Source organism: Rhinolophus sinicus, linkage group LG02 (genome assembly GCF_036562045.2).
Source record: "Rhinolophus sinicus isolate RSC01 linkage group LG02, ASM3656204v1, whole genome shotgun sequence".
Classification (NCBI taxonomy): domain Eukaryota; kingdom Metazoa; phylum Chordata; class Mammalia; order Chiroptera; family Rhinolophidae; genus Rhinolophus; species Rhinolophus sinicus.
Window position 1 is genome coordinate 134,269,405 of NC_133752.1, and position 72,089 is coordinate 134,341,493.

Consider the following 72,089-nt stretch of genomic DNA (forward strand, 5'->3'; position numbering starts at 1 on the left):
ATTCATTCCATTACACACACACACACACAAAATTGTTGTAAGGTATAGAGATGTTTCACATAGACCCCCTTTGAGAAAGGACTCACTACCCAGTGGCAAATAATTTGGTTAGCTGGCCGTCTTTAGATGTCAGTTTGATTGTCAGGGTCTGCCTCCACTTTTTGGGGAGCCCCAGCCAATGAGTGAGCAAGGTGATGGTAGCTGAGGTCCTGATCTTCTGGAGACAACTCCCAGCCAATGACTGAATAAAGTAGTGGGAATGGGATTAGTCATTTACATCCAATGGGGCGGGTGGGATGGGGGTAGGGGGATGGGATTCCTCTAATGGAAGATCTTTGCTCTAGCATTCCCTGTTGGGCTGAAGAAACTTTATCAGGTCTGCAATGCGGTCTGATGATTCTCCCTGTCCAATACTGCTTCCTCCCTTTTCCTTTCACAGGAGTTACTTCCCAATAAGCCTTTTGCACTCCTAATTTTGTCTCAGAATCTGCTTCCCAGATAAATTCTCCTGCACCTCCCTATGTGCCAGGCACATGCTGGACACAGGATTCAGCAGGGAGCAAAGGAACAAAGGAGAAATGCATCAAGCTTACATTCTGGTTAGGAGAGACAAAATATAAACGAATATGTAATAAGGGAATATCACAGAGAAAGAACGTCTATCAAGAAAATGAAAGGTAATGAGATAGGGAATGATTGTGTGTTTTACGATTAACGGAGTCTTTTATTTTATGAAATATGATAACCAGTCCAAGCTAGAAAATGATGGAACTATGATCTAAACTGGAGAAGTACTGGAAACAAAATTGGGAAAGAGAAGCCGTTTGCTTTCCTAATTTCTCTCTCTCTCTCCCTCTCCCTCTCTTCCCCTCTCTTTCCACCTTCTTTTGCAAAAGAACATCTTGTTTCTTTATCATCTTGCCTGTTCAACCTGATGGTTGACCCTGGTTTGGCAAAGCTATCACAGCTCTCTCTCTTCATTGGGTCATGTTCTACAGACATGGGTGCTATGAGGAACAAATGCTACGGTGGCTATTTAACAGACAGGGACTTCTCACCTGCTTTTCACCTGATCCATAATTCAAGTAGATGAGATACTACTTTCTGTTACTGGTCACTTGAGATTTTACTATGTTTGCAATTGGAAAACTCACTTTGAGAGACATGTGGCTCTATTCCCAATTTTCTTTCACCTAATGTAAAGCTAGATGTAGCAGTTCTTTATCTACAAAACAAAACCTGAAGACTGAGTGTAAAAGACCTAGTATATTCAACCCTTCATACAGTCTTTATTTTAACCCTTTATCTTCTGGTGATATCAAAGTGATTCTATGTCAATCAAGGTTAATTTAGAAAATATAATTTAAAAATTGCATTAGAATTCAGCCTCCCAGTCCACAGAACTATGTGGAGAAGGTTGGAAAATGGATCAGGAGGGCCAAAGAAAATTTAAATTTAAACAATATTTTAAATTTACTTTAAATTTTAAGTTCTGGTGACTCTTACTCGCATAGAGAATGAAAATGCAACTCCTTAGCTGATCAATCCAAACCATCCTTAATGTGGCCTTCCCTGCCTCTGAATTTATTCCACTGCCCTCTATTCTCTGTGCCATCCTGCCTCTCCCAGTACAGATGGTCTGATGTAGCCACAGCTTTGTATTTCCTCTCCTTTCTTCTGAATCACAGTTCGCACTGTCCCAGATCTGTCTTTGCTCAAACCAGTGCTACACATTCTATTTTTCACTTGCTTTCAGTTGCTTGTGACCAGGAGTTTGATGGCCCTAGAATGGAAAGGCAGAACATTCCTTTTCTAATTGCCCAAAATATTCAAGTCTCATTTGACTCTTTCCTTTGAAGAGATAAAAAATTGAATTATAGACCCCAAAAGCTCCCTTTACTCTCATGATTTACAAGTGTGTGATTCTCTGATTTTCAGCTCCCTTATGTTTCTCTCAGCCAGAATGACATCATTCACAGGTGCCTTTGAGGATTTATGTCTCCTGCTCTTGCCTCTACGTGCCCACCGGAATTCTTCGGCAAGGCTTACCCAATAATTCTTCCCACTCCATGACTTGACAATAGCATATGGCTGTTAGAATTCTGAGTGTTGGAATTTAACTCATGTCTGTATCTCTCTCACAGCGTCACACTGGCCAGACCTTCATTTGAGGTCTTTCCATATTGCTTAATAGAACATACTCACTGAGTTCAATTTTGACTTGCCAAGGCAGCATGGTTTTACACACAAGGGAATACACTTACACATTCTTATAAGTGGGGGAAATGAGCACAGTCATCAGTTAAAAAGCACATAGTAAATTATAGATCCAAGAGTCGTGTTGTTGATCTTGTTTTTCTCTTATCCTTTGTTAAAGAAAACAAACAACAAAGCTGAATGCTGAAAGTGATGGCATAGCTGAAACTTTAGTAATCTTTTGATGAAGACCTCTGGGATTGTGGGTTGGAAGAGTATTGGCAGAATCTGGACCTTGAGGCTCTTTAAATGATCATGCTAAAAATCCATGTTATATATGCATGTCAGGTTTTCACATGGCCGGCTGTCTTGTTAGTAATAGGGCATGAAATATACTTCAAGATTTATTAAAATAACTGTTCTGAAAATCAGTCTGCTGATTCACCAGCTATTTGGTTTGGGGGAAAACTGTTCATTTCATAAATGATAGAACTGTCCTTGGCATTAAACATAAATGGAAATAGAAACCATATTTTGAAAATTGGTGCTAAGAGGTATAACAGATGATTTTAAAACTTAGTGGCTAAAACAGTAATAAATATTTCTCACTAATAAACTTGGTTTATGTGGTTCAGAACTTGGGGAGTACATTAGCTGGGTGATTCTGGATCAGGATGTCTCGTGATGTTGCAGTCAAGATGCTGGCCAGGGCTATGGTCATCTGAAGGTTTGACTGGGGCAGGAGGATTGCCTTCCAGGCTGGTTCACTCACATGGCTCTCTCAGGTTCTATACCACAGAAATTATAAGGTTAAGACATTAGAAAGATTTGCTATAAGGAATGATTACTATTACCATTTTATATCTACAAAACTCAGGGATGAAAAATTAGAAATAAATCATTGCCAGAACCAAAGCTAAATATTCTTAAGTTCTATTGTTCTAAATATCCTCAAGAATATTTGGGGTGCTGCAATTATCTTCGTTTTTATTTTATCAGTTTTTAGTCTTATTGCTTTCCAGAATCTATCTAAAACCTGAGTGCATATCCAGCTCTACTCTTAACAAGAGTAGCCTTCCCTTTAGTTCCTATATTGTGAGAATACTTGGCCAATGATTAAGGATCCTCCCTTCTCCATGCCATGTCCTGAAACAATTCACTGATTCTTTATATGGGTCCATAAGTGAAAAATTTAGAACTCTAAGACATAATCATGAATTGGAAGGTTTTCTATTTGAAGTCTCTTCACTATTTACTTTCTACTTATGATTGTGTTTGTTAATTGTGGCAGAGTGAGCTAGTTGTGTGCCAAAAATGCATGCTCCCCTTTCCATGTTGTGGGGGTGTCACTGGGCAGGGACTGCCCTGTTATTGACAACATCTCCCAGCCGCCTCCCATCTCACACCCTCTACACATCTCAGTGTGGCCTCATGACTAGTTCTCACCAATGGAATGTGAAGAGGACTGATGGAGGATATGCGATGGAGACTTTATAAAGCAGATGGTTTCTGAGTTCTAAAGAGATCTTAAAGAGCCTGGGGGATGATGGACCCACAGAATGGAAGGAACTTGAATTCCTAAACAGCATACACAACTAGGAGCCCTCTCACTGGACTGGTATATGAACAAGAAATAAACTTTTGTTGTGTTAAACCACTGACTAAGTACTTCAGCAATAAACAATCTCATCCAGTCATGAGTTGTTGCCTGCATTAGTTTCTCAGCTGTTCATTAGTGCTTTTTTCCTTCAGTTTTTCAAATCTCTGAACAGAATCAGTGATGTCCTGTCTCCACCCCGACCCCACCCCACATCCATCTTAGCAGGCACAGACAAAAAGGAAAAATGGTAACATGGCAAAAGCCCAAGATCTGTGGCCTATTCACCTGGATAGTCCAGGGTTCCCCCGGTCAATTTCCCCTAAACACTCTCTTCCTCCCTCTAAAGTAAAATCATGTGAATAATGAAAGTTGTCATTGACTGGGGCTAGCAAAGCACACAGACTCTGGAGTTGACTTAGTTCTACCACAAATTGTGCTGTGTGACCTTACACGGGTTTCCTAAACTTTCTGGGCCTCACTTGCCACCACGTGAGGGGAGTAGGTTAGATTGAAAAACTTCCCCCACAAATAAAAATTAAAATGAAGATAATTGCAGAGCTTTTAAAGGAAGACTAAACAAGTATACTATATTTTATCCCATTTCTTGAGACAAACTGAGCTAACCCTTTCTGATAGCATATTTTAAGAAAGGCACTGCATTTGAGACTATGAGGAAGAAAATAATAAACATTACTTGGCTCTGGGAAAGTTTGTATGGAAAAAAACAACAACCCTGAAACAATAGATATGAATAACATAACTGTCTAACTTCTCAGTTGGTTAAAAGGGGAAAATAGGAAAATAGTCTTGGCAAAAAGTATAGCTTATACTTTGAGAAGTTAGGTTGGTTCTGACCCAGCATTTGAAACATCCTAGACTAGTGTTTACTCCAATTGCGATACAGGTGGAAGGGCTGGGCTGAGACAACTAGCTGCTGGGAAGTTCCTTACTTTGTACATTTCTCGGAGTGTGATTTAGCCCAGGATCATCCATAAGCCATAGATTCCTTGCAAAGTACTTTAGATTTCAAACCTGATAAAATTCTTGGAACCACACAGGATTCTGTGAATTCTCTGGATGAGCCAAGAATGATGGCACCTCCAGGGCTGCAGATAAAAATATGAATAAAGTTCTGTGATTTGGCTCCCAGTGAACCCCGTGTTGCCCTTAGACGTAGACAGATGGGGCAAAAGAGTTCCCTTCTGAGCCTCCCACTTTAGAGGACCCTACACATCAGAGGGCTCTGCCCTGGCCCTCCTCTGGCTGTATCCCTTCCCTCAAAGCCGCCAAGGGAATGTGCCACCCATAGTTAGTGTCCCTTGGCCCTTCTGGACTGTGCTATGGATGGGGCAGATCCCAGAATTCCCTGCCCAAATGATTTTGAGCCAGCGTCCTGGCCTGTGAAGGCCTCTTGCATGTCTGTTCTTGTAAGGACAGCTTGTGAGGCCTGTGTGCCCCTCTGGGCTGATGTGGCCCAAGGGTAGCTGTTTCCAGGGCTGTGGATGGAGCTTGCACATACTGGCTGGGGTGTCCACATACATGCAGGTGTGAGCCCCCATAGTGTAAGGGAGAGGTGTGGTACGGCACTCCAGGATGGAGGACAGGCTGTAGCATGGAACATTGAGGACTATGAGAATTCAATATTTACACCTTACCGTCCGTATCATTTTGAAGGTTTATGTATCAAGGCAGCAAAAAAGAACATTTTATCGAACAGATGGTTTGCTTAGTTTCTAACTATTAAATATTTGAGGTATGATATCTGGATGTTCATGTACTTTTTTGTTCCACAAATGTTATGAGTGGGCTTGAGTGACCAATTTTGCATGACAGTGTGAGAAAAAGTTGGGTGGTACATTTGCCACAAAGCATTTATCTTGATCTCTTGACCAGAACTAAGGCTCCTTAACTTCCCTTGGACAAACTCAGATCAACACAAGATATGAATGTATGACTCATTTATATTGAAGCACAGACCTTATTGGTGTTTTATGCTTTGTAGAGTGAAATGCTTTGCTAATGGTATTCAATAAATAACGGGTCACAAGTGTGATTGTTGATACCTGCTGAGTCAATTTCCCTGTGGTTACTTAGGCACATTGTCTCAAAATAGTAATTCTGTCTAGTGTTCCAGAGATTCACTTGGCTGAGAAATGTTCCATTCTAGTCTAAATCTTCAAATTCCTGCCTATCAGTTCAATCTTACACTAGTCAGTTCTGAGGCAGCTGTTCAAGCAAACACTACTGGGGAGATCTATTCAACCGTTTCTTTTTACACAGTTGTTTGAATGCCAAAGTAGTTTTAATGGAGATGAAAATCATCTTGGTTTGTTACTATAATTTTCATTGAGTGTGGGTCTCTTGTGTAGGTGCTTTAGTTATAGCCTAGTTAAATATTGTTATCCTATAAAGCAGTGCACACGACATATCTAAGTATTTTAGGGAGTTTTGACATGGGCTAAAACTGACTGGAGGGTAAGATCCAAAAGGGTTTGTTATTTTTCCCCTTGACAGTAAATTTTAAGGTCTTTTCTCTTTAAGTACATAATTGAATGAATGAGATCAGCAGGGGGTGTTCAATCATTTGCCGGTTCATCTAAGCAACTGAAACTTTTCACAAAGCTCTAGAAAGGTGCTAATCTGCAGGGGAGGCAAACTCACCTGCTTATGATAGGAGCCATGCTAAAGGTATTTAAGTTAATGGGAGAATATTTAAGCCTATATTTCAGCTCTAGTCATTTATAGTCACACACACACACACACACACACACACACACACACACACACACACACCATGTGGCAAAAATACTGGTTGGACCAAATTTCATCTTCTGCCATGGGGCTGACCTACATGGTATGACATGATTTCCGACACACTGAGAACGTTTCTTCAGTTTTAATAGGTCACTCACATAAATGGAACAGGGCTTGGAATTCCACTACTACAGAGGCATTCTTTTAAATTAATGAATCTCTCTCTTTATGCACTTCAGAAAAGAATAAAGGAGTATGTTTGTAAAAGCACAGTATATTTATATCAAGAATTTATCCTCTATGAGTATTTTAGGAGCCTAATATGGAAGGAGATAGAGTATCATTGCTACAAAGAAGAGCAAAAGAAGATAGGGAAACGGAAATATTCTTCTAAAAGAAACTTCCATATTTATTCAGCTATGACTTGTTAGGCATTCTTTAAGAGACTATCTTACTTGTTTCTCCATAAACGTTGTGATTTGTTGAATTCAATATGGCAGAGTAAATAAATGCTGTGCTTGCCTCCTCCTGTGAATACATTAAAATTGCAACTAAATTATAGACCAATGGACTTGTAGGAACCATCTGAAGCCTAGCTGAACAGAAATTTGATAACTAAGTATATAAAGAACACACAACTTTAAGACTGGTAGGAGGGGTGGATATGTGGAACTGGCCGGTCCCACACCTGTGTGGGGTGGTTGAGAATAGAGAGCGATATCTTGGTCACAGAGGTTTTCTCCAGATGTGAGGGACCCTAGCACCACATTGGCTTCCCTAGCCCAGAGTACTGGTGCCAGGAAAAGGGGCCCCTACAACATCTGGCTATGAAAAACAGTGGGGATTCCAACAATCTGACTGGAACAGAAGGCTGTGGGAAAACAAGGCATCCTCTTAAAGGGTCTGTGCACAGACACACTTACTTGCTGGCACTCATACCTGGGATCAGGACAGGAACTTGGGGGAGAGACTGAGTGTGTGGCTGTGGGGCAAGGACTAGAGGAACAGCCACCATTTTCCCTGTGTAGAATCCTTCTCCTGTGCAGCTGGCAGGTGGGCACAATCTTTCCTCTGTTGTACCTTACCACACATGACCGAATCTGAATCTGTGTTGGTCTGGTGAGCTCTGCTCACTCCACCCTCATGCCTTCCTGGGACCCCACCCCACCCAACTCACTCAATGCCAGAGGCAGTTTCTCAGTGAGCAGCCAGACCCACCCACATTGCACTCTTTCTTGGACAACTCTTGGGGGATTCACAGGCCCCAGGTTTGTGGCAGCTGGTTTCAGTGTGTTCTGAGACTTTTGCTGAGTAACTCCAGGCTCAGAGCTGGCACGAAAGCAGAATCTTCATTAACCTGGTGAGCACTACTCATCCCAGCATGGTGACTCATGGATGCTCTCCCTCACCCAACTTGAGTACTGCATGAGGCTCCATCAGTGACTGAACCTTATGGGAGCCAGCAGATGTTAGCAGGCATCAGGCTTTTTATAAGCTACCCCAGGCCCAGTACAAGTGGCAGCCATCCTCGGTTCACAATGCAGTCTCTTCTGTGCACCTCCATGTCCAGCCCAGTCAGTGACCAATCATGGATCACTTTGTACCTCCTAATAGGTCGTCCCTGGCCAGTCACAGGGAGTAGCTGACCTGGGCCTGCACTGGAGCTGCTCCCAAGATACCCCCATAAACAACATATCTGGAGGTCAGCATCAGACCATAACAGAGCACCATCCAGTTAGCCCCACAAGTGTCAAACCCAATGTGTCTCAAAAAACACATTGGTGAATCCTGCTTCATGGGGTAATTCCCCTGGCACAGAAGCCCATAAACTATGGATGTAGCCTAACTCCACTGTCAGTCCGCCTGAGGACCAATCCCACCAGATGATGTGCCAATAGCAATCAAGTCTCAACTATAACAGAAGGGCACACACAACCCACACAAGGGACACTCCTGAAGCACCCGACACAGATGACCAGGGAGACTGTGCCACTGGGCCCCATAAGACATCTACTACGTAAGGCTACCTAAGACTGGGAGACATTGCATATCTACCTAATACATAGAAACAAACACAAAGAGGCAGCCAAAATAAGGAAACAAAGAAATACGTCCTAAATGAAAGAACAGGAGGAAACTCCAGAAAAAAGAGCTAAACAAAATGGAGGCAAGTAACCTACCAGAGACAGAGTTGAAAACACTGCTAATAAAGATGCTCAAGAAACTTAGTGAGAACTTCAACAAAGAGATAACAAGAATAAAAAAAGCACATGAAAACCATAAAAAATAGCCAGTCAGAAATGAAGACTACATACAATACCTGAAATGAAGAATGCATTAGAAGGAATCACCAGCAGACTAGATGAAGCAGCAGAATGAATCAGCTATTTGGAAGACAAGGTAGCAGAAAACACCCAATCTGAACAGCAAACAGGAAAAAGAACCCCCCAAATGAGGATAGTTTAAGAGACCTCTGGGACAACATCAAGTGTAACAACACTTGCAACATAGGGGTACCAGAGAGAAAGCAAAGGATTGAGAACGTATGTGAAGAAATAAGGATTGAAAAATTCTCTAGCCTGGTGAAGGAAATAGATATAAAAGCCCAGAAGACACAGAGAGTCCCAAATAAGATGAACCCAAACAAGCCCACACCAAGACCATTATAATTAAAATGTCAATGGTCAAACACAAAGAGAGAACCCTAAAAGCAGCAAGAGAAAGGCAACTAGTTAAAAGGGATCTCCCATAAGATTGTCAGCTGATTTCTCAACAGAAACTGCAGGCAAAAAGTGATTGGCACAAAATATTCAAAGTGATGAAAAGGACTTACAACCAATACTACTCTATCCAACAAGGCTATCATTTAAAATTGAAGGAGAAATAAAGAACTTCCTAGACAAGAAAAAGCTAAAGAAGTTCACCACCACCAAACCAGTATTATAAGAAATGTTAAAGGGACTTCTTTGAGAAGAAAGTGGGGGGAGGGAAAGAATGCACTACCTGAAATCAAACTATACTACAAGGCCATAGTAATCAAAATGGCTTGATACTGACATGAAAATAAATACATAGATCAATGGAACAGAATAGAGTCAGAAACAAACCAATGTCTATATAGTCATTCAGTCTATGACAAAGGAGTCCAGAACATACAGTGGGGTAAAGACAGTCTATTCAATAAGTAAGTAGTGTTGGAAAACTGGACAGAAACCTGCAAAAAAAAAAAAAAAAAAAAAAAAAAAAATTGAAACTGGACCACCTTCTTACACCATATGTAGAATAAATTCAAAATGAATAAAAGACTCAAATGTAAGACCCAAAACCATAAAATGCCTACAAGAAAACAGGCAATAAACTCCCTAACATTGCCCTTAATGATATTTTTTCTAATCTATCTGCTTGAACAAGGGAAACAAAAGAAAAAACAAACAAATGGGACTATATCAAACTCAAAAGTTTTTGCACAGCAAAATAAATCATCAATAAAATGAAAAGGCAGCCTACTGAATGGGAGAAGATATTCACCAATGGTACATCTGATAAGCAGTTAATATCCAAATTTTATAAAAAAAAAAAAAACTCATACAACTCAACATCACACACAAAAAAATCCAATTAAAAAATGGGCAGAGGACCCCAATAGACGTTTCTCCAAAGAGGACATACAAATGGCCAATAGACTTATGAAAAGACGTTCAATGTCAATAATCATCAGAGAAATGCAAATAAAAACCACAATGAGATACCACCTCACACCTGTCAGAATGGTTATCATCAATAAATTAACAAACAACACCTGTTGGTGAAGATGCAGAGAAAAGGGAACACTTGTGCACTGTTGATGGGATTGCAGATTGGTGCAGCCACTATGGAAAACAGTATGGAGATTCCTCAAAAAATTAAAAATAGAACTACCTTATGACCTAGCAATTCCACTTCTAGGTATTTATCTGAAGAAACCCAAAATGCTAATTTGAAAAGATATATGCTCTCCTATGTTCACTGCAGCATTATTTATAATAGCCAAGATATGGAAACAAACTAAGTGTCCATCAATAGATGATTAGGTAAAGAAGATGTGGTACACATATACAATGGACTATTATTTGGCCATAAAAAAGAATGAAATCTTATCATTTGTGACAACATGGACAGACCTAGAGGGTATTATGCAAAGTGAAATAAGGCAGACTGAGAAAGACAAATACCATATGATCTAATTTATGTGTGGAATCTAAAGAACAAAATAAATGAACAAACAAAACAGACTCACAGATATAGAGAATAAACTGATGGTTGCCAGAGGGGAGGAGGTTTGGGGAGCTGGGGAAAAGATGAAGGGATTAAGAAGTACAAATTAGTAGTTACAAAATAGTCACAGAGATATAAAGTAAAGCATAGGGAATATGGTCAATAATGTTGCAAAAACTATGTACGGTGCCAGGTGGGTACTAGAGTAATTGGGTGGATTACTGAATAAATTATATAAACGTCTAACCACTATGCTGTACATCTGATACAAATATAATATTGAAGGCCAACTGTAACTGGAATAAATAACTTTAAAAACAAAAAGTAAAGAAACATTGCTATTTAAGGATATAATTGTTGTTCATATGAGGAAACAACCTAGGAGTAACTAAGCGACTTGCCTAAGATCGTACAGTGCTAAGATGCAACTAAGACTCAAGTCTAAATTCTTTTGTTTTGAGTTTTATGCTCCTTCTCCTATACCTAGTGTCATGCGGGGCGACCTGCCAGGCCTCTGGTCCCACTCCCCACATAAGAATGCAGGATATGGTGAGTCCAAAAAGGAACACCCACGGAGCCATAGATAGGGGAGTCATACCACTATAGTCTCGCTGGTGACTGGGTTGGAGAAACAGGAAACAGGAGCCACACGATCTGCAAGTCTCAGTTCGCCGCTTGCTAGCCCAGCCACCATCTTCTTGCTAGCCCCCATTTTCTGCTAGCGTAGCCACGGCAGTTATATTAGTGCCCAATGGCTCACTGGTTACAGATGACGGCCAACTAGCCAGAGCTGATAGCCATCCAATCACAGTTGATGGCCATTTACTACCTGAGCCAGCAACTTTCCATGTGAGGCCGAGAGCCTGGAAATTGCACTCCGGGCTCTGACCCCACACCTAGTATTGTCCACCAGCAAATGGTGGTATTCTCTGTGGTGGATAATCATAGCTTTAATCAATGAAGCACTTTATATGTGTGGCAAGCACTTCAGCTTGGGAGCCAGGTGGTCAAGTGAAGTCTCAGTTCCAGCAATTACTGATGGTGTAATGTGAGCAAATTACTTACTCCCTTTGGATTGTATCTATATGTAGATAATAATCTTACTTACCTCATAGGGTTATTGTGAAGACGATTTGAGTGACTACATGTAAAGTTCTTAGAACAATTCCTAGCACACAATAAGTGCTCAGTAATTCTTAGATAGCATACATATGACCTCATTAAATCCTTCCAAAACCACTCTTATGGAAATACAAGTCTTATTTATAGATAAGTAAACTGGACTCAGGAAAGTTAGGTGTCTTGCTTAAGGTCAAAAATCAAATAAACTAGCAAAAAGTCTAGTTTATTTTATGCCAAGGTTTGTTCTACACCCTGCTACGAAGTTGAGATGGCCCCTACATAACTGATAGAACAAATGTTTAATATCAAGGACTGGCCTGCACGTGGGTGGAAAGCTGAAAAAATGTCTCCATGCACTCAAAATGATTTCAAGGTTGGGAAGACCACTGCCAGTCCAAAGGAGAGTCTGTGATCAACGGTCACGGCTGTAAGCATCCACCTGGGAAGTCTGTCTCCAAAAGACAGCAGGGTTTGGGACAAAGCCTCGATTACAGCATTGACTTAGTGAAATACAGAAGAGGAAACAAATGGGTAGGGCTGGGCAGGCATTGGCATTAGGAGACTGTTGGCCAAAGGAAGCAGGCCTCACGCAAGGGAACCTCATGTCACCCCCTTTTAAATGTTTGTCTTAGGTTCATTTCTGAGTCAATGGAAATAACCACCCAGATTTACAGCTTGTAAAAGATATCTTTCCAATACGCTTCCTTACGAAGTCAAGATGATTCCTTTTTTTCACAACCTAATTCCCATTTACCAGATGAGGAAATTGAAACTCAGAAAGATTAAACCAATAACGCAAGGCCACAATTAGTAAGTTGCTGAGATTGTGCTTGCACCTCGAGTGTTCTGATGGCAATGCCCTTGGCTCTTTTCATTACAGGAGGCTGCCTCTCAAAGGTCGATTGCTGAGCACTAGGTACCAGGGATGGAAAGGACTGGACATTTACATAAGTAGTGGATTCCCCACTATCCCTTGATTTTGCTAGTTTATAAACCCATTGTGGAAGTGGCCTCTGTGAAACACCGGCATTAGCTTGTTTTGTGAATCAATACTAAACTTCAAAACTATGCTTCTTGGTAATTAGTTCATACTAATTTAATATGATGTTAAATTGCTCATAAGAGTTAAACATATCTTGGGAGCCTGAAATTTGACGAGTTTCCCAGGATTTTTTATTGCATATTCATAAAATTTGTAAGTCCTGCAGTTTGTGACTTCTGACTGTCTCTGTGTGAAGGACAATGAATTAGAGACACTGAGACGTCTATTGCTCACAAGGTTTTTTAATTTGGTTGTCATTTTAAGGAATTGCAATAGCAGAAAAATCCAAAATTGAAGTGAGCCAGGTATAAGGGGCATATTTGAGTGCAGCACTACTCAAAGCAATGGCAAGTCTAGAGTGAGGATGAAAAATTCAGGTGTGTAGAAACAAACAGATTTCTCTCTTCCCTTGAGAGTGGAGGCATAATTAAAAATAAGACACAATTATTGTTCTTTTGTATTTGAAAAAAAAAAATTCAGCAAGCAAAAGGCAGCTGGAAGAATTAACCACAGGTGAGGGCCACTTGCAACTTGGGAGGTAACTTCCCCGTGATTTATACTGACTGCGTTAGGAACCAGCCAGCTGAGGAGCACATTGGTGCAGCACATTTGTAGAATAAGCAGCAGGAGGCTGTTTTAACCTGCAAAGTATCATTATGGTCCTGAAAGGCGAGGATGATTTCACGAAACACATTTACTGAATTGTGAACCCCACATCAAAAGGAAGCTTACTAATTTGCTGCCTCCCCACCAACGGAAAACAATTTTGGTTTAAGCATATGTGTATTTTTTTTTTTTTTTAATAACCTACAGTCTCCTTACTTTCAGAAAAGATTTGATGCCGCCTAACTTTGCTCTTAATAGAAAGCAAACTAGAATACGAGGCAAACTAAAATTTGGTTGGACATGTGTGTGAGCAAACTATCTCATAAACCTATCTAGGAGAATTCCAAATCTTGATATATATTTTTTCAGTGAAAGAATAAAAGAGCTGAATAACAAGATCAAAATATTCTATGAATCTAACTCTACAAAACCAACATTTTTTCATCATAGTTCAGTAATGAAGTCATCACTTTTTGCCCATAGAAGGGCCTTTCAAGCATCTCCACATCTATATGATCTTCTAGAACACTTCATGGGAGCCACGTTTTTACATATTTGTGGGGACAGAGTCCCAGAGAATAGTTTCCAGGCTCTCAACCTCACATGTAAAGGTGCTGGCTCGGGTACTAAATGGCCATGAACTGTGATTGGATGGCCATCAGCTGTAGCCATTTAGCCATTGGCCACTGATATAACTAGCAAGCTTGGATTGCAGTTAGCAAGGGGTTGGTTGGTTGTTTGGCAGAGAAGGGGACGGCAGGTTGCACATCATGTGGAGCCTGCTTCCTGCGTCTCCAACCCAGCTGCCAGTGAGACAATAGTGGTATGAACCCCCATTCATGGCTCCATTGGTGTTCCTTTTTGGCCTCGCCATATCCTGCGTTCTTATGTGGGGAGCAGGACCAGAGACCCCGCATGACAATATTCTTACAATATGTCCTGGCCTTTAAGGCTCTGACATTCTTTAATATTAGGCAAGCTTCTCAAATACCCCAATTTGGGCATGAAATTACATAAGACATTCTTTATTCTGTACAGTTGAAATTTTAAAAATTTACCCTACATTGTTATGGTAAGTCTTCTTTCTTTTGGGGAAATGTTTATGTGGGGACAGAGCCAGGAGAGCAGTTTCCAGGCTCTCACCCTCATGTGGAAAGGTGCTGGCTCAGGTAGTAAATGGCCATCAACTGTGTTTGGATGGCCATCAGCTGTGGCTAGTTGGCCGTCAGCTGTAACCAGTGAGCCATTGGCCACTAATATAACTGCCGTGGCTGCGCTAGCAGTAAATGGGGGCTAGCAAGAAGATGGTGGCTGAGCTAGCAAGCATGGATTGAAGTTAGCAAGTGGGTTGGTTGGCAGAGAGAAGTGGATGACAGGTTGCGGATAGTGTGGCTCCTGCTTCCTGTGTCTTCAACCCAGCTGCCAGCGAGAATATAGTGGTATGACTCCCCTATTTATGGCTCCGTGGGTGTTCCTCTTTGGCCTCGCCATATCCTGCACTCTTGTGCAGGGAGCAGGAGCTGAGACCCCACATGACACCCGCATGACAGTTTATCTCCCATTCTAAACATGTGTCTTCATTTTGTCTGATCAGAGTCCTTCCCTAAAATTTTTCAAAGTGGGCTTGTTAGAAATTGTTTAGCTGGTCTCAGCACTGTAAAGCGGTGACCCTGGAACTGTCTGCTGGCTTGTTGATTGTCCTATGGGAAAAGTCTGTTGTGGGAAAGAAAGAGGCATACCCTCTGAGATAAGTGTCAGTTCTGAAAACATCCTGGCCCCTGGATCCAGTCATTCCATGAATTTGGATCCACATCTCTGTGGTTTGGATATTTAGATCAATAATTTTTCTTCTTTTGCTTCAGATAGTTTGAGTTGTGTTTCTATCACGGGCTTTCAAAAGCTGCCAGCTACTATGTATATGGAAATCAATTAATTCATTCCTGCAAATGACGCATAGTAACAGGCTTTGGGTTGAAGAAGGGCGAAGAAAGACATAGAAAAGTAGAATGAAGTGAAAAAATAAAATAGATCATTGAAGCACAGCAGTGAGAGATGGTATAGAAAAATGTCAGATGAATGAAAAATGTCATCTCAATTAAGATAGGACAATGCTTCCCAGATCTAATACTTTATTTAATGGCTTCATGATTTTTGTCTTTTTCTTATACACCTATGATATTGTATTTTTAGCGTTGCCTCTTTCTAAACAACAACATCCATTACGTCATGGATTGATTTGCTAGTTTATATATTAGCATTCTTAAAAACTCATTTGTGGTCCTCCTAAAGTCATTGTGTGTGCTACAGATGGTATGAGTGTCCCACTTTGGGGAGTGTTGAGATAGAGGATCAAGTCTGCTGCAGGCTGAAGGGGAAGCACAAGGTGTGTGGAGGAGAGAAGAAATCAACTTCCTTATTCCATGTCTTGAGTTTAGCCAGCTCTTTGAGGGAAGCTTAGTGGCTTTTGTTTAATAGCTAAGTGGCAGCTACAATGAATTCAATAGACTGTAACCCCCGGTGATATATGCGTAGTTAATGTGGCTGCTATATGCCATCTCAGTTGTTAAAACATTGAAATATTTCTGTGCAGTCTGGAAAACAGCCATTTCTCTGAGCCCCCACAGGGCTCCAACACCCTGGGTACCTTGCCCCACCTCCTGACTCTCTGAACCACCTCCTGATCCAGCAAGGAGGGGGGAAATGCCAGTAGAGCAGGCAGCCTCCAGGACCTGAGCCAGACCTATGGCCAACTTCCAATCTGATTGACTGGTGCCCCTGCCAACTGGTTGTGAAATAATCTGAAACCCCTGGATATACGCCTCTCTTACTGTATGGATCATAGTGGGTTGTATTGGTTTACTTGTCTGTTTTCCTTTCCTGATTGTCACTAACTACGGACAAGAGCTATATTTGTCATTTTCTCCAGTGTGTAATAGGAGTGAAATCTTCAAGTTGGAAAGAGGTGAGGAGATGGCTAGGACCTAGAACCTACATTTCTGGCTGTTTGACCACCTATTAACTGTGCTGTAAGAAGACATCCATAACTGGGCAGGAGGCAATCGAGGGCTGTGCTTATAGCCTGGATTCTGGAGTTAGCCTGCCTGAGTTTAAATTCTAGTTCTGTGTCCCTTACAACTGAGTGCTCTTGGGTGAGTTATTTAATCTCTCCAGGCCTTGGTTTCCTCATCTGTTAAATAGGATAGTAACAGATCTACCACCTAGGGATGATGTGATGACTAAATGACAATACATGTAAAGCATTTAGAATGGTGCCTGGCATATAGTAAGTAATCAATCTGTATTATCTATAATTGTTACTGTTCCTTTATGCAGATGTGAGAACAGCTCCAGGTAAAAGTCACTTTATTACTCTACAGCAGTGTTATGTATACAGTCATACTGTGTCCCATGTGGAAATAAGCATTTCACATAAAAAGATTCTGGGGTCAATTTCAGTTTGGAAATTATGAATTAGCAGAGATTAAATAAAGTTTGCTGCTGGATACATTAATATGCTAATGTATTCTATAAAACTCCAAGAGGTTTTATTAAAATCAGTTAAAAAAAACCCAGATTTTTATTATCCACCTTTTTTTTGTTGCTGTTGAGAATACTTTTATGAAAATCCCACACTGAGGATTTTTGCCTCAAACCTTATGTAAAAATCCCTGGCCCTCATAACTGGAATGGATCAGATGAAACCACAGTGTGCTTTAAAAAAATAAAGAAATGTACTCAGTCCTAAGTGGCCTAGATGCAAAACAGGCCTCCTTGGTCTCTTTTCCCCTCCTCTTATCACCCTGATAGTGAGAAGAGGCAAGGAGGAACCAATCCTAGTGAAAGAATCTAAAGTAAATGTACGTGTCTCCCTTAAGCTTAGAGTGGCTCACCAAAGCCTTACACCTCCTGCTCTCTGACTCAACCCTAATCCTTGCCACACCAGAGATTCCTCCCTACCTTGTAGTCAACCCCAGTCCCATCTTACCTATCAATGGATTTTAGTTTCAATAGACATTTCAAAGAAAGACTCAGTTAAAAATAGCTACCTCACATAAACACAAGAAACTTGACCATTTTTGTTCATCACACCCAAAGCTTTTCCTAACTAACTCTGGAAAGCAATGATGTGCTTGACTTTGAGCCAACAAATTGTCACCTCTCCTCATGTTTTGGAGTCAAAAGGAGAGGTAAAGGTTCAAGTGTGCCCCAGGGCCAGGCCTGGAACAATTAATATTTAATGTATGCTTGTTGAGTTAATGAAAAGATTAAAGATGAATATTTAAGTAAGATATGAGAAGTAAATGCCACATTTTTAGTAGTGCTCATAATACAGCTGACATTCCACAAATTCTATCAATATTAAAGTCATAAATTTAAAGTTACTTAATCAAATGCAATAATTTTTTACTTCAGCTTGTAGAGGAATTTTAACCATTTTGGTTTTTTTCCTTCTATCTTTCATCAATCTTCAAGTAGTTTCATATGAGGGTTTGACTTTTCCATTTACATGTGTGTCCTCATTTGGTTATGAGCTTTGTGTTGACTGATTAACATCATCCTTCTCCCTTCATTAAGTTCATGTCCCATTTCTCTCATTGGCTTATCCCCACAGTTAATTGTATTGGCAGTTATTCTGTCTTCCCATTCAAGAATCGTTTTTTCTAGGCCTGGGCGTTCTGGATAATGCCCACAGTGCTCCCTGAAGGCAGAGTACTCAAGTGTGCAGAATAAAGAGCACCTCTCTGTTACCTGCACAGGTAAATGTCAGCTTGGCTGATGATCCTGAATAAACATTTTCAGTGCTGTGAAGGTATCACTCCATTATCTTCTGGCATGGAGTGTCACAACAGAGAAGGCTGAGAATTTCCCGACTTGGGCTTCTTTTACTGTAATCTTATTTTTACACTTGGAAGCTTGAAAAATTCTTTATTTTTTCGTTTTAAAGATTTTGGTTACTTTATTGTTATTGGTTTTGACTAGGAAAATAGTACGCCTTTCAACGTCCATGCAGATTTTTATTTCAATTCTGAAAAATGTTCTTCAGTTATACCCTTGAGTATGTGGCCTGACGTTTCATCCTACGTTTGCCTTCAGAAATGGATGTTACATTGCTGTACAACTTTCCACATTTGTCATCTTCTCTTACATTGTTGTGTCTTGTTATGGGCCTTGCATATTTTCCTGGAATCTATCTATTGTTTTGCTAAAATGATTTTCTATAGGAATACCTATTATTTTCTGCCACTGCTATCAAACTGAATAGTTCTAGACTCCAGCTGAGTCTATATTTACCATTCCTTTTTTCATCTTGTTGAAGATATGTAATAGTTCTTACTCAAGAATTTCCTCCGAAAGTTCATTTTCTGTACTCCTCTTTTGCTGTTGCTGTGGGGTATTTTCTTAGTGTAGTTACAATACTCATAATTTCATGTATCCAGGATGCTGAACTTCAGCTGAGGTTCCAGAAAAAAAAAATAGAATTGGGTCAGATTGACCCGTGGGTTAAAGATGGGAGAAAAGCAAGATCTGAAAGACAGAATTGAGGGGTGAAGCCAGAGTCCAGATCCAAGGACAAAATCCAAACAAAGCAGCAGTGTAAAGATAGAGAGTCAGAGACCTGGTATAAAACACTGGAATAGAAAGCAAAGTGGCTTTGGAATGGAGGGAGGAGGATTGATTCTCGAATCTTTGAAACCCTATAGGGAGCTACTAAATGTCCTGGGCAATCTAGACAAAAGGGCAGACAAAAAAAGAAAAAATCCTGTCTCATACCCGTTGTTGAAGCTTATGCTGGAGAGGATTGGGGTGGGGCCGTATGGCTGCTGGCAGAAGTCCTTCCTAAGACAATATTTATAGCTCAGGTTGGCGGCCAATGTTGCCTCCATCCTACTCATCACAAATAAGAATGCGCTCGATTCCATTTGTTTTGGCAATTCTGAGTTTGCTTCTCTCTTGGATGCTTCTACAGGTATTTTAATGAAAAGAGGGAAAGAATTCTCCAGAGCTTTGATTCACTCCACCATTTTCTGTCAATTCCCAAATTTCATTTAAAGATGCATATCTTTGTAAGGCACAGAAGAAATATGAAAATAAAACATAAATTCCAATTGCTGTGTATAATATTTTACCAATATACATTCCCCACACCCACTCCCAGCACAGACTAGAATTAATTTTAGACATCTAGCTTGTAGACTGTTTGCATAAGATGGTGAATAGAAGTGTCAGTTGCCCAAGCTTATGTGATCTGGAAATGTGCCCAGGAAGAGGTAGAATGAAATTATTAGATCACTTTGGACTTTCCAAAACCTTAACATGATAATCTCTTTGAAAGATGACTGGAAAGTTTTGGTATGAAGTTTTTAGCACTGATGCCATTCGAAAACTGGCCATTGAAATGAAGCGTATCTTTTCAGGGAACTTTAGAAAAGCTAATGTGTTAAGGTAGAAGCATTAAAATAAGAGTCAAGGAAGCTTTAACAGAAATGTGCTTTACTGGGCCAAAATATTGCTGTCCAGTCCTGCTCTGAATCAATGGAGACAACCTCAGGGACTTGTAAGAAACACAAACAGAACATTGAACCACATCACCTCTTGGACTTCGGCAACAAGCCTTCCAAAGTCAGTGCATGCTTTTCATTCCAGACCACCCCACCTAAGCTCTATTTTACACTGAACTTTAAAAATGCATGAACAGCATTGGTACACATCATGTGATAGGTAGCTGCCGAATACACACAAAAACAAGTCACAAGCCAATGAGAGATTAGACTAGGACTTTTATAGTTAATATATATCAGTTGTTTTTTCCAGGCAAGCAGGAATGCTTCCTTCATTTCATTTATGAAGCTTGCCTTCAAAACTTGCTCTCACGTGTGGACTATTTTTCCTAGCACTTATTTATTCATCTATCCATCCACCCAGTATCTTTGGAGTACTTAGTATGTGCCAGTTCTCATGTGAGTGGCTGGGAATACAAGGAAGAATAAGAATAAGACCAACTCTCTTCTTGAGCCTGTCTTGTGAAATCTAGCACCTTCACTTCCCCAGACTCTCAGTTTCTCTTTAACTCCGAGAGTTCACTGAGCTCGGCCTGGATTCCCACTCCTTGCACTGTAGACTAGAGACTCCCGAGGCAGTAAGCTGGGAAATCATATGACCTACTTATTTGTCTCCCTTCTCTGTGGATTACTGTCCTTTATTACTTATGCCCAGTATTTCAAAAACCACGTGTCATATATTTTGTCCATCCTATTTTCATTATTTTAGTCAGAATGGTAAATCCAGATCTTGTTTCTTCATCTTGGGTGAAAACAGATATCTACTATTGAGTTTTGAAAGGTTTGATTTTACATATTCTGGACACGAATCCTTTGTCAAATCTGTGGTTTGCAAATATTTTCTCCCATTCTATATATTGTCTTTTTATTCTCTTAATGGTGTCTTTTGCAAAGAAAATGTTTTTAATTTTGACGTTCAATGTGGTGTCATATCCAAGAGCTCTTTTCCTAACCTCAGGTCACAAGTTTTCTCCAATGATATGGTACCTTTTGAGCTATTGTTTCTTTTATTCTATTTCAATTGTGTGTGTAGGGAAAACTTATTCTTTGTTGCTGAATTATGAGACATCTATCTCAAACCAGACATCCATTCTGGGCTATCTCCTTGGGGATTTTGACTCACCTGTAATTATTCTGAGTCTCCACTGGATGTCAATACTGCTCAAGGAAAAGCAATTCAGATAGCATATTGGATGCACAAAAGCAATCGACGCTTTCATGAACTGTTACAGTGGAATAGTTAGAACAGAGGCTAGAAGAAGTGAAACACACAAAGAGGAATATGTCTCCTTTAGCCCCGTAATAAATGTCAGACGGAGTAGTGGGACACAGTGCTGGAATGTGTAGCAGTATTGCACCTGAAAGACTGAATTCTATTTTCCACTCTGGCTCGTTGGTTGCTGACTTATGCAAAAATTAAACTACATTTTTGCTTGAATTATTTAGCTAATTCTCACAAGGTAGCTTATTAAACTAAAATTAGAGATTCAATCTTTGTTTCGTTTCTTTTGTTCACTTCCCAAACATGTACAAATTTCAGCAGTGGTCGGGTAGATATGTTAAGATATTATCTAGGCCCTTTTGGTCCATATCTAAGAATATCACTAAGTTCAGGAATATGAAATAAGACTGGAAGAGTCAAGTGAGTTTGGTCACACCCTGAGCAGGTTTCTCTTCCAGAAAGTGCTTAGTGTGTTCAAAGACTGAAACAAGATGAGAAAAGTTGGATTTATATTGCTTTTCCCTTTAATAATCTGCCACAGAATTACAATTTGATGCCTAAAAACTTTAAGAATTGAATTCTAGATATGATATTGTTTTTAGTATCTTTATTGTGAAGTAATTATATATATATGTGTGTATATATATATATCCTATCACTGTGGTATTTTTTTAATATAAATTCTTGCTTTTCTTTAAGATGACCAATTTAGAAAATTGAAAAGAATAGAACATCAATATTTTAACAATATGTCCTGGGGGTGGGACACGGATACAGGACTCATCAGATTCATTTAGCAAGGAATTATTTCAGTGCATATTTTATGAACTATTTTAAATGTGTTATATTAATATGTTTAACAAGGCTTTCAGTTGACAGAACATAAAAGTGAGTTTTTACTCATCATTGTCTGTCTAGCATTGTGCTACGATAAATAACAATAATAAAAATATTAAATGAACAATCATATCTAAAACAGATATAATTTTTGAGTGAACAATTTAAAAATGTTCTATCATTTGGGAAAAGATACTCAAAATACAGTGTAAGATATGGAGATAATCCAGCAGAATTAACTCTTAAAAAAGTAAGGTGCTATTTTAATAAATATGTATTCAGGTGTTGGTGATAGAGCAGACATAAGGTTTTTAGCTCTTTCTAGGGACTGTGAGTTTTCTGTTATGACTTATTTCCCATGGGAGTTTAACTTCCCCATGTAGTTAAATATCTAACAAAGATAGTATTTGAATTGTCGTTCAGTAAACTGCCCTATAAATGTGTGCCACTGACGTATTGTGATTCTTGTATTCAGCTATATATGGTTGGTAAAGTTTAACTACATTCAGTTTCAATGTGTCATATGGTAATAAGATTCTGTCCCAGCATGCATAGTTTGGGCCTATTTCCCATAGTGTCTAACTTGTCACATTGTTGTAATCATATACACGCTTTGGCAACTGGCTCAAAGCTTTGCACTATTATTCATTCCCTGGGTTAACAGGGCTTATAAGAAATGTAAAAACATCACTTTTACTTATCAAATTTGCTCATGTCAAATGAAAGACCTAGACTGTCTACTTGTAACTTATGGGTTGGATTTTCCTATAGGCTGCTGGCATAAGATACAGAAAATTATGAAGGTGTAAATTATACTCCAACATGGCTGAAAGTTTTGTTCCAGACATGGTACTGGCACAAAACGAAAAACATTGGTTTGATTTTCCATAAGTTCAGAGCCATGGCTTTCATATTCCTTTTTTTAATGCCAAATTATATCACTAGTGTTATTTTTTTTTCTGTTTTGAAATGATCTTGTGTTATGGTCCCATCTTTCAAATTTCCCCTTTGTTCTCTGGCTTGCTTTTATTAAACCAGAGGAATTCCAAATCTGGAAGACTATTTAAAATCCTTTGGATGACCACTTTCATACTTAAGAGTGAATGAAATACAGCCACTCTACAAAAATGGAATATTGGAAGTATTGCACTGGAATAAAAACAAAACAATTAAGACGGATTCTTAAATAGCAATCATTGGTTTTAGTGTGTCAAATTAAATCTGTGCCTCATAAGATAGTAATTTTTCCATTTTCAAATGAATTAAGCCAAGTTTTAACTTGTGTGGCACAATAAATTTTTGCTGTGTTTTTTCATTTGTTTGGATAATGAATAACTTTTAAATCATTAATGCTTTGCTGTCTTACAAATTTTTTTTTCCTCGTGAGGAAATGAATGGTGGGGAAAGAAGCTATCACTCAATAAAAATAATTAAATGAATTAAAAAAACACCAGATAATTCAGGAACAGACATTTTCTCAAGTATTATTTGCTGCTGCTCAAGATTAATTTCACTCAGAGGTGGCATTTTCTTGGATGACTCAAAAATATTAATTTAAGAATAGATTTCACCATCAAAAATCTTTTGAGTAGAAGGTGTAAAGTCGAATGTTTCCTTTTGGGGTTTCAATAGCCTTGGCAAACTATAAATTCTAGAATTTAGGAATCCATGGCTTTAGGCTCCAGAAGGTCACTTAATAAATAGCTGAGTCACCACTATACTGTATTGTTTTTAGGGTGACGTGGGCCTATAGTAGGTGCTCAATAAATCAGTCATGTCTACCAAACAAATGACTTCATGAACTTAGTGCATTACTATGTAGCACAATCAGGGACTCTCCTAGGGTGGTAGAGCAGGTATAGAAGCAAATCATGGAAAGGAAGTAGCACTAAAATACCAGACATAGAGTCTGCAGCATCTTTATCCCCAAATTAGTAATTTATGTTGAAGGAAAGAAAGCAGGCCCACAATCTTTCATATCCATTTCCAAAATCCAAAAGTCTCAAAAAGCTAAAAGCATTTTCCTTAATTCATTTGAAGGTAAAACCAGACCTAAGCTGACAGAAGCTATTTATGTTGTTTATTTATCCCACTTACTGTTAATATTCACATATTTTGCTGCAGAAACACTGGTGTGTTTGATTACAGAGCCCTGCTTTAGACCCTGGTGGGAGGTTAGATAATATACAATACATGCACTTGAATACCTTTCGAAAATACATACAATCCTGAGTTCTTAAACATTTTACCCCAACGTGTGGGACAAGGGCTTGTGACTCTCTGTGTAGTTTGTGAATTATTTGGATACTTTCTGCTTATTTTCCCAATTCGTCAATTATCCTCTCCTTTCTGATGCTCAAGTGGTAACAAAATTTTCTTGCACAGAAGCTTCTCCTCTAGAGGGTGAATACTACCTTCTCTGTCCCTTGACTCAACATGAATCACTGCTCCATCCTCAGGCACCAGCCCTCTCTGTGCCTTGATTCTCTGGTAGTGGTGCTGTCTGTGCTTGGTGAACATGGGACAGCCCTAGTGCCGCATGTGGTCTACAGGAGCACTCCGCACGGAAGCTGGGTCACTGCAAGACAGAGATATCACACCACATGTATGATTCCACACACTGAGTGATCAATATCTGTAGTGGTCACAGTTTTCTCCACGGATTTGTATCACAATAACACCTATCATTTGAGCTTTGTTAGTTTTAGGCATAAACCATCACGAGATCTAAGGAAGCGAATTCAGCTATGTATGCATATTTATCCTTGATCCATGAGTGGTCCTCCTATATTATTGAACAAACATTATTTGTATAAGTTGACCTTCTCCATGAAAGCAAGGTCTGATATATCTACTCCACGAGGGACAAATCCCAAGCTAGAACGTTTTCACATCTGGATTTAAGTAACTGATCTAACTGCCCCAGAGAGAAATTTAGTCAGGACAGTGTACAAGTTAAACTAAAATTAGTTAATTCTTTTCCTCATTAATAGTTTGGGCTATGGAATTTGGGGGATGATTGGGATGTATAATGCTCTAAATTTATCCACATAATCACTCTGCTGAACACTGTTAATAGTAAAGTTGCAAGGCGACTTAGCAAGCCAGAAAACCAGTGTTCAAAACCTGCTGTTCTGATAACCCAAACATAGGAGAAAGGGAGTTTTTGGCTTGTACTTGTTTCTTCTTGACTCTGGAGTTTGGGAGGTCCAGAGAAAATGCTAGTCTTATCTGGTTTCTCTGATGACATCTTTCTCCTTCCCTCCTTTACCCTTCCTCCTTTACCCATCCCACCCACGCCGTCTCTCCATATCTCTCACACGAATCATCTAATGATCACTGCCACTCTCTCTCTCTCTGCCCAACTGTGGTTCTATGTGCCTTTTTTTTTTTCCATACCGGGAAAGTAGGAAAAAAGATGGGAAAGGAGAGAAGTGGGCATTTGGCATCCTCTGTGAGACTTAAGAATATTACTGAAATCATTATTTATACCATTTTTAGCTTTATAAAAGTAAAGCCTTCTTTGAATAGTGATGGCAATTCTTAAATTTCACTTTGAGGACCACTTAAACTAGAGTTCATTTAGTGTGAATGTTGTGAAAATTAGATGTAGTTCGCACAGCTCTTTGAATTCCTTGGGAGATTTCGATTGAATTGAAAGGTACCAATCCTTTATAATAAAATGAAATATACTTGTCTATTGACCCTGGAATATATTTTCCCCAATTAGCTAGGGTTGAATTCATTTAGATATCTTGTTGGGGGAGGTTCTGAAACTTTCATTTTAGAGGGGTTTCCATGGGAAATTTTCTCATCAAAATTCTTGTTTTGATATTCTGACTCATGACTATTTTACCCATTCAGAAAACAAACAAATAAAACTCCAGGATCTACAGAGAATGAATAAATGCTTCTTTCCTAATGTTTGTATTCTGAATTGTATTGCGAAATTTCTTAAGAAAATCTTTTGGCCTTTCTGAGCATATTGTCAGCAAGAAGCTAGCAGGTGAGTTTAAACCCAGTTGTGATATGGCAGCTGCACTGGACTGGGCTTCTTAAGTGGCATCTCTCAAGAGGAGAGGGAGGTGAATCCCGGCTTCTCAGCTGGAAACAAGCAGGACTCATGAGAAGCATGCTCCTTGGGAAGCTAAAAGCCTTGATGTCCCGTGTTCTGGTTCAAGCCATTTGCAGTGCCCTCCCCTGTCTTTCATCTGTGACCCAAGGGTGCCTCACACGACTTAACCAAGGCTTCAGACTCTCCTGATTGTTGCAGTGACCCTAGACCAAGGGTTACACACACAAAAACACACAGGTCCCAAACAAGAGATGGAAATGAGTGAAGTGAGCCTGTGAGGCTGCAGTGAACAAGCAGCACAGCCTGTACAAAAGGAGAGGTTTCAACTGAGCTTCAAGCAGGACGCCTACTGGTCCCATGTTAGAGATGCCATTTTTTTTTTATTTTCCAAAGAAACACAAAATCCAGAATATTTTCCAATGCAATGTTATAATTTGTAAATTCTCCATTGTCATTGTTCAAGTTTTTAAAAAACAAAACCAAAAACAACATGGTAGCAGGCTTCTGAGCTTCCTGCTGTGACTTTTGCCCTAAATGAAACAAAACCAGGAGGAGACATCATGACAGCTCCTACCTACTCAATGATTTATGTATCCCACATTTTAAGGCGGTGGGCATCTTTCTAGTTTATTATGAATCACAGGAAAAACAGAGAGACTATTGTAATGCCACACACAGAATATATGCAAGAGCTATAGATCTTGCTACTCTTGATCATTAGAGGTCATCTGCACACTGTGTAAGAGTAAAGAGATGTTGATCAATTCGTGGGTTTGTGCTCTCCCCCTATGATCGTGCTGCAGCTTCTATTAGCATCGACTCTGTAACACATACTCTGTTTTCATGAGGAGGCAGTACCAGCATTGATGAACTAACCATGAGGAACCCACTCCAGAAGAGACCACACAAAGAGAAGTTGAATTGAAAGCCCCGTAATACAAACCATTGCTCATGGGAAACGAAAAATACTGAAGAGTTGACAGAAATTTACAATGATTTCAGACCCACTTGGCCTTCTATTTCTTCCTCAAAAATAAAGCACTCTCATTTCAAGTTATTTTCTATAGCTTGGATTGTAACAGGCATCTATTTAGGGCCTAGACACAAGTATTTCAGATTATGACTATTAGCAATCCACAGTAAAATGAAATCACTTGAATTTTAGGTTGTGCATCTGGCTTTCCTGGATTTTATAGCGATAAACTGTGTCTACATGAAGCAAAATAAGACATTTATTTATATTTTTTACTCAACAAATGATCACTGAGTTTTGTGCTGTTAGAGTTGAAAGATAATCCTGACAATACCTGCCATTAAAACCATGAAGTCTAAGAGGCAAGAGAGAAACATAAGCAACAAACTAAATGTAATGCATTAAGTGTTATGATAACGGTATACTCTGCCATCAGCAATTCCTGCTCCTTCTACTCTAATGTATATCTAGAATCAATCCACATTTCTCTATTGCCAGTACCCTAGTCTAAGACACTATTATCTCTCCTGGAGTACTGCCACAACCTCTTATCTGCTCCTCAAGCTTCCCTTCCTGCCACCACCATCCCCATCCAATTCATAACAGTCAGAGCAATTACAAAAGAAGAGTAGAGCCCTGTAGGTATAGCTATTGCGTATCTCTCCAGCCTCATCCCCTAGCACTGCCCCATCTAGTCTGGTCTCTGTCAGTTCTCACTAGGAGCTAAATGCTTTCCTAGCTCAGAACCCTGCTGCTGGCTATTTCCTCTGCCAAGAAACTCTTCCCTGCCTTAAATATCACCTCCTTAGGGAGGTGTTGGTTGCCTTAAGTTCTGTCTCCTCCACTAGATTTCATGAAATCAGCATCATCTGTCTTGGTCCCCATTGTACTCTCACCATCTAGCAGAGCACTTGATGTACACAGCCATCCCTCAATAAATATTTGTTCTAAGAATGAAGAAATTACAAGGTCCTCTTGGACAAATACAGAGAGCAATTTATTCTGTTGAGATTAGAGAAAGGAGAAAGATGATCACTCATTGCATTAATTTCCTAGTGCTGCCATAAAAAAAGGACCACAAATTGGATGGCTTAAAACCACTGAAATGTACTCTTTCACTGTTCTGGAGGCTGGAAGTCTGAAATCAAAGTGTCTACAGGGGTTGTTTACATATTTTCCTCTTTCTTGAGGACTCAGGAAAATCTTTCAAGCCTCTCTCCTAGCTTCTGATGGCTGCTGGTAGTTCTTGGTGTTCCTTGGATTGTGGCAGCTTAACTTCAGTTTGTGCCTCCATTATCACATAGCATTCTCCTTGTGTGTCTATGTCCAAATTTTCCTCTTCGTATAAGGGCACCAACCACTGTACTATGGCCAGCCCTAATGCAGTAGGACCTCATTTTAATTTGATTACATCTGCCAAGACTATTTCCAAATAAGGTCATGTTCACAGTTACCAGAGAGTTAGGACATGAACATATCTTTTTCAGGAACACAATTCAAGCCATGACAGTAATCTAGCTCTCATAGAATGTGACATTAGAGGGGGGTTTTAAAAAATGAATAAAAGTTGGCATGGGGGGTAGGACACTGTACATTTAGCATAAGAAAGACATCAAAGGTGGATAGTAGTTGGCTGGGGGAAGACTTGAATCTTCATTTTATCCTATTGTCTTAGTCTGCTCAGATTGCTATAACAAAAATAGCATAGACCTGTGGCTTAAACATTAGAAATCTATTGTCTCACAACTCTGGAGATGGAACTAGAAGATTAAGGTGCAGCAGGGCTGGTGTCTGGTAAGCCCTCTCTCCTTGAGTTGCAGACATCCACCTTCTCTCTGTGTCCTCACATGGTGGAGAGACAGAGATCTCTAGTGTCTCTTGCTCTTCTCATAAAGGCACTGGCCCTATATTATTAGGGTGTCCTCCCATTATGACCTCATTTAACCTTTATCACTTCCTCACAGGCCCTATTTCCAAATATAGTCACACTGGGGATTAAGACTTCATCTCTAAGAATAGTAAATCACATTATGGGAAACAGAAGTTTCTTGAGAGGCATTTCACAGGTAGAATCCTCAGGGTTTGCTAATATCGTGGAGGGTGTGATGAAGAGGGAAGGATTTGGGATAGATGAACCTGGTAAGACTTGGCATTAATCTTCATTCCTCTGTATTGCTGTGGAATTTCTCTGTTTTCCATTTTATGAAACTGAGACTGTACCCCAATTTTCCTGACTCTTATTTTTTTATTTCCTGACTCTAATTTTCTCTAGTATAAAAGTGTTTTCAAAAACCTTGCCTTGCTTGGCTGGTTCATGTACCCCAAAAAGTCCTTAGTCACTTCTCCTGGAAGGTTACATTCTGTTCCTCAACTGCCAATCTCAGTTCAGAACCTATTGTGATTTGATTATCCCCTGCCTAATTTTCTTTTAAATTGCTGCTGTATGAGCACCCACTGCTTACATTACATTTGTATTTCTTGGTCTTAGCATTTGTTTGTATCACCTCTGGCCTTACTAAACTATCTGGACAGTCAACTATCTGGCTGCTCCCATAAGAGTAAGCTCACTGCCACATGAGTTTCTTCCAACATGCTTCCTGCCCACCCTCAGCTTTCTCCCAGCTGGCCTTGGTTCCTGACATCTTGGCCTGTCTATGCTCCCAAACTTGTTTTAGTGAGTGATAGATCTTTCTAACTCAGGCCTCTAGGTAAATAAAGAGTTAATTTAGACAATCAATCCTTCCTTCTTTTTCCCTGTTGAGTTCATTGCCTCGGCAATTTTTTTCAATGCTTCTGCATCATCATAAATATTGTTTCTTTCAAAAGCAGTGTAATTTTTATGATCTTCAAATCCATGTTGTTTATTGATATAAAACAGTTTCTTTCAAGTAGGAAAAGCCTAAACTCAATGTTTTACCCTATAGGGTTCTCCACTTGACTGATCCTGGTGGGCCAGGAATTGCAAAGTTGAACTTTGTTTAACAAAGGGCAGCAATCTGTCCACTGCCCTGGTGAGCACAGTCATCGAGAACACAGAGGAGGGGCTCACCTCCCTCCATACGGCTCATGCTCAGCTCCTTCTAGCCCTCACCGCGAGCTCAGGGTCTTTCCTGGAAGTACTTTTGTTTTTAAGTATCATTTTAAGGCTTTAGAGGAGTAAGAATTTTCTGCACAGAAAGTTTATGGAGCCTTCCTTTAGAGTTTTGATTGGTTATACTCCCATGAGTCAGCCTAAGGATGATATGAAAAGTTGTAATTTGTAAAACGATGTCTTCACATATGAAAATATGTAAGCATACTCAATGTATTATACTTTATCCAAATAGTCTTGGTTTGGGGAGTTTCAAAATTATAGATAGATAGATAGATAGATAGATAGATAGATAGATAGATAGATAGATATTGAGTATATATCTCCTATAGATTGTACCCTAAAACAGTTTAATATATACTTAATTTGGAAAATAATTTGGATTTTAATACATAAATTATTTGAGAATGAATTTTGTATGTTTATCTTAAGAAGCAGAAAGTGAAAATCTCTTTTGGAAGGATAAAATTCTGGAAGGGAGAAGAACAATATTTTACAGAAGGATAGATTGAATTACATGCCAAAAATACTCAGAGAGAACAAGTTCAGTTGTTTCAAATGTATCAAATATCATAATGTAATTTTCAAATTTGAATACTATTAACATTAGCTTCTCAATTTTCATGTGGCTTGTTAATATTAGTGAGCAGTGCCACATAGCTCCTAAAACCAACTTGTTCTTTTCCATTTAAATTGTGCTTTCCAAAATCTATGAGGTTATTCCACTCCAATATTTTTAGATATATTTATATTTAAGATATATTTATATTCAACATTTTTGAATGTGATACTGAAGATCAGATTGAGTGTATTTTGTTATGGAGGAAAATACATAGTACAAAACATTCAATTTATAGGCATGATTAGAAAAGACTCTTTAGATTTTTATTTTATAAAAATAATGGAAAATTATAATCTCAGATTGCATATCTTGACTGGAGACTGTCTAAGGTAAGTGTGCTTCTAGTCAGTTGGCAATTTCCAAGAGGGCTGCTTCATGTTTCTTATTCATAAAATATAGTAGGGCGTATTAAGACTTTGGTACTGGAGTTGACAAGCAGTTTTTTCCTCTTAGACTGCTATATCCAGTTTTGTACTACATGTCACTATTAGGCTGTAGAAGCTTATTCTGATGTATAGTCCTTGAAACATCAAAATAGACTTTACATTACAAAATGATGTGCCATAGAGTTCCTTTTAAATGACAAGCTTTTCTTACATGGCTCCACCTCCAGCTGTGTCAGGACCTAATCTGCCTTTGAGGGGACTATATTTATGATTGTTCTTTTGTCATTCGTCTCTCAGAGGTTATTGTCACAAATCAGAACAGAGAAGTTCCAAACTTTCTCTGATGTTTCCTCCATACCCAGAGCAGCATTGTTTGAAAAACCAGGAGTTTTCATCGACTGTCTTTACGTGGTAGGCTGACCTACCACCATCCTAGTTCTGGTCACTATCATCTCTTGCCTTTGTTACCACCTTTACCTTGGCCTTTAATCTCACCTCCCAGAAGTCTATTGTCTATATTTCAGCGTTGTTAAAAAGCAAATACTTCCAGGGCTTCTTTTGGTCACCAGAATCAAGTCAGAATTCTTCAACATGGTATAATTTTTACCCCTCTCTACCTTCAGCCGTCACTTTCATGTTTTCAGCTTCTTTGTTTTTCTTTGTATAGTTACTTGATCCTAACCTGTTGCATATGCTGCCCTTGACCTCGAATGCTTATCTCAGCTCTCCTTCTGCCTCCTCCATTGCCTTCCTTTTTTCCTCCTGACAAACCATCTTGCCTGCTTAATTGAACTCATCAATTAGCTATAAATCTTAATGTTACATACCCTGGAAATGTTTTCTGACTCCCAAAACTGAGTTAGGTACCATGCTTGTCTGTTCCCATAAGACATACCACTCTGTGTGTAATGGCTTATTTATTTGTTACCTTCCCAACTAGCCCAGCAGTTCCCTGAAGACAAACACCATGTGTTGTTTATTACTGCATCCTCAGCACCTATGATTTTGCCTGACACATAATAGGTATTTGCTTTATATTTGTTAAATAAATATTGCCTTGTGCCCACTTACGCCTTACTCCTGGTTTTGTTTCTATATTTCTTTGGCTCCTGGATATGTAGGCTTCTCTCCTGCATGCTGCCCATTGAATCTGACATCCAGTCTGGCTGTTCTTATTTTGATCTTGGCTGTTGTTCTATCTTGGATGTCTTTTACACCAGCCTTCTGATCCTCACTGTTTTGACTGCTTCAGAAGGTTGCCCTCACTGTGATATCATCTGCGCAGCTGATGTCCTTTCTGAGCCCATGTCTGTATGGAGAGTGGGAGGATAAAAATTACATATTTGTTCCTAATTATCTCTTAATATAGTATCACTATGCAAAGGTAAGGAGCTTTGGCTTTCTTTTTGACAGCCAGAGAACTACTCTGGAGCCTGAATTCATCAAAATGCAGTCGCATTTTCTTTATTGGGTGACTATGAGGGGTGCATCTGCTAAAATAGTCTGGTCTCTGTACTTCTCAGCCCATTCACTGTGAGCATCAGGTCTCTAATTAGCTGCTTCACTAAAACCTTAGTTCTCTCTTTTTTTTATCTGAATCTGCTTTCTTTAAGTCTTAGCAAGATTCAGGGAGAAACACCTCAACAACTTCTATCTTCTTTTTTCCTCTTTCCAAGTTTTAACACAAACAATAGAGAAACAAATGTTCCCTCAAATCCTTTCCAAACCTCCAAGATTTTCCTCCTAAGAAAAGAAGAGACTAAATTATTCTCTTGGTTCTAATTTCTTCTCTTGTCTGCCTCCTATTCTGTCCTCCTCAAGGGTTTTGAAATCCTCAAGAGTGACTTGATTTATCTTTTTATACTCATATACCTGTTTGGCATTTGTATGTCTTCTTACGAGAAATGTCTATTCAAATTCTTTGCCCATTTTTTTTTTTTTTTTAGTTTAAATGCATTTTATTTTTAGACAACCTACACCACATGTTTTTCTTAAAAACAAGGCCTCTGCTCCAAATAAATAAATCAAAATAAATGAAGAGCTCAAGATAACATCAGTCCCAATTGTCCTAGTCCTGGTGGGTGGATGAAAAGCAGCAGCCAGTTATGATGATGACAGATGATAGATCCAAATTGCCAAATTTGTTAACATTTTTCCATTTCTCAGCCAGTCTTAACAAAAAGCATATATGGGATCACGCCATCCTCACGGTAGTCCAGCACAGCAACCGTGCCATCTGGATTCATGTTTTCACCAATAAAGAACTGGTACTTTTTTTTTTTTAAATTAACAAGGATGTGCTTGATTTGTTCTGCAGCCCCTGTCATAAAGGTGTTATTCTTTCTGGTCTCTCTTCTTCAAGTTTCCCCTTGATTGATTTCATGCAATCTTTGATGTACGAGGTGTGATCAAACAATACAGTGAATGTTTAAATTAAAAAAAAAATTATTACAGTAAAAGACACATTGCCATTAATCCCCCTCAAAAAACTCCCCCTCGCTTTGAACACACTTATCCCATCATTCTTGCCACTTTCTGAAGCAGTTCTGGAAGTTCTCTTTTGTGAGTATCTTTAGTTGTGCTGTGTGGCTGCCTCCATGTCCTGAATCATTTTTACTCTGGGGAAGAGCCAGAAGTCGCATGGTGCCAGATCTGGTGAATAAGGTGGATGAGGACACACTGTAATGTTTTTATTTGACAGAAATTGCCATATACCAGAAACAATGTGTGACATGGAGTGTAGTCATGATGGAGGATGATTTACAGCACACTTTAAAACACACCTTCTCTCAACCATAGCTCACACCTGACTGACTGCACCAAACAAGTTGAAACTTGTCACACACTGTTACTAGGGTTCCACGCGCCACTTCCCGTATTGAAGATCCCTGCCTTTCTGTTGGATGGCACTCGGCAGCAGCATTTACTGTATTTTGTGATCACAATGGAAAGGCTTCGTGTCACACATTGTTTCTGGTGCAGCAATTTATGTCAAATAAAAACATGACAGGGTGTTCTCATCCACCTTATTCACTGGATCTGGCACCGTGTGACTTCTGGCTCCTCCACAAAGTCAAAATGTTTCAGGACATTGCGGACACGACAGCGCAACTAAAGACACTCACAAAAGAGGATTTCCAGAACTGCTTCAGGAAGTAGCAAGAACGATGGGATAAGTGAGTCCGAAGTGAGAGGGAGTCTTCTGAAGGGGATTAACGGCAATGTGTCTTTTATTGTAAATTTTTTTTTATTTACACATTCACTGTATTTTGTGATTACATCTTGTATTTTTTGTAGGCTTCTTTTGTGAAGCTGGTTTCCTGCAAATGATGGTTCATGACAACATCAACACCAGTAATTATGCTTTCAGTACTGAGAAGAGACATTGCCACCAATGAGCGAGTCATCAGTGTTACGCTCTGTCCTACTGACCATCTTCCCCTCCACCTCCAGGCACAGCACGTCCGTGATCTCCCGGATCTTGTAAATGTAAGCGTACATCTTATCATGGCGAATGAGGTCCTGGTAGGTGATCATGACTGTGGCTGGAAGGAGAACAGGGAGGCACTGGCTTAGCAGGAGCACGGAGCTTGGAACTAGCCTGATACAGCTGGAGCAGTGGGAGATGAGGGTGGGGGTAGAGGGGGCAGAAAAAGCCCCTTACCCGTCTTTAAAATCAGATTATTTGGGTGGTATTTTTGTTTTGTTTTGTTTTGTTTTTTCACTATTGAGTTGAAGAAGTTCCTTATATATTTTGGATATTAACCCCTTATCACATATATGATTGCAATTATTTTCTCCCATTATATAGGTTGCCTTTTCACTCTGTGGTTTCCTCTGCTGTGTAGAAATGTTTTAGTTTGATCTAGTTCCAGTTGTCTATTTTTGCTTTTGTTATCTGTGCTTTCGGTGTCATATCCTGGAAATCATTGCCAAGACTGATGTCATGAAGTTTCCCCCTGTTTTCACCTAAGGGTTTTCAGTTTCAGTTATTACATTTAAGTCTTTAATCCATTTTGATTTTTGTGAATCCTCAAAATGTAAAAAATAGAAACGCCATATGATCCAATAATCTCTTTTCTGGATATTTATGTAAGTTAAATTATATCATGATCTTGAAGAGATATCTGCACACCAATATTCACTGTAGTATTATTCACAATAGCCAAAAGCTAGAAACAATCTAAAAGTCCATTGCTGGGTGAATGGATAAAGAAAATGTGTATATGTGCAGTGGAATGTTATTCAGCCTTAGAAGAGGAAGTGCTTTCACATGCAACAACATGGATGAAACTTGAGGGCATTATGCTAAGTGAAATAAGCCAGTCACAGAAGGACAAATATGCATGATTCCACTTAAACAAAGTGTCTAAAATAATCAGGCTCCTAGAAAGAGAATAGAATGGTGGTTGCCAGGAGCTGGGAGGCGGGGGAAATGGGGAGTTGCTATTCAATGGCTGTAAAGATGAATTATACAAGATGACTAAGTGCTAGAGATCAACTGTACAACATTATGCCTATAATTCACAATTCTGTGTTGTACACATGAAAATTGGTTAAGAGGGTAAAGCTTCTTTTAAGTGTTCTTACCACAATCATTAAAAAAATAAACAAATAAAAGCGATGTTGTTAACTACTTCTTGTTGAGACAGGTATGCCTAGCAATTTAAAGCATTTTATAACCTTCTACAAACCCCTGCTTAAGAGACTTTGAATGATTTTTCCTACTGAAAAACTAAATAGCTCAGATAGCCATGATCTTGTAATAGCATCACTTCTGTATACCCTTTAGAGAGATCCACAAATATATATATGTATGTATTTATTTTTTTAATTCATGGGGGGTCCTCATTTATTTGTGCCACAAATTGATGTATTCCTGGTGATCAGGAACAGAGTATGGATGTTCAGTTCTAAATATCCAATGAATGAGTTCACTAGTATCTGCCAGAGTCCTGTAGAAGAAAACTTTCTAGATGATCCTCAAATTAAAATGGTGATTTTGATTTTCAGAAACAATGAAATAGACTTCTATATGACTTTGTATCTAAGAATATCTAAGCAACCCTGTGTGAATCAATGCAGAGTAAACTCAGTTAACTTTTTCATAACGTGGTTTCGTGGGTCTGCAACGGAATGGGTGTAACACTAATGGAAATGACTTTGCTTGACCAAAGCAGCCCTGTAGTGAGGAAGAAAAAAAATAACCGGATCAAATGTATGGTGATGGAAGGAGAACTGACTGTGGGTAGTGAACACACAATGGGATTTATAGATGATGTAATACAGAATTGTACACCTGAAATCCATGTAATTTTGCTAACAATTGTCACCCCAATAAATTTAAAAAAAAAAGAAAAAAAAAATGACCGGAGGTCTAGAGCAGTGCTGTCCAATAGAAATAATGTAACCCACATATGTAATCTTAAAGTTTCTAGTAGTCATATTAAAAAAGTAAAAATTAAACAGGTGAAATTAATTTGAATAATATGTTTTCTTTAAATATATCCAAAATGTTATCATTTCAGCATATAATCAATTAGATATTATAAACGACAGCCTTTTGGGGGGTACTCCATCTTTGGCATTCTGTGTGTATTTCACACTTACAGTGCACTTCAATTCTGCCTAGCCATATTTCAAGTGGTCAGAAGCTACATGTGGCTTCTGGCTACTACATTGGGTAACAGAGATCTAGAGCCTGAAGACAGTGGCTGTGTCAGGTATCATCAGGGCCCCGGTAAGGTGAAACCTGAGGATTAGATGCCCCCTACTATGTCCTTTCCCATGACACTCATATGTCTTCCAGATTTAAATGCAAACTCTGGGAAAAATGAAGGTTGGCATTTTTGACATGGGTGAGAATAAAATTTTTTCACTTCATATCATGGTGCCCTAATGCACAGATTACATTTGGGTATAAATGAATTAGAAATTTGTGCTGCTTGCGTGCTCAAGTTTGTGGTGTGTTTCCCTACTTGTTACACTTACCTCACAGAGTGGTTTAGATTACTAAATGAAAAAATGTATGCTAAGACTATGGTACGATGAATGTACGGCCCTTGGAAGGAGCTCCACGCTTTCTTTCCCCTTTCCTCCATTTAAATCCAAAGAGGCCAAGGCCATCGGTTTTATCTTTTTTAGGATCAATAAATTTTCACAGATGGATGTCTGAAGATTTCAGCATGTGCTCAATGCAATCATCAAGTGAGAAAGTATAAGTGAATAAGAGCCACTTATTTTCACTAAAGGATGACTAAATTAAAATCATATGACATTCTGAGATTTTATTATAACCACTTCATCTGTGAAGACCAGCATTTAGAATTGGAAGCTAAGAAGTGTGATACTAAGAAGTGTGTTAAGTACAGGTAGATATATTGGTCTATTCATTCATAAATAGACTCAACAAAAATGCTGACAAAATATATGTTTAGAGCAAAGTGTTTAAATTGTTTTAAAAGTAAGAAAAGCACCCTAAATACAGGAAACATCCAGGATTGTGTTCTTTTTCTTTTCTTTTTTTCACTATTTTTTGAGACACATATTGATTTTGTTGTTGTTTAGCTCAAGATTAAATGGAATTCTGTCATTTTGTCAGCAGCGTTCAGGCCTAACCAGTAAGAAAAGGACAGAGGCCATGGCTAAGAAGTAGGTTCATGTAGTTGATGTGAACCATAAACGTAAGGAGCTTAATGGAAGAATGCAATTATCCCTGATTGTTGCAGAAATGCACCATGGAGATATCTTACACGGAAAAGGATGAGGATTTTGGAGAAAAGATGCAGACACTTCTTTGTGTAATCTTGTATGGCAATGAAATACAGGGAACCATTGCCTGAAGACAATTAGCTTTATAGTTAAGACATAACTATAAGTATTATAACAAAGACTCAAAATAGCAGTGGTAGAAACAATACAAAAATGTGTTTTGTTTTGTTTTCCTCATGGAATTATTTAAGAGCAAGCAGCCCAGAGCAGACATGGTGGCCCCTCAGTGTCAGAAATCTGTATCCTTCTAGCTTATGCCAGTACCATACTTAGACCAGGGCAAGAAGGGCCCTTGCCCTTGGGCCTATCTCTAGCCTTCCTTGAGATATGTGCTTTCTCCACAAACCAGAAGTCTTCAGGACTAAGGTGTGCCTACCTAAAACTTCAGTCCCCTCCCCCACAGTCTAAACCATGTGCTAGGTATTCAGCATGCAGAATGCCCTACTCAAATGGCCCCAAAGAGGTGTTTTCATGCCTCTCTCCCAGACTATTCTGTGTTGCTGGTCTGTGCTCCCCTAGGCTCAAGGCAAGGGGTGGCTAAGTGACACCTCTTTGTGGGAACTTAGACTGTGATCTGGGATACATATACATGCCATGAGATCCTTTATAGTGCATGACAGAACAATAGCTGGGTGGGAATATTCATGGACCAGGGGTAGATGGTTATCTATTCCTGACCTCACCACATTCTGGTACATAACTCAAAGGATTTCATGGATTTTATACTTGAATCTAGCATACAAGGTCATTTGTCAAGCTAGTAGCTTAGAACATATTCTATGTAATAGTTTTTAGGTTGCTGTATAATTTTTAAATATTTATGTCTATGGTATTTGGTCCTCCATTTGAATGCTAATCCCAGCCCCTGCAAATATTAGTGGTGAGCTTGCTGTAGTTCTGTAATCCCTAGCATAGGACTGATGTTTCATGGACCAAAATTCAGTTCCACCCATTACATCTGCATTTCATCCAGCACCAAGAGGAAAAGCAGAGGGGAGGAGACAGATCTTCCTTTACAGCACAATCTAGGGGAAAAAACACCAAAACACATTGCTTCTGCTCACATCTCTTTAGCCAGAACTTATAAACATTTTTACTGGACATTCTACATTCTCAGCTAAAAGTTCTGTGAGTGAGGAAGAAGAGGGGAATGGATATTGGAGAAAACTAGCAGACTAACACACCCTTTCCCTTTCCAAATGAGTTAATCCCAAAGTCCCATTCAGTTCCAGAATCAACTTCAAAGTCCAGAATCGTGGGGTAATATGGGGTCCTCGCCAGTAAGTTAATGTAGCTTGTTGTGGTCCAGGGATCTGACAACTAAATAAAAGCTATTTGTCTCTTCCCCCCACACCCAAACTCAATAAAAATGGTAAAGGGTGAATAGGATATCCACAGTAAAAATTCTCAGTTAAAACAGGGAAGGATGGAAAATCCTGAGGCAGTCACTGGTTTTTAGCAATCATCAAATCTTACTGAGGAAGACATTGCAAAACCTCCCTGTCTAGAAGCTTGGTTTGTCCTTGGTTAGTTCATTTGGAAACCTCTGGTTCTGCTCTCTGAAGAAATTGTTTCTCCATTGTGCTCAGTAGTCCCTGGCTTTACTCTCGGGGACATTCTTCCTTGCCCATTACCCTCCATAGTAACTTTGGGTGAATGTTGGAACATGTGTTGTTCTTGGGAGGTGGACTCAGGGGTTGCTTTATAGGTTGAGCAGACACAGAATTTTTCATGCGAGATGTGTGATTTCTTTAGAAATATATTTTCCTCAAAATCTTAATAGGCTTATAGTCTTTTGGCTTCAAGTTTATTTCATAAATAAGTAGCCATAGATACTCTCTCATCAAACACCGTATATTTGAGAACCTTTTATTAACTGGACAAGTGCCTCTGCCTGTTCTCCCCATGTTATTAACGGACTCCTTGAAGCCATCCAAAACAATAGCATTGATTGAAAAGGCTACAGCATTAATATGATCATTGCTTGTGGGCTGGACTCACGGACTTATGGGGAAATGCTTGAGAGAGCCCTGGGGGCACAGTTTTAGGTCCTGCTAAGTCTTCATCTTTAGAGCCACTTCTTAGCCCTGTTTCAGTTATAGATACAGTGTAATTAACTTTTGCAATGACATGCAATGCTAAATTACTAGACTCTATCCATTTAGATGGAAGACTACATGAAGAGAAATGCTTCCTTAAATGTATTATTCCCTTCAATCTATGCTCATAAATATTCTAGTTCCAGCTTGAGTCCCTCTTTTTTCTAGGTCCTTGCTACAAGCCTCAAAAGGCAGCCAATATACACTAGTATTCTAAGTTTTTTCAATAAGTCCTAGACTCCCAGGCCATGTTCATATGTGTTCTGCCTTCCAAGGCTTCAAAGGTAAGTTGTTGTCAATGTATTTCCAAAAACTACCAAGAGTCACTGACCTTCCAGCTTCTTATTATCTCTGTCCCTTCCACATGCTGCTCAACTCTTAAGCCAATGCCACATATACTAGATTCTGTTATGGCAAACCCAATTTTCGTATCAAATTCTAAATTAATTAGGCTTTCGATACAGTTGTAGTTATAGAATTCAAAAACAACAGTAGTTTAAACAAGATAGCTTATTTCTGTCTCCCGCAGCAGCCCAGGTAAAGGCAGTCCAGAGCAGGGAAAGCAGCTCTGTGCTCATTTCCTCTCTGTAGTTCCGGATGACTTCTCCAGCTCTACTCATCCTACTCATGTTATAGCCACTCTGAAGGGAGAACTAAACAAGGGAAGGCACATTCATTCCTCTTAAAAGCATGACTCAGGAGGTTTTCGTCTCTCATGCTCACATCACGTTAGCCAGAACTTAATCGTATGACAACACCTCACTGTGAAGACGGCTGGAAATGAAGTCTATCTGGGCAGCCATGATCCCAGTTAAAAATGCTGGTACAATGGAAAAAAGGAGTGAATGAATATTGGGAGAACACTGGTAGTATCTGCCAGAATGAGCAATTGTAGGTATAGATGGGGATCGGAAGAAGAGAGCATTGCCATTCATCTGCTTTATAGACATTGGTGACGTACACAGTCACTGAATGACTATTCCCTCCTGAGGGACTGAGTAGCACAGGCTGAACTTAAATGGTGCTTATGGACTCCAAAGTGGCAGAGCAGTGTTGGAGAACTTCTGTTTTGTTTGGCAGAGGCAGTTGGCCTACAGGGAAGATCAGCATGTATTTCTCAGTCGTGAAGAGTTTATAACATTTTCTTAGACCACAAAATGAATAGGACAACTGTGAACAGAATATTGGAAATTATAAAAGCCAAAAGAGTGTCTCCCAAATAAGCATGTATGTTTTAATCTTCCTTTCTAGAAATAGCTCTCTTCTCGTCTGCTTTGTACATTGGTCTTGCACTGAATCCACGTGGAAAGAACAAACCATCTAAATTCAGATTCAAGTCTCCTTGACTACAGTCAAAACTATTGTGGCAATTTTCCTCTGGGCATGTACTAGTAGATCGAACAAGGGCATGCATTCGAAGTCCCAACTATTCTTCACACTGTATCAGATTTTTCATGTTGCGGATTAAATGGCAGTGTTCAAACACTGGAGCTTATTAATTTCACTAAGAATAAAACCAGGCCTAATGGCTGATTCAATTTTAATACCAAGTAGTGGTAAGTACAAAATGCACAATCCTTGGGTCAGACAGACTGTGGTTCCAACCGGGTTCTGAGGTGTGCACCTTAGCTACTCATTTATATGTGGGAGAGGAGACATCAGTTTTCTTCTCTCTTGGTTTCGTATTTATGACCTTATCTTCAATTACCAGTTCTTAGTATATATCTTGAGCTCAGTGCCTTTTCTTAAGTCTCTTTTTCCTATATTTCTAACAACTTGGACAGTTAGGGATAATAATTAAACTTACTAGGCCTCTAGGTTGTTAAATGAGGTGGCCGCTAAAATTATAGAGGATGGTGCTTAACAGTCAAATGATAACTACCGTGTTTCCCCCAAAATAAGACCTAACTGGACAATCAGCTCTAAAGTGTCTTTTGAGCAAAAATTAATATAAGACCTGGTATATATTATATTATATTATATTATATTATATTATATTATATTATATTATATTATATTATATTATATTATATTATATTATATTATATTATATTATATTATATTATATTATATTATATTATATTATATTATATTATATTATGACCTGGTCTTATATTATAGTAAAATAAGACCAGGTCTTATAATAATTTTTGCTCCAAAAGACGCATTAGAGCTGATTATTTGGCTAGGTCTTATTTTCGGAGAAACACGGTATTATTATTGAGCTCATGTGCAATAAATGAATCAATAAATCATCACCTTTAATATACTTCATAAGAAATGGTACAGGTGTGCATGTGTGTGTCTGAGTGTGTGTGGCATTATAACAAATATTGTTCAAATTAACACAGAGGTATACCAGAATATTTTTCTTTAAAAGAGACCTATAACTGAGAAATACTGCTCTGTCTAGCCTAGAATTTCGCCCCTCTCTTGCACTATACTTCACATGTAATAGGTAAGCAGTTAATAAGTATTTGGCATTTGGTAAAATGAACTTACTAATGTGCAGATTTTTTAATGTCTAGTTTAAGACTTTCTACTATTAATATGTTAACATATTAATACTTTAATATTTGTAACATTAGTAGCCATATAACAGGCATCATTACATGCATGTCATACATCATCACATTAATTCTTCAAAATTACACGTGATTTTAGGTTTTATCTCTATTTTTACAGATAAATACATGGGTGCTCAGAGAACTTAGCTGACTTACACAGAATTAAATGGCAAGTAACTGGGAGATGCAGTAATAGAATTCAGGTCAGTTGGCTCTAAAGTCTATTCTTTTAACAAAATAATATACCAAAAAATTAAAAGGTATGTGTGAAAATAGCAGAATGGCTACATAACACTGTCTTAGAACTTTACCCTCTCAGCCATCCTGAGGGCAGGTATCCATGATTTTGCTCTCTCAGACAAAGCAGGTATGTAGTACAGAAGTCATCTGCAGTGAGAAATGTCACTCAAAACTGTTAATGTATCTTATTGATGTTTTTTGGCTTTGCATCATATTTTCAACTGTGTTTGGATCTAAGGTGAGGGAACAAAAGAGGAAAAGGAGATTCAAAGAAAGATAGTTCTGATACCCATCAGTCTTTTATTCCTAGTGCCAGTATTCAAAAGAAAATGCTTTCCAGTTCATTTTTCTTTCACTAACATATGCAGAGATGTGATCAGTATTAGAATGATCAAATGCACTGGCGAGATCCTTTGAACAATAAAAAGGCAGTTATAGCATCTTGGCAGACCAAAGGAAATTTGCAGTTAACGTTTTTAGCTGCAATTTAGGATGGCTATCATAAAAATGGTATTAGACCAAATGGTATTACAGGAAAACTTCTCATTAAAATCTGCCGGGACAGTTTAAAATATTCAGAGACGATAGCCTGGATAGAGTCACTGTGTGGCAGTGTACTAGTTTTCTATTGCTGCATAAGAAATTACCAGAAACTTAGCAACCTAAAACAATACACATTTATTATCTCACAGTTTCTATAGGTCAGACATTTGAGTACAGAATAGCTGGGTCCTCTGCTCAGTGTCTCACACACTGAACTCAAGGTGTAGCCCGGAGTTGCCATCTCATTTGAGGCTCAGGCTCCTCTTCCAAGCTCTATGATTTTTGATAGAGTTCAATTCTTTGTAATTGTAGGACTGAGGCTCTCAATTTCTAGAGGCCATTCATATAAAAGTCTGAAAAATGCAAACTACTTTATAGGGACAGAAAGCAAATCAGCGATTCCTCAAGAAAGGAGGCAGGATAGGAAGGATTGATCATAAGGGACAAGGGAATATTTTGGGGATAATAGATGTGTTCATTGTCTTGGCTGTGGTGTTGGTTTCAAGGTATAGTATATATGGTAAAATTCATCAAATTATATACTCTACATAAGTGCAGTTTACTGTATATCAATTGTATCTCAATAGCTTTGAAACAATGAGTATGATGGAAGAGCCACCAATGTGCAATGTATACTGAACTGTGATGACAAACTAAGATGCCCCTAGCTTGTCACAGTGGAAATAGACATCATGAGACAGAACTTCCCCTGGCCAAGTCAGCTAAGATTTAATTATTCAGCATCTATTTATTGAGGACTTACTGCATACCTTGTACTGTATTAGGCACTCAGTATATATTATGGTGTAAGATTGTCACAATAACTTTGCAATATAGTACCTGAGTGTATGAGGTCACTCTGTCCATAAAATACACACTGTGAGACACTACGCACAAAAATCTTAATAAGCACTTACCCCAAATAGAGATCAACAGTGTTTTGACAGATACCACACAGCAGGGGCTTCAGATTTGTAGAATACCACCAAATAAAACTAACTGGCTCGGTGATTCAAATCTTCCTTCACAGGAAATATCTAGTAGTTTCACTGGTTCAGAAAGCACAAAATTTAGGAAAGGAAGAACATTCTCTTTCCCCTGTTATTTAAGTCCGTGAACTACAAAATCTCTAGCCAATAGAAGGCACTTTAAGAAATGTATCAATTAGCTATTGTGCCACTACTATTTAGGCCAATGTGCAGCAAGGCCAGTGTTCTCCACTGGAAAGGGAAACCATCCTGAGATTGAGCTGTGGAAGAATATCAAGATATGAGATAACATTGACCTGAATCAGTCAATTCCCACATGAATAAATGAGATATTTGAATGGGGAGCAACATCAGAATCAGAGCACCACTTGCGAAGCACTGCTGTAATGTGAGAATAGCATGGCTGGGAGGAGAGGGCAGCGTCATGATAATGAGGACTGGAAACTTGATGGAATAAAATCAGACTAGTGAGATGAGCCTTGACTCTGAAAATCATGGTTATGCAGCTATTGGATGTCTCTGAGCCCTAGGATTTTTACTTTCAGACCCATGCAAATGTATATGTTATACACACACACACACACACACACACACACACATATATACATGTAGTATATATGTGTGTATAGTACACACACATATACATATACTATATGTATATATACGTATATAGTATATGTATATACTATATATGTGTGTGTATCTATATATATAAAATAGTGTAGCTTATGTAATTTCTCTGACAGATTATGCAGATGAGCAGCAAACAATAGGAAGATTCAAGGAGCTGGCTTGCGGTCATGCATACCAGTGTAACCCCCCCATGGAGTAAGGCATGGTACTAGTAAAAATATGCAAATTTCTTAAAAATGGTTTCATGCCTCAAATTCCATATTTATTAACTAATTTTAAAACTCTGATCACTATTAAATGAAAACAACCTCTGAAAAAGTTAACATGCTTAGGTTCAGGGCATTTTGAGAGTTGAAAGAAAGTTAGTCATCAAGAGAAGAATTAGTTCGTTTCACACATTTGTGAAGATGAAACTTTAACATCATTTTAAGAATGACAATTATAATTTTAATTATAAAGTTATTTCATTTATTTATAACTCTTTGGTTATAATTATCATTTTATAATCTTGTAATACATAATTACAGTTTTATAATTTTATAATTACATCATTATAATGTGTTAAAAATGATAAATCAAATATTTAAGATAAGGTGCTTACATTACTTTTTGGTCTTTGTCTCCAATGAGCTGTTATATTTTTGTACGATGGGAAAATTGTTAATATAGAAATAGTATGTGCAACATTAGATGATTTCACTGAGTACTTAAGAGTATATCCAACACAAGTAAAAAAGGGTGCTTAGAAGTAAAACAGGAAGTTTAAAAAAATTTCAATTGCTATATCGTTAGACAAAATCATGCTAGTGCAAATTACTTAAATCTAGAAAGTAATCATTGGAATCTAATGCAAAACTATCATTGATGATAATAAACAATATTGCTATAGCTTCGGGATTGTAAAACAAGCAGCACTGTAGAGAGAATGATGGAAATATACCTTAAAATTCTGTAGAACAATGCAGTCTGGGGCTCTGCATGTGTGTTACAAAACACTTATAACACACATGAACAGGCTGAGTCCATCCCTCTACTCTCTCCTACTTCAGATTTCTTTTTTTTTCTGCAGTATAAATTTGCATCAAATCAAAAAGTAAGATAAAAATATGAAAAGGTAAAGAATGTCATTCAAGTTGCACACAAGCCCAGTTTTCAAAATTTAACATTAAAATAAAATAAAATTTGAAATTAAAATGAAAATAAACAAAGTGATACATTTAAAGAAGTTCTGCCTTTCTGAAAATGAGTTGTCTTTTTACCTGTGTGATGTTGCTCATCCTAAATTTAGAAAACCTTGCTTAGAACTCTTTTGCTTGGCTCTCATCTCAGGGCTTTATTAGTTTTACATATTTACAATCTTCTCCCAAACCAGTGATAGTAAAGAGATGCCAGAATACCCTGCACATATCTTATGAGGTAACCACATCAACCTATTTACTGGACCAGGCTATATATTGTATCACCTCTTTATCTTTGCATATCTTACTCTCTGCTTAAAATACTCTTCCGTTGTGAACCTGAGCATGAATTTGTTGGGAAATATGACAAAGTAAGGAACTCTTTTCTCATAAAAATGCACACACAGAATTTTGCATACATTGCCTGGCTTAGTCCCCCCTAAAAAATAATCCTTACACTGCCAGACACTGCTAGGGTGCCCACTTTTGTTATTGTATTTTGGATATTTGTTTATATGTTTGATCAAATTCAATAATCTAAACTCCTATAAGACGGGGTTATATTTTATTCAGGTTCCTAAAAAATGTTTTTAATATTTTTAATTTTTCAATTACAGTTGACACACAATATTATATTATTTTCAGATGTACAACATAGTAATTATTCATTATAACACTTCCAATGTGATCAGCCCTATAAATCCAATACTCATCTGACACCATACATAAATTTTACAATATTGTTGACTATATTCCTTGTGCCATACCCTACATCCCCATGACTATTTTGTAACTACCAATTTGTACTTCTTAATCCCCTCCCCTTTTTCATCTACCCCCAAGTGCCCTACCATCTGACAAATCAAAATGTTCTCTGTATCTATGAGTTTGTTTCTGTTTTGTTTGTTCATTTACTTTGTTCTTTAGATACCACACATAAATGAAATCACATGGCATTTGTCTTTCTCTCTCTGACATATTCAACTCAGCATAGTACCCTTTAGATCCATCCATGTTGTTACAGATGGCAAGATTTCATTCCTTGTTTGTTTATTTTTTAGATTTTTTTCAATTTATTTTATTTTTTAAAGAATTTTATTAAAATATAGCCAACATGCAATATTATATGAGTTTCAGGTGTACACCATAGTTATTCAACGTTTATATACCTAAAGAAGTGATCACCGTGATAAGTCCAGCAACCCTCTGACACTGTACCACACTATCACAATATTATTGACTATATTCCCTATGCTGTACATTATATCTCCATCACTTATTTGTTTTCTATCTGGAAATTTAAACCTCTTATTCATTTTCACCTTTCCCCCCATTTTATTTTTTAATTAAAGTTGACATTCAATATTATTTTATATTAATTTCAGGTGTACAGCATAGTGGTTAAACATTTATATAATTTAAGAAACGATCCCCCTGACTAGTCTAGTACCCATTTGGCACTATGCATAGTTATTACCACATTATTGACTATATTCCCTGTGCTTTACTTTATATCCCCATGACTATTTTGTAATATCAGTTTGTACTTCTTAATCCCTTCACCTTTTTCACCCTGCCTCCAAACCTCCTCTCATTTGCCACCCCAATAAATCCAGTACACATCTGCACCATACAGAGTTATTACAATATTATTGACTATATTCCTTACATTATACCCTACATTCCCATGATTACTGTGTAACAGCCAACTTGTAATTCTTAATCCCTTCCCCTTTTTCACTCACCCCAAACCTTCTCCCATCTGACAACCATCTAAATGTTCTCTGTATCTATGAAATTGTTTCTATTTTGTTAGTATACTTTGTTCTTTAGATTCTACATATAAGTGAAATCACATTGCATCTGTCTTTCTCTGTCTTACACTCCATGCCACCACAGATGGCAAGAACCCATTCCCTTCCCTGGCCAAGCAATATTCCATTATAAATATGTACCACCTGCTCTTTATCCATTCTTCCACTGACAGACACCCAGGCTGCCTCCACATCTTGGCCACTGCAAACAATGCTGTAATGAACATTTGGATGCACATGTCCCCTCGAAGTAGCGTTTAGGTTTCTTCAGATAAATAACCTGAAGTGGGATTCCCGGGTCCTTCTTTGTCTCTTGTTATAGCATTTGTTTTAAAGTCTGTTTTGTCTGGTGTGAGTATTACTACCCCAGCTTTTTTAGTTGTTTTCTTTCTTTTTTTTTTTTTCATTTCCATTTTTATGACATACCTTTCTCCATCCCTTTACTTTCCACCTGTGTGTCATTCAATCTGAAGTGAGTATATTGTAGGCAGCATATGTAAGGGTCTTGATTTCTTATCCATTCAGCCCTCTTATATCTTTTGAGTGGAACATTTAATGCATTTACATTGAAAGTAATTGTTGATAAATATGTAGCTCTTGCAATTTTATTATTCATAGTTTTGATCTTTTTTTTTTTTTTTTTCCATCTTAAAGAAGTCCCACTAGCATTCCTTGTAACGGTGGTTTGATGATTATGAACTCCTTTAACTTTTTGTTGTTTGGGAAGCTCTTTATCTGTCCTTTGATTTTAAATGATAGCTTTGCTGGGTAGAGTAGTCTTGGGTAGGTCCTTGGTTTTCATCAGTTTGGAAACTTGTTCCAATCCTTTCTGGCCTGCAAATATTCTGCTGAGAAATCAGCTGATGATCTTATAGGACCTCCTTTGGAGGTAACTAACTGCCTTTCTCTTGCTGCTTTTAGGATTTTATCTTTGTCTTTAACCTTTGCCATTCTAATTATAATGTGTCTTGGTGTGGGTCTGTTTGAGTTCATCTTGTTTGGGACTCTGTGTGCTTCCTTGACTTATATATTTATTTCCTTCACCGGGTTAAGAAAGTTTTCTGTCATTATTTCTTCAAACATGTTCTCAAAGCCTTGCTTTCTCTATTCTCCTTCTGGTGCCTCTATGATGCAAATGTTGTTATGCTTGTTGTCCCAGAGGTCTCTTAAACTATCTTCATTTTTTTGCATTTCTTTTTCTTTTTGCTGTTCTGATTGGGTGTTTTGTGCTACCTTGACTTCCAAATCACTGATTCGATTCTCTACTTCATCTAATCTGCTAGTGATTCCTTGTAGAGCATTCTTCATTTCAGGTATTGTACTCTTCACTTCTGATTGGTTATTTATTTATTTATTTATTTATTTATTTATTTTTGGTTTCTACCTCCTTTTTCTGTGCTTGCTATCTCTTTATCTCTTAGTGAACTTCTCACTAATTTTCTTGAGCATCTTTATAACCATTGCTTTGAACTCTGTCTCTGGTAGGTTGCCTGCCTCCATTTCATCTAGTTCTTTTTCTGAAGTTTTCTGCTGTTCCTTCATTTGGGATGTATTTCTCATTTTGGCCGCCACTCTGTTTTTTTCTCTGTATTAGGTAGATCTGCTGCATCCCCCAGTCTTGGCCTGGTGGCCTTATGTACTAGGTGCCCTATGGGGCCCAGTGGCACAGTCTCTCTGGTCACTTGCCCTGGGTGCTCCAGGAGTGTCCCTTGTGTGTGCTGTCCTGTTATAGTTGAACCTTTGTTGCTATTGAAACATCAGTGGGTGGGATTGACCCTCACGTTAATTGGCTGTGAGGTTTGGCCATGTCCTCAGCTTACAGGCTGCAGTAGGAGGGGCTTACCCCACTGAGTGGTATTTGCCCCAGCAGGCCCTGGTGCCTGTTGAGACTGCCCTTTGGATGTGCCACTTGTGGGGCTAATTGGGCAGTGTGCTGCTGTGGTCTGAAGCCACAAGTATGTTGGTTCTGGGGCCTGTTGCAAGGGACTCTGGTGCAGCCCCACGTCGCCCACTGCCTGTGACCAGATGGGGACTACCTGGTAAGAGCTACAAAGTGATCTGAGGTTGTTTGCTGCCTCTGCTAATCCTGGAAGCACATGGAAGAGGCCACTTGGCAAACCAAGGATGTCTGCCACCAGTACCGGGCCTGGGGTAGCTCCACTAAAAGCCAGGATAACCCAAGGCCTGCTGCCACCTGCCAACTCCCTTAAGGTTCATCCACTAATAAAGCCTCATGTGGTACACAAGTTGGGTGAGGCAGTGTCTCAGGGAGTCACTAGAGCGAAGACGTGGTCACCAGGTTAATATAAATTTTGGTTTGGTGGCAGTGCTGAGACTGAAGCTACTCGGCAAAATTCTCAGAGCACACCGAGACCAGTTGCCACCCTTCTGGGGTCTGTCAGACTCCAGTTTTCCAAGAAAGAGTACAATGCAGGTAGGGCTGGCTGCTCTTAGAGAAAGTGCCTCCAGCATTGGGGGAGTTGGGTGGGGTGGGGTCCCAGTGAGTCAGCAGGAGGAAGCTGTGGGGCTCACACCAATCAGATTCAGATTTGACCATGGGGGGGGGGGGCTCAACACAAAAGATGGTGCCTGCCTGCTGGCTGCACAGGAGGAAGACCTCCTCACCGGGAAACAGCGACTGCCCTCCAGCCCTCAACCTTCCCCTCCCACCACCCCACCCCCCAAGTTACTGTCTCTCTGATGGAGCCCAAGGTGAGTGCCTAAGAGTGAGAGTCTGTGCATGGGCCCTTTAAGAGGACACCTGCGTTTCCTGCCACCTTCCATCCCACCTGGATGGTCAGAATCCCTGTTTTCCACAGCAGATGTTGTGGGGTTCCTCTTCCCAGCACCAGTACTCTGGGCTGGGGAGGCTGGTGTGTGGCTGGCTGGGGGTTTTTGCTCCTTTGGGGGGAACCTCTGCAGCCAAGATAGCCCTCCTTGTTCTCAACCACCACACGGGAATTTGGTCTTAGCCAGGTCCATTCCACATCTTTGCTCCTCCTACCAGTCTTGATGTGGCTTCTTCTTTATATGTGTTATAAAACTTCTGTTCAACCAGACTTCAGATGGTTCTCCAGGATGATTGTTCTATAATTTAGTGTAATTTTAATTTGTTCACAAAAGGAAGCAGGCACAGTGTTTATCTATTCTGCCACCTTGGACCTCTGATTCATTCCTGTTTTATAGCCCAATGACGTTCCATGTATATATGTACCACTTCTTTATCCATTCATCCATTAATGGACACGCAGATTGCCTCCATATCTTGGCTATAAACAATGTTTCAATGAAAATATGGATGCACATGTCCCTTCGAAGGAATGTTTGGAAATTCTTTGGATAAATACCCAGAAGTGGAATTACTGGGTCCTTATTTGTCTCTTGTTATAGCTATTGCTTTAAAGTCTATTTTGTTTGGTGTAAGCATTGCTACCCCAGCTTTTTTCTTTTTATTTCCATTTTTATGATACATTTTTTTCTATCCCTTTACTTTCAGTGTGTGTCTTTCAATCTGAAATAAGTCTTTTATAGTCAGTATATGTGAGGGCTTTGTTTTCTTATCCATTTAGCCACCCTATGTTTTTTATTGGAACATTTAATCCATTTACATTTAAAGTAATTATTGACATATATGTAGTTATTGCCATTTTATTATCCATATTTCTGATTTTTTTTGGGGGGTGGGGGTCTTAAACCACTCCCTCTAACATTCCTTGCATTATTGACTTGGTGGTGATGAACTCTTTTACCTTTTTCTTGTCTGGGAGGCTCTTTCTCTTTCCTTCTATTCTAAATGGTAGCTTTGCTCTGTAAAGTCATCTTGGTTGTAGGTTCTTGCTTTTCATCACTTTGAATATTTTGTGCCAAACCCTTCTGGTCTGCAAAATTTCTGTTGAGAAATCATCTAGCAGTCTTATGGGAACTCCCTTGTAGGTAGCTAACTGCTTTTCTCTTGCTGCTTTTAAGATTCTTTCTTTGTCTTTGGCATTTTAATTATGATGTATCTTGGTATGGACATGTTTGGGTTCATCTTGTTTGGGACTCTGTGCTTCCTGGGCTTGTATATCTATTTCCATTACCAGGATAGAAAAGTTTTCTATCATTATTTCTTCAAATAGGTTTTCAATTCCTCCTTTTCTCTCTTCTCCTCTGGTACCCCTATGATGCGAATATCGGTACACTTGATGTTGTCCCAGAGATCTCTTAAACTATCCTCATTTTTTGTTGTTGTTGTTGTTGTTTTGGATTTATTTATTTATTTTTTTTTTTTGCCATTTTGATTGGGTGTTTCCTGCAACATTATTTTACAAAGCACTGATTTGATCCTCTGCTTCATCTAATCTATTGTTGATTCCCTCTAATATATTCTTCATTTCAGTTATTTTATTCTTTATTTCTGAGTGGTCCTTTTTTATACTTTTTTATCTCCATTTTTATATTTCTTTTCTCTTTGTTGAAGTTCTCACTGAAATCATCAAGCATCCTTATAACTAGTGTTTTGAACTCTGCATCTGGTAGATCACTTGTCTCCACTGTGTTTATTTCTTTTTCTGGAGTTTTATTCTGTTCTTTCATTTGGGACATGTTTCTTTGTCTCCCCCATTTGGCTTCCTCCCTGTTTTTGTCTCATGTATTAGGTAGGGCTGATATGTTTCCTGGTCTTAGTAAAGTATCCTTACATAGCAGAGGTCCTGAGGTGCCCAGTAGTGCAGTCTCCCTGGTCACTTGAGTTGGGTGCTCCAGATGTGTCCCTTCTGTGGACTGTGTGTGCTTTCCTGTTGTAGTGGTCCTGGTTGCTGTTTTCATGACAGTGAGAGGGATTGACCCTCAGGCAGTTGCTAGGACTGGTCGTGACTACATGGGAGGAGCTGTTATGCAGGGGCTCACCCCACAGAGCAAGGTTCATTTTAACAGGGCACAGGGCTCTGGTGCCTGCCCTGTCTGTCCTTTGTGTGTGTATTTTGTGGACAAAGATGTATTAATCATTTCATATCTCTGCCATGATGAAGAGAATCAGCAGGAAATTAAGCCAGATATTTTTAGGCTTGATATGAGATTGGTTTGAACTGGTCCCGCTACCTCCCAGATACCATGCCAGCACTGACTCCAACCTCAAGATGAGATAAGAACAGAAATGGAAGAGAGAGGGTGTACTAACTTTCTATTTCTGCTTAATGGTGACAAACTTAATGGCTTAAAACAATATAAATTTATTATCTCACAGTTAAATTGAGTACAGGTTAGCTAAGTCCTCTGCTCAGACTCTAAGTCCTCTGCTCAGTCACTTGAGTTGGGTGCTCCAGATGTGTCCCATGTGTGGACTGTGTGTGCTTGACTGAAATCAAGGTGTCAGCCAGACTGTCTTCATCTGGTGGTTCAACTAGGAAAAGACTTGCTTTCAATCTTCCTCAGAAAGTTTGCAAAATTCATTTTTATATGCTTATAGGATTGAAGTCTCCATTGTTTTGCTTACTGTCCCCCTAGAACTGTATTCAGCTGCTAAATGTCATTCTCAGGTCCTTACCATGCAGCTACTGCCATTAGCCCTCTCACACTTCCAATCTCTCTGCCATCAGGAAGGGAGAGTCCAGTTCATTTTAAGTGCCAATCTAATTATGTCAGGCCCATCCACATGGCTCCCTTTTGTAGAATGTGAAGTCAACTAATTAAGAACCTAGTCAAGGATTTGAATAGGTTATTATTTCATCACATTTACAGGTTCTGTCCACTCAAGGGGAGGGCATTACAAAGAGGTCAGGAATATGGGAGCCATCTGAGAATTTTGACTACAGTGAGGGATATTGTAGGAGGCGTCTGTGAAACTCTTTCAGTGCAGTGAGAGGCTGTCTGAGATGAGAAGGCAAGAATCTCATTTCTCCCTGTAGTCCTACCCTGGTGGTGCCATTGGACAAGAGCAGAGCATGATCGGGGAGTTCCTGGGACGGTTTGATGCAAGTTCTCTAAAGTTTGTGGGTATATATAAAAATCATCCTTGGTGCCAGCACTTTTTCTGCAAAGATTTCTGGGACCATTTGGCAGCAGAAAGGCAATAACAGATGGTGGTGTTGTATGTGTTAGAAGAAGACAGAGTCATCTCATTCCAGTTCTCCAAAGCCCTAACAGAGGGGTAAGGAGATAACCCACCCTGTGGGGTGCTGAAACATTAACTACTTGAGAGAACTAAAGGGAGACGAAGCTGCCCCTCTTTGAGGGGCTCCCGTAGATGAGGAGGCTGACAGCTGAAATCCTTCCCAAGAGAACCATGCACAGAATCTCCATAGAGACAGTTATATCCGAAGAGCAGGTAGAATCAACCTGAGCCTGACAGATCTTGGTCACCTCCCCACCACCAGCAGGTGACCTATTACCCCAAAAGATCTCTGCCTCTCTTATTTCTCCTCCAAATCTCCCAAATTGGGGAAAATGGGCTTTGAAATAGAGAAAGGAAGGAAGCAACCAGCATTAGACCATTCCTTCCCTCCACTCTAAATCTTACAACCCACAAGCTAGTTTCCTGGGGAGAGGGGAGAGGTATGGGTGGGAAGGAGAGCAAATGAGATTTAAGTCAATAAATGAGAGTCTTAAACAGACCTGGACTTTAGTGAATGGCATGGCACATTTCCAATATGTCCTTAAGAAACAGGGTAGTGACATTTAATAGAGCATGATTTAAAACAGTGACTGGAGAAAAATAAAAATATTTCATGTTTACAACCCATGTTGAGGCTACTCAGTAAAACAATTATGCATATATTTTAAATTTCCCCCAAGATTCCAATCTTTTTATGTTCAAAACAGAATTCCCACCCCCCACCCCCCATAGCTCCCAATTTTCAGGAAAACAAATGGTACCGTCAAATTACATAATAGAGTGAATTACATTCAGATACATTTCCCAAGAGCAGGTTTTGATAAGGAAAGCTAGGATGAAATCAGTGCACAGGATATATTAGTGAGATGGTGAAGAAAGGATGCCACTAAAATTGCCAATTAAGGAAACAGCCAGAAAGCATTTCTGGATGGAAAAATAATACACAGCTTGAAATGTTTGCCTGTTATAGGCAGGTCATTAAAATGAGGCTCTAATATTTGTTTCTGAATGCAACTATTGTCTCATGTTATATTATACTTGGCATTTTTAAATAATGTGAAGATAAATCTGAAAACACAAAAGTACTTCACAAGAACTCAAAGAAGCCAAGAAACCATGGCAACATAGCTGGTTTTGTGCATCTTCCTCTTAAACATATTGACTCATTATGAGGTGAAAAAAGTTCTGATGATAGTCAATCATCTGAATATAATTGTAATGAATGTAAATAGTGTCTATGATACTTAATGATGAAAGCTAAATCCACTAGTTTTTATTCTTATGTTGCTAGTTCAACTGAAACCCATTTCATTTTGAATTCCAATGGTGTATATTAAGTTTAGTATGTATGTTTGTGTGTATGTAGTTGTAAGTCATCACAGCATATTAATCATAGCATAAACTTTTACAAAGATTTATCTTCAACTTTAGATAAGTGGCAATAAGGTCAAATTAGCATCAGAAGAAACCAATCGCTTCCAATTTAACAATAAGAAGTATTAACCATAATAGTAAATATCACATGCATATGTTGGAGAAAACCACAAGTCCCAGCAGAAGGAATAATAGGTTACAAAGAATTATCTTCATTTTGCTGGTTTGGTGCGTGGATAACCATCACAACAGAACATTTGAATGCTAAAATTCCTTTTGAGATACAGCACCATTGAAATCAAATTTTGTTACACTTCTTGGTTTTAGGATAATTTTTATGTAAAATTTCAGTCTTTTGCAATAAATACTTTAAATATTTAAAATTCTTACTTCAAATAGAAGAACTACATTGCTAGAAAGTCCTGTGTGCTACGTATTTTATGCATCTGCAGCAAAATATGAGGGCACGGATGGACAAAGAGTATGGTAGATGACAAGTCACTAATGAATGGTGAGCCCTTGAGTACGCCTCGGCAACACAATTGACATGAAATGGCATGCATTGTGCATGATTTTTAAATGTGATTAACAGTATCATAAGATTTATTTTTTTCAAGTGCATATGTACCTTTTTTATAAAAGAAATGTAGCTATCTTAGACTGCTTTCTAGGATATGGATGTGTTCCCTCTATTTTGGATAATTCAGAAATTGTTAAAAGCCTATGTTATACATACATATGTACATATATACATACATACATACACATATATGCAAACACTTGCCTATGCAAAGGATACCTTTGGAGGGTAAGAAACTGCAGAAGTGGTTGCCTCTGGTATCAGAATAGTGTGGCTGGGGACAAGGTGGGAGGATGGCCTAGTTTGGTTTTTCCCCAAAGCAGTCCTGAACTTGGGTGCAGGTGATCCGTGAGAGGTGACAGCAGGAAGCACAAGTATAGGAGTGGGGGAAAGTGAGACAGGAAAAGGATGATAATGACATATTACTAGTGTGCAAATAAGGTTCAGTCTCCCTGGGGACTCTTTCAGAAGTTATGTGAAACACACTCAAAATGTTCTTTCTGGAAGAGAGAAAAGGAAGGTTGGGGCATTTATTCACCCATTTCCACCCTCTACCTCCCATGGTTGACAGTTACCCAGGAACATTAACTTCTCCACAGTTGCTGCTCAGAGAAGAGAGACTAGGACATTTGCAGTGGAAGCGATCCTCATAACCCCAGAGGTTCTTTGGGGTGCTGGAAAGCTGGAGAGAATGTGTTTACATTTCATCCAGGTCCCCTGGTTCTGAGTTCCTGTTTCCACTGTCCTACACTGCTTCATTCCATGTTGGACTCTGTTTCCCATCGCAGGTCCTTCATTCCCTCCACACAGTCTGGCTGCACAAGGAAGTGTATTCAGCAGACTTTATTAAAGGTTCAGGAAAACAAAGCTTGAAAAAGTTTAAACAACTTAAAATTGAGTATTAGCATCTCTGTTTTTAAAAGGCGTTTGGTAATCTCCCCTCTGCCCTATAGGAACTCTCCTTGGACGCTCTTCCCACCATGTAGGTTAGCCGTTTACAGCTTTCTCTAAAATCCTTTTCTTTACCCACTCACTATTCCCAGGATCACAAATTCCTAAAAATTCTTGTGCAGAGCAGTTTGCGCTTTGCTGCCTCTTTCCAGCTATTCCCAGGGACACACGTGCTGCATCCAAAGTGAGTTACAATGTTATTTTCTTAACAAAGCCAGTTCTCCCCCTAAGAGGAACTTTAATTCTTACTGTTAAGATAACAATTAAAAATGTTTATTTTACCCTACTACATATGTAAGTGCAGTGCACAATAAACTATGTTAAGAATACAGTGGGTACTGGTATTATTATTTACTAATGCTACTGATTCAGTCTGGGTCCATTTCTTAGGTCCCCATTTTCTTTTTTACTCCCTACATACTCTGTTTCGGAATGTGTACCTCTTACTTCAAAGCTCTGTCTCTGGTGTTTCTTAGACTTTTCTTGCTTACCCCAGGAATCTGTGCGTCATGCTCCATGCTACCATAAAACAGGTTAACGCTTCTGCTCTTCTGTGCCTGTGGGAAAGATTGAAGTCCTCACAGCAACAAGAGATTTTTCTGGTTTGCAATTTAAACTGAACACCTCCCACCCCCACCCCCAATGCCACCCCCACCTCACCCCCCACTGCCCAGCAATTTAATCTTTCTTCTCCCATTTGGGTTAGACTATGGTAGTCGCCACAAATGTCATTAAAACCTCTCTGAGCCACAGAAGCTCTGAACATTATTGTTTAATCATGTGCATTCCAATGGTACCAGTTGATTTCCTTTTATAATTATCAGAGGATACATGAGAGGTTCTCAAACTCAGTTTGAGAAAGACTTGTATTTCAAGATGCAAATCCTCTATCCTGAGCTGAGGAGGAATGGTAACTTTAGGAAAACTGTAAGAAAATAAATATGTTATTTATTTGCCCTGGAGCTTTTAATGTTGACATTATCCCTCTTTTACCATAAGGGAGTTTGACTAATGGCTTAGCCAAGACTATAATGGCTAGAAATTACAGAGGAAAAAAAGGCAAGATTCCAACTCCCACCGCTACCCCCAATCCCCAGGCCAAGATTCACTGTTTATCCAATTATCCTCTCAGGAGAAAGATGATAAAAATACGACTTCAAGCAAGCGCCAGACCCAGCTTCCCTTCTTAATAAGCTAGTTTATAACTGGTCACAATGGTTTCCCCAAGGGTTCTTGCAAATTAACATTTAATTTAAACATGAAACTTCCAATAAGCCATTGAGCCAGGTCACATGATTTTAAGATAGCACAAGTTCATCTGCTGAGGATTTTTATGTGCCTATGCAGCTAGGTTTTTCCATCCTCAGGCATCTTCCAAATCACAATTCTATTACTCTTTCCCAGAGATTGGCATTCTGCTGACAGCCTGGGAGGTCTAGCTTGCACTTTACCTCTGTATCAACCCCTTAGTTTCTCTCAAGGTCAAATGCAGATAATACTGCCAGGCTGTGTAACATCATTTCAGTGATTCATAACTAGCTATTCTTATTTAAAGTATTTTCCAATTATGCAAATGATAGCTTATTTTAGAAAAGAAAATAAATAAGCTAGTATATGGCAAATATTGCATACAACGGCAAAATCTATATCATACCAGCTGCTTCATGTAAAAATGTCTTAAATCAAGAAATGAGAATATAAAGTGACTAAACACACAAAAAGACCTGACTTATTGTCTGGCTAAAAGAAAGCGATTACCTCTTACTGCTTGGAAACACACAAAAAATAAAACAAAGAAAACCTGCTTGTATTATATCATAGATATACACGCTCAGGGAACAAGGGAAGCTAGAAAAAGGAAATCTTCCTCCTCTTTTCTCTTCCTCCCTCCCCACCATGCCCACCCTGGGAGATTGATCACAGCTGAAATGTACAGGCTTCTTCTGTGAAGTCGATGGGCTCAAGTAAGGATGATGATGTTAATAATACCTTATGTTTGCATAGAATCTTATGGTTTCCAAAATGCTTTCACATAGATTGTTTCATTTAGAGAGAACTTCACAGATGTTTTGTGAATTTGCAACCATTAAAATTGCTAATTCTGATTAAACTAGTCTAATATTTCAGGTTCTGTTCCACTCATTTATTTTATCCTGCCTTCTGTTCACGAAGAGATTTGATTATGCTGATGTAAAGTGTCGGTCATTTTCCAATTTCTAAAGCTCTTCTTCAAATGAAATCATAGAAAGTTTGATTGGAAAAAGTTTTATTCTAGACCTTTTATTTTGTAGATGAAACACGAAGGTTCACAGAGACTGTGAATTGCCCAGGGACAGACTTGGTTTTCTGGTCATAAATCTAGAAGTTTTGCTGATGGACAGTGTCAGTCATTTATTTTTATTTGTTTGTTTCTGTTTTGTTTGCTTGATTATTTTGTTCTTTAGACTCCACATATAAGTGAAATCATATTGCATCAGTCTTTCTCTGTACGACATACTCCACTCAGCACAATACCCTCCAGGGTCATCTATGTTGTCGCAGATGACTAGAACCCATTCCCTTCCATGGCTGAGCAATATTCCATTGTATATATGTACCACCTCCTCTTTATCGATTCATCCATAAAAGGACATCCAGGCTCCTCCATGTATTGGCCATTGTAAACAATACTGCAATGAACATATGGATGTACACATCCCCTCCAGTAGCATTTTGGGTTTCTTCAGATAAATACCCAGGAATGGGATTACTGGGTCCTTCTTTATCTCTTGTTATCGCCTTTGTTTTGAGGTCAAATTTTGTCTGGTATAAGTATTGCTACCCCAGATTTTTTTTTTTTTAATTTCCATTTTCATAAAATATCTTTTTCCCATCCCTTTACTTTTAGTCAGTGTGTGTCATTTGATCAGAGGTGATTCTCTTTTAGGCAGCATATGTAAGGGTTTTGTTTTCTCATCCATTCAGTCCTTTGACTGGAGCATTTAATCCATTTACACTGAAAGTAATTGTCAATAGATATGTAGTTATTGCCCATTTTATTATTTATTTATTTATTTACTTACTTACTTACTTACTTAGGTCTTAAACAAGTCCTTCTAACATTCCTTGTAATGCTGATTTGGTGGTGATGAACTCTTTTACCTTTTTCTTGTGTGAGAAACCCTTTTTCTGTCCTTTGGTTTAAATGATAGCATTTTGTGGTTGATTAGTATTGGTTGTAGGTCTTGCTTTTTATCACATTGAATATTTTGTGCCAATCTCTTCTTGCCTGCAAGGTCTCTGTTGAGAAATCAGCTGACAAGCTTATAGGAGTTACCTTCTGCTAGTTGCCTTTCTCTTGCTGTTTTTAAGATTTTTTCTTTGTCTTTAACCTTTGACGTTTTAATTATAATGTGTCTTGATGTGGGCCTGTGTGGGTTCATCTTGTTTGGGGTTCTCTGTGCCGTCTGGGCTTGTATGTCTATTTCCTTTGCCAGGTTAGGAAAGTTTTCAGTCATTATTTCTTCAAATAGTTTCCCAATTCCTTGCTCTCTCTCTCTCTTCTCCTTCTGGTACAACAGTGATGCTTGTTAGTACACATGATGTTGTCACAGAAGTCTCTTAAACTATCCTCACTTTTTTGGAGTACTTTTTTCTTTTCGCTATTCTGATTAGCTGTTTTCTGCTACCATGTCTTCAAAACTGCTGAATCGATCCTCTGCTTCATCTAGTCTGCTGGTGATTCCGTCTAGTGCATCCTTCATTTCAGTTATTGCATTCTTCATTTCTGACTGGGCCTTTTTTATGGTCTATGTCCTTTTTGATGCTTGCTATGTCTTTGTTGAAGTTCTCTGAGCACTCTTATAAGTATTGTTTTAAACTCTGTATCTGGTAGGTTTCTTGCCTCCATTTCATTTATTTCTTTTCCTGGAATTTTCTCCTGTTCTTTTATTTGAGATATATTTCTTAGTTTCTTCATTTTGACTGTCTCTCTGTGTTTGTTTCTATGTATTAGGTAGATCTGCTACGTCTCCTAGTTTGGCCCAGGTGATTTTACGTGGTAGGTGCACTGTGGGGCCCAGTGGCACATTCTCCCTGGTCACCTGTGCCAGGTGCTCCAGGAGTGTCCCTTGTTAGCATTGTGTGTGCCCTCCTTTTATAATTGAGTCTTGATTGCTATTGGCACATCAGTGGGGAGGATTGACCTTCAGGCTGACTGGCTGTGGGGTTTGCACACATCCATAGCTTACTGCTGTGTTGGATGCTTACATCAAAAAGTGAGATTTGCCCTAGTGGGTTCTGGTTCCTCTTCAGACCGCCCTTTAGGTGTGCCATTTGTGGGGTTATTTGGGTGGTGCTCTAAAATGGTCTGAAGATGACCTCCAGTATCTTAGTTCTGGGGTCTCTTGGAAGAGGCTTGGAAGAGGTCAGCCACTGCCTGTGACCAGCCAGGGACTACGTGTTAGGAGCTACAAAGTGATTTGTGGTTGTTTGTTGCTGGTGCTAAACCTGGAGGTGCATGGGAGAGACCACACTTCACATGGAGGATGGCTGCCATTAGTACCCGGCCTGGGGTGGCTGCAAAAAGCCAGGACACCTCAAAGCCTGTTGCTGCCGGCTGGCTCCTATAAGGCTCAGCCACTGATAGAGCCCGATGTGGCAATTTGGGTGACGTGGGGTCTCTGGGAATCACCAGGGTAGGACAAGTTGTGTCACTAGGTTAATGTAGGTTCTGCTTTGGTGCCAGTGCTGAGCCTGGAGCTACTCAGCAAAGGTCTCAGAGCACACTGAGGCCATCTGCTGCCTTCCTGGGGCCCATGGACTCCTGATAATTGTTCAAGAAAGAGTGCAATGCATGTAGGGTTGGCTGTTCCCCAAGAAAATGCCTCCAGCATTGGGTATATTGGGTGGGGTGGGGTCCATGGGAGTCACTAGGGTGGAGTGAGTGGAGCTCAACAGGTCAATGCAGATTCAGATTAGGTCATGGGGTGGGGGGTTAATACAGGAAAGATGGCACCCACCTGCTGGCTGCACCAGAGCAGGACCCCCACACAGGGAAAATGGCAACTGTCCAGCTTGACCTTAAGCCACACAAATCAGTCTCTCCCCTATGTCTCTGATGTCTGTTGCTTCTCTAGATCCCAGGTGTGAGTGCCTGTGAGTGAGTCTGTGCATGGGCCCTTTAAGAGGATGCCTGGTTTTCCCACAGCCTTCTGTCCCACTCAGATGATCAGAATCCTCACTTTTTTTCACAGCCATATGTTGTGGAGGCCCATCTTCCTGGCACCAATACTCTGGGCTAGAGAAACCAGTGTGGGCCTAGGGCCCCTCCCTTCTCCAGGGATGGGAGGTTGGAGGGGGACCTCCATGGCTGATGTAGCCCTCCCAATTCTCAACTGCCTCATGGAGGTTTGGGGCTGATCGTTCTGCATCTCCAATCCTACCAGTCTCAATGTGACTTCTTTATATCCTTTATATCCTTAATTATAAAACTTCTGTTCAGCTAGACTTCAGATGGTTCTCCAAGTTGATTGTTTTATCGTTTAGTTGTCATTTTAATGTGGTCACTGGAGGAGGCAAGTACAGTGCTTATCTACTCCATCTTGGATCCTTCAGTCATTTTTTTATGTTTTTTAGAAAAGACTTTTCAGAAAGATATTTCTTTGACATTTCAAGTGAACAACTCTTTTTATCTCTTGCCCAATATGACTAGATACCATATTTTCCATTAACCAAATAAAAAGTGTTTAGTTCCTAATCAGGTGTTGTTTTTACTCTTTTATCTTTAGATTCTTATAAGAATCTTGTAAAAGAGGCAAAACTGGTATTATTAGCCCCATTTTAAAGTTAAGAAATCTGGTACTTATGAACTATATAAGGTCACATATCTAGTTAGTGAAATTTTTGAGATTAGTAGCCACCTTGTCTGATTTTTAGCCAAGTGCTTTTTGTTGTTGTTGTTGGTTTGTTGGTTTACTACATATCACTGTTAGTCCTCAAATAGAGTTGAGGATCATCAGATTTTTCCTAAGATAGATTTTTGCCTTTTTCCTTATAACTTGAGGAAAGGACATGGTGATCAATATATGCTATTGAATTGGATACAAGTTGAAGCTGGTCATATGTGCATGTACTTGTAAAAATACTTGACTATAAAATTATGAGTTTCTTTTTAATATATTGTTTTCTATTTCTAGCATTTCCAAAATGAGGTTGGCTGAAAGATTTTTTACATGATATGAATGTACTAAATTTTAAATAGAAGATTTTTATATTTAAATTAGATTTGGGATCATAGGGTTGGGAAAGATCATAAATGGAAAGTGGGTAACTGACATTTATTGTGTGTCTACCATATGCCATCTGTATGTAAATACCTACAGCAAACTTGAAAGGTTCCTGACATTATCCCTCTTTTTACAGGTAAGGAGACTGAGGCTCAGAAAGATAAAGTAACTTGCTCAGTTGTAGTTCTTTCTACATAATTCCAAATTTCGTGCTTTTTATGCAATATTTTTTTCTTTCCCCAAAAGTGCAACTGAACTACAAAGAAACACATCTCAATATATATAGATCACTAAACATTTCAGTCAATTCTGAGAAAAAAATACATGTTTTTGACTGAATAGACCTATAAAGATGTCTCTCTTTATCCACATTTCTTTTTTCTTTTTTTTTTTTTAATTAAATTTATTGAGGTGACAATTGTTAGTAAAATTACATAGATTTCAGGTGTACAATTCTGTATTACATCATCTATAAATCCCATTGTGTGTTCATCACCCAGAGTCAGTTCTCCTTCCATCACCATATATTCGATCCCCCTTACCCTCATCTCCCACCCCCACCCCCACCCCCTTACCCTCTGGCAACCACCAAACTATTGTCTGTGTCTATGAGTTTCTGTTTCTCATTTGTTTGTCTTGTTCTTTTGTTATTTTGGTTTATATACCACATATCAGTGAAATCACATGGTTCTCTGCTTTTTCTGTCTGACTTATTTCGCTCAGCATTACACTCTCAAGATCCATCCATGTTGTCACAAATGTTCCTATATCATCTTTTCTTACCGCCGAATAGTATTCCATTGTGTATATATACCACAACTTCTTCATCCATTCATCTATCGAAGGACATTTTGGTTGCAAAACACAAAATATCCTAGAATACATACCTAATATTATTAAGTGGCCTCTCTCAGTTTAATAAGATTAATCTGGCCCTTTTTTTCTTGTTTTTGAGTTATATGAAATATCCTTTTCCAAATGGTTAATTTATTCTTATTAGCTTATACTTATGAAATAAAAATAACGAGCATTTCTACCATAATAGATGAGCTAAATTAATTGTAATTGAGACTTGACAAAGATATCACAAACTATTAGTCATATATTTTGAGTTTTAACAAGTCTATTGGCTTTACCCTTTAATTGTGAAAATCTTTTAAAGTTTGTGTTTTGTTTTAAATTACTGTCACAAATCATGAGATAGCTGTGTACTGTTCAAAAAAATCATTGAAGACATTGAATATTATTACAACCAGCTGAATTACTAGATTCTCAGACAATATATTTATTACGAAATCTTGAAGTTTAATATTGTTATTGTATCTTGAAGTTTACTAGTGTTGTCTGTATGTGTTTTCATAAAGACATGTATAATATGAATCATTTTTATTTAAAAATGTATGTAAATATTTTAAAAACATGTAAAATATAGCATATGTATAGAAAAACATATTAAAATGTACAGTGTAATGACTAATTATGAAATGGACATTCATAGAATGATCAAGCAAGTTTGGAAATAAACACTAACAGTGCCCCCAAAGTCCCACCCCCACATGTCCCTTGCCCATTCTTTTGAGAATTTCTACTTCCATTTAACATTATACTGGTTAATTGCATCCCCATTATTGTTTATTCCTCTAGTTTTTTAATATTTATTGCTTTATAATATTCATTTTGTTTGTAATTTTGCTACAAGTTTGTTTATCCATTTTACTGTGGATGGATACTTGCATTGTTTCCATTTTATTGTTATTATAAGTCAGTGCTGGTATAAATATTCTTGGACATATCTTCTGGCACATGTATAAACATATTTATCTAGGGGATAGATCCAGGATTAGAATTTCTGGGTTGTGAAGCATGTATATGTTTATTTTTAGTATATGATATCAATTTTTAAAAATGCTAGTACTAATTTACACATCCACCAACAGTGAATGAGAATTCCTATTATACTGTATCTTTGGAAACACTTGGCATTTTCAGAATTTTTGATTTTTTCCAATTTGGGGGATATGTGCAGTAGTTGGTATCTCATTATATCTTAAACTTAATGTTTCCAGAAAGTTAATGAAATTTGACATTTGATCATGTGTTTAGTAGTCATTTGGATTCTCTATTTTGTATTATACCTACTCACAATTTTTCTTCTATTACCTTATTTAATTTTGTTTCTCTTATTGATTTGCAGAAGTCTTCTTTAGGATATAAATATTTTATCAGTTATTATGTATGTTGAAAATGGTATCTTCTGTGGTTTTCTGTTCATTATCTTTTTGATGTCTTTTGCAAAATATAAATTTTTAATTTCAATGTAACTATACCTTTAATGAGACCAGCATAGCCTAAATATCAAAACTTTACAAAACATTACAAGAAACAAAATTATGAACCAACCTCTCTCAAGAACATAGATGCAAAAATGCTAAACAAAATACTAATAAATAAAATCCTGTAGTGTGTGTGCATATGTGTGTGTGTGTGTGTGTGTGTGTGTATCAGCTATATCTCCTGATGAAGACAAAAGTGACAATGTATTGCAAAGGGAAAACAATGATTTTTAGTACTGCATCAATTTGATATGCCTATAGGGAATTTTTTTTCTGATCTCTATCTCACACTCATAACTGAATAGTACTAAAAGTCCTAACCAAGGTTAATAAGGCAAGAAAAATAACAAAATGCATACAGATTATACAGAAAAATATAAAATGTTTTATACATAATTAAATACATAATTATCCATGTTTAAAAAATCCTAAGGAATCTACAAAAAAGCTAATAAAACTAATAAGGAAGTTCAGCAAGGTCACAGGATAGAGTCAATATGCAAAATTCACTCCACTTACTTTTATTTCTTGAACACAAAAATGAAGCTTGTAGCTCTATCTGGATTCTGAAGATGGTCATAATACTTCTCCTTCCTGAGATTTAACTAGTCAAGCTAACTTTTCCTGAAACTTATCAGCAGCTTTGAAGAAGCATTATATGTGCATGAAGTTTAGTTTTATTTATTTGCCTTTGCCTTACTCTACCTAATTGTTCCCTTGTGTGTTTCATTTCAACCATTAAGTTCAGTGATTTACTTTAGCAAATTGTTTATGGAGAGTTATCAATTTCTTTCCCCAAATTTCCACATTTACTCTGGTTTATTTTCTTGTCATCGCATATGAGTGTGTATGTCTGTCTGTATATGACATACATGAATGTATGTATATACGTTGATTTAACTTATACACACATGTACATTACTGTATATCAGTATATCTGAAATGGGTTTTCATGACTTCTCAGAGAACATCTGGAATCACTTTCCTATAACATTATTTGCAAATATGTTGTGATACTTATTTTTAAGTGGAGAGCCAATATTTCACCTTTAATTTAAAAAGAATATTTTCACAATATTATGATAATCCAATAATGTCTTTGGATATTTCAGTAGACATAAGATATTGCTGACAATCCATACTTTCTTCATTACTGGTGAAATGTGATTCTATAACATGGGGTCACTTGATAACTGCTTTTATGAGAATGAGGTCCATGGAGACATATTACTTGAACTGAGCATCGTATCTGTTGTATGATTTTTGGCATTGATAAGGAGAAAGGAAATAAAATGTGACTGGACCATGAACCTGTCAGAATTCTCCGTCTTTCTATTTTTGTGTCTTGCCTGTGTCATTCTTAGTCTATAAATCCATACAGTGATGAAATATTTGCTGTACCTAAAGTAGTTGGATCTACAAAGTCCAACCCCAAGAGAATAATGATTTTATACTGGCAATTATGACTGTGGTGTTGAGAGCTGTCTTTAGATAGAAGTGGTACTTTGGCTTATGAAGTCTAGGCCAGACACAATGACACATCTCCAGATATTAACCTTGAAAATCAAAATCTTTGTGAAACCTCTAACAGACAGACTTATTCAATAAATGTTAGTAGCAATTCGCGCCATTGCAGTTTTTACCCCTGAATAACAGTTACTTAATTTTGATATATTTTCTAATTAACCTTATTTCAAATATGTGAGATCATTTCCAATTACTTCTATGATTTTATAGATTATTTTACCTACTTTCATACTCCTAACAATTGATCATCCTTGAGAGCACATTTCTATAATTTTTTTTAAGTTAGTTCTCTAAAGTGAGAAAATTTTCATTAATAAAAACACCTTCAGACTTGAATTTGTTTTTCTCAACCTCTTTCAGCATAGAAAAATTAATAAGTTTGCCTCAATAGAGTGGGTTGGATGTTGTGATTACTGATGTAAAGTGTCAATCTAGGTTGTTCCAGGTTCAATAGAAGATTGCAAGTACTGTGTTCAGCACAATTCACGTGCTACTTTTACATATTGTATTGCAGGCTTTGATGTTTAGTCACACATTTAACACATAGGTTAAAAGCTGAAGTCAATGTTTGTATGACTTCCTTTTCAAATAATAAAAGAGTAATAACTTTTTCTGAACTCCTCTAGTCTAGATTCAAATTGGCCATATATACACATAGACCACTTCTCCACTGGTGAACCAACATCAGGACTTGAAGATCTGAACAGATAATAGGAGCTTGAACAGAGGGGCAACTTCTCCCTTTTAACTGTCCTCTGGTTTTCTCCCTCTTCTTTGTCCACATTCTTACGTTTGACAGTCACTTCTCAAACTCTCTGCAGCATCTGTACTTTATTCTAGCCTATGACTTGTCTGTAGTACTGCTGGTGAAGCTAAGGAGAAAAAGTTGAAGTTGAAACATGTTTCTGGCAACATTCCTTTTCCCAAAGTTGACCAAAATATGATAGTAGGTTAAAATCTGAATTGCTACATGGATCATATATGAGCCAAATTTATCAGGGTTATTTTTTCCTTTATGTTTTGTACTTTTTATATTTTTAAAAGAAATTCTGCACATCTCAAAATTGAGGATATTCCCTTATATTAAATTCTATAGTTTGTTTTCCCATTTAGATCATTAATCAAAGTGGAATTGTTTTTTGTCTACAGCACAAGGTAGGAATCCAATTTCTTTCTGTTTCCTTCCATATGGATAACCAATTGTCCCAGGACCATTTATTGATCATCTTCACTGATGTGCAGTACCACCTCTGTCATATATGCCCATCTAGAAATAAGACTCTCTGCTCTGTTATATTGGTTTATTTGTTTGTCTATGCTCCATATCACACTGCTTTAGTTTTTATAGCTTTATAATAAATCTTGATACCTGAAGAGTAATTAGTCACATCCTTTTCTCTTTTAAGGTCATTTTAGTTATTATACATTGCTTTCATATAAATTTTGGAATCATATCACTTTTACAAATGATTATATGATGAGATTCTTATTAAAATTGCATAATACATGTTAATCTATTTGGAAATAATTGAAATCTTTATTTTATTAAGTGTTCCTAACAATTTACATAGGGCATCTGTCCATTCATTTAGGCCATTTTAAATGTCTTTCAATATAAAGTTTTAAAAATTTCTTCAGGAAATTTTGTTTATATTAAATTTATTTGTAGCTATTTTATATTGCTGTGGCTGACATATTTTTAAATTGTCAATATTTAGTTCTTCCATTGTTGCTGATATATATCAATAAACTTTTTACTTTTTCATTCTAAAAAATCAGAAAACTATCCTATTAATTCAAATTATTTAGTGTTTAGAACTTCCATATAAACAATCTTATCAAACGCTGGACACTGGAGCTCCTAGTTCTCAGACATTCAAACTTGGACTGAATTATACTACCAGTGTTCCTGGTTCTCCAGCTTGAAGATGGCAGACTGTGGGACTTCTTGGGTTCCATAACCACATGAGCCAATTCCTATAACAAATCTTTTCTTATGTAGATCTAGGTGTAAATATCCAATTGGTTCTGTTTCTCTGGAGAATCCTGACTAAAACAGAAGCAGATTCTTCCCCAGAGCCCTCAGATAAGATCCCAGCCCAGCCCACATGTTGATTGTAGTCTGGGGAGAGCCTAAGTAGAGACACCAGACAAGTCTCCCCAGATATCTGACATACGGAGCTGTGAGATAATACATGAGTGTTGTTTTAAATAACTAAGGTGTGGTCATTTGTTACATAGCAATGACAAATTAACACATGTACTTACTTTTTTTCTGATTTTTGGTTAAATCCCATCTGGGTCAGATACTGTGACTTGTAAACTTTTTGACATTTGTTGAGACATGTTTTATGACCCAGTGTGTGGTCAACTCTGTAAATTCATGGTGTGTTCTAAAAATAAGTACTTTGCAGATAACGCATGCAGTTACACACACACACACACACACACACCAAGTAGATAAAACTAGTTATTTGTGTTGTCCACATCTTTTCTTCTGTACATTTAAAGTTTGTTTGTTTCTGCCTGCTTAATCTATCAATTCCTTAAAAATACGCATGAAAATCTCCCATTACTCGTGGAAAATTTTCCATTATTAAAACAATTATTACTAACTGTGGCCCATGAATGAGCTTCAGAAGGTCTGTGAACCAACTGAAGTTGTAAGTATTGTATTTGTATGTGTGTACATATCTTTTTGTAGGAGAGGGTTATACAGTCCTCATCAAACCCAGCTCGATAAGAGAACTAAACACACAGTACTAAACATAAACAAAGGTAGCTCTTCTAGTATTGAAATAAACAAACAAACAAAAAGCAATCAATACATGTGTCATAGTACTTTATTCAGTTTGAAAGTCTGAATGAACTAACCATGAAGTATGCATAATATTAAGCACAACTAAAAAATGCATAGAAAAATGGCTAATATTATTACATGGAAAAGGAAAGCTGAAATTTTGAAATTATTTAACCGGGAAGTGAGATGTGCCCTAGAATTAACCATGCTCAAACTTTAGTACACATAAGTGTACCCCTCTTAGTATTCTTCTGATTTAATAAGTCTGGGATAAAGACAATATGAATTTTTAATAAGCACCTCAAATGTTTTTGAGACAGCTGATTCATGAACAACAGTTTGGAAAACATTGCCTTAAAACCTTTCAATCTGTATCAAGATACAGTAGCCAGTTGTAGCTCTCTTATAGGAAAAATGTATTTACTTCCCCTTTTATTTGTTCAGTTTGAATACGTTTCTCTCTGAAGGGAGGCTATTGGGCCATGTACCATTTCAACATTTCTTCAGCTTCTGCAAGTGTACCTATGCCACAGAGATGGTCCTGTCCATGTGCTAATAGTACAAGCTCTCCCAAGAGAGGATGCACCTACCTACAACAAGAAGGGCTGAAAGTTAATGGACTTAGCGGTGATGGAGAAGAAATATGGTTTTGTTTGTATAGAAAGAGGTCTTGGCACGTAAGTGGTTCTCAAACTCCGCTTAGAAGATAAGTTGAACATTCATGGCCCTACGTTCTAATGATTTCCAGGTCTAAGTAAACAAATGCATGTACAGCACTTTGCTGACGGTACTGACTCTACATCAATCATTAACTATCTCCCTAAATCAGAATGTCAATTGACAAAGCCCTAGGCTTTCATATAAAATATCAATTAACTACATTTTAAAATTAGTTTATTTTGTAAATGATCTCACTTCGTGTTCATCAGAGACGTACATTAAAGGATTGCTACCAGATTAGCTATTTGTATAGTGATAAATATGAATATTATGGATAACTAAGGATTTCCAGTGCTCTGAATATTTACAAACATCTCAGAGAATGTCATGATTGACCAGGATGCTGCTCTGTAGACAGGCTTTTGGCTTTTCAAGTTGAAGACTTGGTTTTAAGTTCTTGGCTTGTTGATACATGTTCCTGGATTGACTACTAACCCTTTTTGAACTTACATGTCTTTCTCTATACAGCATGTATAATGATACCTGCCTTGTAAGATAATTGTAAAGATTAATGAGTTACATATTGCCTGGCACATAGTAGGCATTTCAATAATTATTTTATTGAGTATTTATAGTTCCATACCACACATAATAATAATTATTTACGGTTATAACACATTTTTACATGTAATGATTATTTAATTTTCATCCAAGCCTGTGAAGTAGATTTTTATTTTTTAATATTGTCCATCTTAAGAAGCTGATGGTCAGGCAGATTAATGACTTTCCCAAAGACAGGCAGCCAGGAGACAATGAGACTAGTAGGAATATTTTGACTCCATGTTCAAATTTCTTTTCATTAGACCAGATGAATTTTCTCTGAGATAGATAAATACTTATAAACACATTATTTTTAATGCCTGAGAGCTAATATTTAGAGCCTGCCATAGTATAAATTGTATAACATCAAGACAAGGCTGTAGATGAAATGTGAGTCCTATCTAATAACTTGTCTGGTAAAGAAGTAGATAATGTTTCTGTTTATTATATTTGTTAATGTACAACATAATGGTTTATTATCCAAAGTACAATTTTATAATTACAATGTCATATGATTGGTATACTTAGTATTTTTCATACGTATGTGTGTATATTCATTTTTGAATAACAATGGAGTAAGATTTGCTCTTTTTACCCTGCAATGTTTAAATTAATCTGGGTCTAATTTGTTTGGATACCATATTTATCACCATCTTTACATTGGTTTCATCTGTACTATTTCTCAGTGACAGCTCAAAGCAAAAATGCTTCCCAGAAATTACTATGCACTTAT

The 72,089-nt window shown here is 38.2% G+C and overlaps 1 pseudogene; it reads right to left on the reverse strand.

The window, feature by feature from the left end:
* Window positions 1–33,484: 33,484 nt before the first annotated feature.
* LOC109456571 (translationally-controlled tumor protein) lies at window positions 33,485–34,877 on the reverse strand (annotated as a pseudogene).
* Window positions 34,878–72,089: the final 37,212 nt, after the last annotated feature.